Here is a 57804-nt window from a genome sequence, read left to right as displayed (position 1 = left end):
GTATTTATAGATAATTTCTAGACTATGTTAAGTTATAATTGTGTTAGGACTCTAACTCCTTAAAGCCCACAATCCATAACTTAAGCCCAACAAGCCAAGCCCGTTGTTATAGAAATTAATAAAAAATTCATCGTGACTCCGATTGATAAACTGATTTCACCAATATGCACAGAAACCATTTCTGCATCTTTTAGAGTTAAGATAATTTTTCTGAATCCGAATTCAGTGATTTCCAAAAATGTCCATCCCTATGTCATTTTAGGAAATTCCACTCCCTTTAGTTAAGAAGTCCAACTTATCTTTCATTAAATTTAACTCTTTAAATTTAACTATCTCTACGGGATTTTAGTAATCCATTACTTGTGTAACCCTCAATGGTTCAGGAATACAGCTAGCCGTGGGCTCACAACTCCTTGTGACTCGGAACAACAATTTCCGACTTACCCATCGAATCATGGTAAGAGCGCCTAGCAACATCGCCCCATGATTCCCTAGGTATTACTGATAGTGCCTGCAAGAACCAGTAGATTTTGGTTAGCGTACAGTACGGTCCCTTCAACCATATATCCCGATCGAATCAACAACCATTGGTATATCGAGAGTCGTTCGAGATTTGATAACTATGCATAACATCTTGGAGATCTATTAGTGACATCGCATGTGTTACTAGGATAACCCATTAACCTAAAACACATCATGTACTCTGGCCAGAGATTCGTCACACTAATATCTCCTCAGATCGCATAGGATATCCACACTCGCAAGTATGTGGTGAATCCTTGACAACAAAGCATTGACTCCTATATGTGTCGTAACTGTACCCAATCCCGACACCTGATGACCCCAATAGAGTCGGTAAACGAGTCAAAATACAGTACTAGCATATAGAGTCTCAATGATGTTTCAAGTAATAAGGACTAATGGTGTACAACCAAAACCGCGGACTTTATCCACTCGATAAGTGATAACCACTTGAAAAGTCTGAATAGGGTAGTTCGATCATTCATCATATGAATATCCATTTGCATGCTTTGAACATCTCTATGTTCCATACCAATGAAATGTGGTACTCGGCATCGTAAATGCTAGTCTCAATCTCGAGCGATCCTTATCCTTATTTGCGGATGGCTCAATTGACTAGAAACAGTTTAGAATATACAGTGACTATAAGATGTGTTTCATGATAGTCATCCCCATGTGCTACCACATCTTACATACACTATAGTATATTCAAGGTCTTTATCAAAACAACAATAGTATATCATAATATAACAATATGAATAAAGATAAAGTCAATGCCATTATAAAAGTGTGAATTATATTAAACAAAAGATTGTTTTACATAGAGTCATAAAAGCCCTTAGCCACAAGTTGGCTAACCGGGCACCCACTCTTTCACATCTGCCACGTGAAGCTCAGAAATCTCACTATCGATCTGTAAGTTTTAAATTGTTTTTCTTATGATCTATAAGGAGCATATCTAATGATTTAAGATTTCATGTTAGCAAAGTTTTAAAATACTTAGTTATGCATTGCGATTTTAGTGAAGAATATGTGGTGATGCAGTATGCCCCAAGACATGTTATACGACAGGTTGACCTCAAGGAATTTTGAATTTGGGAATTTGGTTTTATTTTGTTGAAACTAAGTTTGATATTTAGGTTGTCACTTGAATTTTTTTTGTAGTAAATTATTGATTTTAAGTTAGAATGATTTCATTGGTAAATTATTGGGTTGGTGATGGTAAGAGGTAGCGGGCCTATCAAGAAATTTTTTTTATGAAGGTGTAGCGATAAATAGAACAATAAAGGTAAATTCCGATAAGAGGCATTAAGTTTTTGTGATAGCAATAGAATTATTTCTTGAGGCAAGAGTAGGATTCCTCGCAAGAATGATTAATCGAGGGTTGTATCATTTTCTTCTTTGGTGAATTTAAAATTTTACTTTATAGAGTCTAGTATATATTTTTGGGAATTAAGTTTGCATGTGTCAAATTATGCTAGTTGGGTTCACAGATACCGTATTTTCATTCATTTAACTATTAAGGTTTTTCCTTTGACGAAGAAGTCATGATTTTCTTAGAGATAACACTTGTACCATAATGTTATAGTTTGATGGTTTGTGGTTTTAAGTTTGTACTCTTAATTTTATGAGGTATAAATTGATGATAAATATGTTTTGTATTAGGTTCTTGAATCTTTGAAAATAAGAATAATTGTGGAGTTAGTTTGATAAAGAATTGGATAATCTTTTATAATACTTAAGGATCGCATGGTTGGGGTTACCAAGTAAGCTGTATTGGGTTTGACGTTCAAGTCACTACATTTAAATAAATAGGTTTTGGAACTTGTCAGCCTGACTTATAGATGTTGTGATGACCGAATGATGAAGGTGTAATTTTTTATAGGTTTGTGTAATCGGTCAAATGTGGCATAATACAATTGTTATAAATTTTGGTTTCGATGTCAAGTATAATATAAGCTTTAGATATGGCCTAAGAGTTGACGATATATATGAATATATATTTTTGGAGTGATTTCTTTTGTTAAGAGTTGAGTAGTTTGTGAAGTTGGGTTGTTGGTTCTACGCACGTATGGGTATTTGAAACACTTGGAATAATCACGAGTCAGCGTAATGATTTGATATTATAATTGTTATCTCGATACTTTCATTTTACGTTAGGATTAATTGTGTATAAGTATTTGTATTGATGTTCTTTCAATATCCTTGGGTTGTATAAATTTGAATTATTGGGTCATGTTATAGGAGTGTCTCCACCAAGATTTTTGGGATTCATGAGCAAAAAGGTATTGGTTGTGTTTTGACTATACATGGGACCAACATGTATTACTTGTGAGCGGATTATTCAGTTTATTAGGTAATTGACTTAGTATTTTGATTTTGAGGAGTTCAGATTTCATGGACTATAAATAGAGGCAACTAGGAAATGATATGGAATTAACTATTGAATGTTATATTATTATGCTATTTAGAGACGATGACATGTTAATACTATTCGAAGAATTTCACTCCTCCAATAGGAGAATCTAAGTGCCTTAAGCCTAAACTAACCACAGAATTAGAATTCATATATTTTAAGCATATTCCTGACGTTAGGAGAATTTATGTTGTTCATAACGTTTGACACTAAATTCACTTTTTGGGTTTCATGGATTTATAGCACTCGAGATTTAAGATTTTCAAGCGTTCGATAGTTGAAAGTGTAGTGGTAAATGGATAAGTTGAAGAAAATTGCGATGAATGTCAGATGTTCGATTCAAAGATGTTTAACTTGTTGTAGAAGGCTAGAGTGTGGATAAGCTTTACAAGTTGAATTTATTGGGGTTGATATTGTAATCATATGCTTTAATAAGTAAACTTGGGAACAAAAGTTCGGCTCACGAATGTTGGAGGATTGATAAGTAGAGTGTATAAGCATATAAAATCAGTCAAGTTTTGGCATAGTGTGATTGTTGTGTTTAGAAAAAAAAAATGATTAGTAAAGTTAATATTTTGTTTATCAGAGTGCGCAGCAGAAGCATGACTTTTGGGATACTGAAACTTGGGAACTAGATGGGTGATCATGGATAGACCCACCAAGTCAGCTCATTTCTTGCCAGTGAGGACTACTTACTCGTTGACACAGTATGCAGAGCTTTATATCAAGGAGATTGTTAGACTGCATGGCATACCAGTGTTGATAGTATCAGACAGGGATCCGAGATTTACATCTGCTTTCTGGAAGAGTTTGCACACAGCATTGGGGACTAGATTATTATTCAGTACAGCGTTCCATCCCCAGACAGATGGTCAGTCTGAGAGAGTGATCCAGGTTCTTGAGGATCTACTGAGAGCTTGTGTCAACGACTTTCAGGGCTCTTGGGAGACTAGATTGCCGTTGGTGGAGTTTACCTATAACAACGGCTTTCAGGCATCTATAGGTATGGCTTCTTATGCAGCTCTCTACGGGAGGAGATGCAGATCTCCCGTGCATTGGGATGAGGTTGGCGAGAGGATTCTACTTGGTCCTGAGATTGTACAGCAGACTGCGGATGTTGTGATTCAGATTCGGAATCGGATGAGGACTGCTCAGACTCAGAGTCGTCAGAAGAGTTATGTTGATACTCGACGACGAGATCTTGAATTTGCTGTTGGTGATCATGTGTTTTTGAAAGTATCACCTACTAAAGGGGTTATGAGATTTGGCCGAAGAGGTAAGCTGAATCCGAGGTATATTGGGTCTTTTGAGATCTTGGAGAGAGTTGACACATTGGCCTACCGTTTGGCTTTGCCACCAGGGCTTGCGGAAGTGCACAACGTCTTCCATGTATCCATGCTACGGAGATACGTCTCGAATCCGACACATGTGTTGGATTACGAGCCTCTACAGTTAGCACCGGATTTAGCATTTGAGGAGAGGCCGATTCGGATCTTCGCTAGGGAGGAGCGGAGACTGAGGACGCGGGTCATACCGATGGTCAAAGTCCAGTGTTTGAATCACTCCGAGGAGGAAGCCACTTGGGAGACCGAGGCAGACATGAAAACTCGCTACCCAGAGCTATTCGGGTAAGTACTTTAATTTCGAGGACGAAATTCAATTTAAGGGGGGGAGAATTGTAACACCCGAAAATTTTAAAACGTAAATCCGCATGCATAATTAGGAGAAATTAATTTTTAATTAAGGGTTAAATGTATTTATGTGATATTATGTGATTTATATGCATGATTTAATTTATTTTAGCATTTAACCCATAATTATGGAAATTCTAGATTTTTAAGGAATTTATTATTTTTGATCGCATAGACGGGACTGTGGACGGACGAGATACCAAAATTCTTAGCCAAAAATATTTTATGAGTTTTATGAGCCTTAAAATAATTTTTAAGGTATTTTGTCAAGAAAATTTTAGTACTTAATTACATATTTATTTAAGAATTGATTTTTGGCCAAAATAAGTCATTTTAATAACTTTTATTGATTTTTAAAAATCCCTTAATTATTAATTTCTGGATTTTGGTTTTATTATCAGAATAATATATTATGTTTGAGTTTTAAATATTATATTTTAGGTATGATTTTATCCTAAATTAGTTATTATCCTAGTTAAATTCTAATTAACCAAAAATTTATCTTATCTACCCTAAACCTACGTTGATTCTCCCATCAGCCACCTCCCCCACCCCATTCTTCAATTTTGCATTGGCTTCCAGCAGAAAACACAGTCCATAACCGATCCTTCATAGATTTTTGGAGATTTTGGTCCGTTCGTCATCCCAGAATCTCGTAAACGCATCAATCTCCATTCAAAGATTAAAAGGCATGTCTAAAACTTTTATTTGGCCACCATATAAGCTATTACTCTTGCATGATGTGTTTTATTTCAGATTTTTCATGGAAATTTCGAGTTTATGCATGTATGCCTTGTATTGATGCATGTTCTTGCTTGATTGGTCATGACTCATGTTTTTGCCAAGCATGGTATGGTCCAGAGGCTGGGGCTCGGTCAAGGGGTGTCCTAGGGTGCCTTAGGGTTGAGTGGTTCGAGTGGTTTGAGCCAAGGTTGGTCTGAACCAAAACAATATCTTCTGGTTGCATAGAAGGTCGCAGTTTGAGCGGTTTTGGGAGAATGGTTCGTGTGCACTGTATAGTACGGGTTTGAGGGTGATTCTAATTGGGTTAGAACCCCAAGACATAGAAGAAGTTATCTCATGTAGTTCTCTAGCCAGTGATGGTTGGAGTTGGGCGGCCGAAAGGCCGGAAGTCCGGCATCGCGCGCGAGCAGAAATTAGGCAGATTTTGTTTTGGTTCGTTCTCCTTCGTTAGGACTTTGTTTGCGCTGGTTTTTAGCTTTCTGGAAACATCTTGAAGTCTTATAGGTGTAGGTGGTGGTGCTTTGGCCATTTGGTGGCCGGAGTAGGGCGGCCGATGCCTCTGAACAGAAGCTGGTCGCAGCCAAGAGTAAGGAACAAGAGGAAAACGGGTTTAGGGTTTTGGGCAGGTCCGGGTCGGGTCTTGGGGCCTGGATCGGGTCTGGTAATTTTTGGGTCGGTTTAGGTCGGTCTGGGTCCGGGTTAGGTGGGCCGGGATCGAGTATTTTTAATTTTTAAGTGTTTAAAGTTTTAATTGGTTTTTGGGCCAATTAATTAGAAATAAAATTATTTGGGCTTCCAAATAATTTTATTTTGGGCTTTAAATAATTTATTTAAGTTAGCCCAATGATTTTTATGGGCTTGGTAGCCCATGGGAATTTTTGGGTCAGTCAGATGATTTTTGGGCCAGTCTAGTGTCTTATTGGGTTTATTTAAGTTAATGGGCTTAAATATTTTTATTTAGGCTCAGTTAAGTTTAGTTAAGTTATTTGGGCTAAAATATGATAATTGGGCTCTTATTTAAGTTTAATGGGCTTAGAGTGAGTGACCAACAGTCTAGACCAACCCATGAAAAATAACTAAGTCCGGAATATATATTTAATTATTTTTATGCATAAAGTTTATATTTTAAGTATAAGTATATTTATTATGAAAAAATCAATTAAATATATATTACGGACAAATTTTCAGTGCATGCATTCATGAAATTTTATATGATATGATTATGATTATGTATGAGTTGAGCAAAAATATTTTCTTGATGGAAATTGAAGTAGTGTGACATAAGGGTGGTTATCCACCATATGATATATGATTTATGAGGTAGTTTACTACCATAGGAGGTGATTTATCACCGCCACGTACGTTGGTTCATGAGACTGATCAGTCGGCACAAATAAGCGTCACACTTACGGATAGGACCATAGCCTTTTTCAAAAATATCATGCTCAACTATGTTATGTATGATGAAGAAAGCTTATGATTATGCTTAAGATTATGATTCAGCATTTATGTTATGAAAATATTTCCATGCATGTTCATGTATCATGTATATGTATTAGTATGATTATGTAATGCATTAGTTTAAACCTTGATATCCAAGTTTAGACATGTTGAGCCCCTAGGCTCACTACGCTTATATGGTGCAGGTGAGTCAGATGATACTTATGTAGCTCCTACCGGTGGTGAGGATGTATGAGCTCACGGAACAGTGGCCCCGTGACCGTTGCAGTTTTTAAATGATGTTTTAAGATACATTTATTTTTATGACGTTGAGTTTTTAAAACAAGTTGCATATTTCTATTTTATTATTTCCCCATATGAGAGTTTCAAACATGTATTATTTGCTATTTTTGTTTCATGCATGAAACCCTTTTTAATTATTTATTTGTTTATTTTTATTTAAGCTACTACTAAGAAGTTGTATTTTATTTTAAATGTGATACATATATGTATGGGCATATATGTATTGTTATTATTTAAAAAAAAAAAAATTCCGCATTTAAGTTTAAAGAGTTCTAGACGTTTCATTTTTCATAACAAATTTTTTAATGAGGTAAATAACAAGTATCGCGAGATGTCGTACTCTTTTTCCTTCATTAGGATTTTGTCCCACTGGGTTTTTTCTGATAAGATTTTAACGAGGCGCATCCATCGTCGGGAAGATATCCAAAGAAAGTATATGGTATTGTACTCTTTTTCCTTCGTTCGGATTTTTCCCACGGGGTTTTACTGTCAAGGTTTTAACGAGGCAGCACTCGAGTCCCGATGAAGTCCCGAGCATCCATCTTGCCTAGGGGTGGGAAATTTTACCGAAATACCGTACTTATCGTACCCAAAAAAAAACCGCTTATACCAAAAATTTCGGTACGATATGGTACCGTACCGAAATACCGAACAAAATTCATATTTTTGAAAAATTATTTAATATACATATATTTAAATATTTATTAAGCTTCTACTAGTCTTGACCACTCTCTCTCTCTCTTGTCAGTCATCTCCAAAACCCTTTTTCCTCTCACGCGATCCCCTTTCTTCTCAAGCCCTAATCGTCCGTCTAGGCCGCCTATTTGCTGCCATAGTAGCCGGAAAACTTCCGATTGAAGCTATAAAAGGTTAGAGCTCGTCCTTTGCTCCAATTTAATACCAAAATATCAAGAAATGTGTGTTAGTGCATTTAGTACCGTGAACAATTTGGTTTTATGTTCAAGTCTATGGATAAGTTGCTGAATCCAAATACTTAACTTGATTTTGCCTTTGGTGCTGATCTTCTTGTGCCTTTGCTAAAAGGATTGGAGTTTGCAGGGTTCAAGAGATAGTGCAGGAAGCCGTCCATCGACTAGACCCCAAAACATTGGGGGTCTAAAAATCACTTCAGATGTACAATCTCTTTGGTAAAAAAGAAAAAAAAAAAAAAAAAAAAAAAAAAAAAGTAAAAGAAAGAGGAGAAGGAAATTGACATCAGCCTCTTCCGAAAAATGGCTAGTAAACTTAACTTGTTATTGTATCTTCTTTCTCTTTTGTCTATATATACAAAGGAGATTTAATTAGTTCACCAAAGTTTACTTTGAATTTTGGATTTTAGATGTGCTGTTTTAATTACTGGGAATTAGTGATTTTTTGTTGTAATAATATAATTTCGGTATTGACGGTATTATATCGATATCGTACCGAATTTCGGTATACCGAAATTTTTCGATAAGAATGGTATGAAATTTATGTCGTACTGAAATTTCGGTATACCGATATTTTGGTATACCGAAATATCGGTACGGTATCGGTATCTATTTTATCGGTAACGAACTTTTCGGTACGGTATGCGGTATGATCTGCAACGTCGGTATATCGTACCGACCCAGCCCTAATTTTGCCAAATGGAGATTTTGAAGAATCAGTTGTTTGTGCAAATAATCATCTAAGGGGCAGTGTTATAAATATATTGTTATTATAGATGATTATCTTTATCTATATAGATTTGGAAGATTTGTAATCTAGATAAATATGTCAATATAATATCTGTAAGATTTGTATTCTATTATTTTCTCTATAAATAGAGGTGATGGAGTTCAATAAAATTTACACATGAGTATTGACTTATATGAATTATCTCTTCTCTCATTAATCTTCTCTACCCATCTCTTTATTTCTATTATGATTTATAACAAATATGAAATATATTTTTTATATAAAATGTTAAATGTTGTATATTTTTTATTGAATAAATATAATATATTTTTTCATTGAGATAATGAAATATTTGATAGAGCTTTTAAAAATTCAATTGTGCAAATATTTATTTTTTAAATTCATTTTTTATTCTTTAAATATTTATTTTAAAAAAAATACAAGGATCGGACCGGATCAAAAATCGGCGGTTAACCAGACCAAGACCCAAACCGTAACGGGTCACGGGCGGGCCGGTTAAGGGTCGGTCTTTTGTTGAACCGAACCCGATAGGTCCGACCCGGACCCAGACCGTGGTCAGGACTGGCAATGAGCCACAAAAATATGACTTGAACTCGGACAAATTTTGTATTACGATGAGTAATATTGTTGAGAAATTACTTTGTACTTTTTATCCTTCCGAATGGAGAAAAGAATACATAGGTTTTTGGAATCCAACTATTACATTTGATTATCAATTCAAAATACATTAAACTGGTACCGTCCTAGACTAGGAGCTAACAGAAACCGAACACGGCGTAGATTCCAACATAGGACTACTAAATTCGAAACCTCGACAAACCGAATATTGTCTTAACATAAGTTATAAAGAATATAACTTTGAACGGTTATCCAGAGAAGTATTAAAGAAATAAGGTTCACTTTCAACAGACAGAAGATTAAAAAAAAAAACACCACCACTCATTGAAAACTGACAAGTACAATGTTTACTAATTACCCTATGTATGAGCTGATGCCAGCACCCAAGGGAACAATATTGTTGGTCTCCCAATCATTTGAACTGGCTAAGAAAGGCATAGAACTTGACGTCAAATTCTTGATTTTCATCCTCAAATCTAACGCCAAGAAATATAAAATTATCGCTCATAATGGAATTTGCCTTGCATTCGGATACGACACATCATGCCACAAAATTTTCTGCTCCAAATCCCAGAAGAGAAGGAATCCTTTCACCCTCAAGAATTCGATGCCGAGTCCCCCGATTCCACGTTCCAAATCTGCACCAGACATTGGCAGCCCACAATCTCCCTCTCGCGCGAGTAATTCAGTTCGAACAACTCGTTCGACTGGCTCACCGATTATCGTCTGGCCAAAGAAATTGGGCGACCTCATCACAAGGAAAGCCAAGAATCCTCACCTAACAGAGGAGAGTCTCCAGGAGTTTAATAGGAGAAATGCAGAAGCAAGGCACAATACCAGCAGTCCGTATTACAAAGGCTTGACAGACTTTTCACTTGTTATAAATAGAGAAAAATTGTCGGGGTCGAGCCCTGGGAGAGAGAGCCATGCTGGCAGTTTCATCAGTTCTGGTTCCAAGTCGAGTTTTGTTGTGAAGGTGCAAGAATGGGGTTCGTCTTGCTTTACCTCGAAAAAGCATGAGAAGAGCTCTTCGTCATTGAGTTCTACATGGACCAAAAGCTCTCAGGATGGTCGTACCAGGACTTCATCTTCATCTTCATCATCACAAATGAAATTCAAAGAAACAGGAGAGACGGTAGCAAAAATAAAGACCAAGGTTTCTGCGAATTATAGGAATAAAGTCACGTTTGGAACCTCGGAGAGTGAAGAGAATCTATGTTTACCAACAACGGAGAAGCCTTTGAGGGAGAGAGATCTTGAACCGTCCATGCTGCCATTGCCGCCGCCCACTGCACAACCGGAAGAATCACTGCCGTATCCACAACCACAAATAATACTACCCACTGCACAACCATTGCCGTCAACACCAGAAGCATCATCACAACCAATAGCAGATGCATCACTGTCTCGGACCCCAGTTGGTGAAGGATTGACCGATGAGATTCAGAAAAAAGGAAATGAAAGAAAATATGTGTGGGCAGACAGATATAGGCCATTATGGTTGCAAGATTTTCTATGTAATAGAGAGACAGCACGTAGCCTTCAGGCCACCGTGAGGAAGTGGGGCAATAAATCAGAAGAATGTAGCCATTTCATATTCGAGGGAAACCCAGGCGTGGGAAAGAGAACAATGATTTGGGCCTTCCTCAGAGAAGCTTTTGGAGCAGAAAAAGTACAGGTACAATCGAAAAATTAATGCATATATCCTATGCTATATATAATACTTGGGACTAACACAGACAGACAATTTGGTGTCATGGTACAACATCCTAGTGGTATGATATCATGATAACACTTGTCAATCCCCACCATGCTATATATATTTCTCTTTATTTTTTATGATGTTTACTTATATTCAACCTTTTTCCTAATCTTTTATGATTTTTTTATTTTTAAAATTTAATTCTTGATTTTTTCGAAAAAAAGTACTAAAAATCTAAATTTGATTTTAATAATTTAACTTTATTATTATATTTTTTTACAACAAAACATTAACAAAAATGAACCAGACTCACACACAACGCAAGCGCAAGGGTGCTAGTGTGTACATGTATATTATTCAGTTGCATAATCTTTGTAATAAGAAGAAAGAAGCATGTGGGTGGATTCACACACCAGTAGAATAAAAATCGTGGAATGACAAGACTAAGCAATCTAATAAGGTTCATATAATAACAGCACAAATAATGTTCCAAATAACGAGGCCTAAAACTCATCGACAAGTTAATCATTTCAGGTTTAAGTTAAACCTGCACATTCTTGCTTGAGGATTTACTTAAATTTGTTATCTTCTGTATTTATAATCCACAGGCAAGAGAAGAATGCAAGGTATTTCATTTGAAGGTAAGTTCCAATCCCAATTTTCGCAACTCACCGCTAGTTCATATAATTCCAAAAGCTAGATATTCCTGTGCAGCACACATCAATACCAGCATCTGCATACAAATTCCTCAATAGAGAAACATGATTCTTTTCATAATGAGGGACTTTTTACTTTTACTAATTGCAGTTATAGATTACACTAGCATTGAAACTTTACACTAGCATTGAAACCAATAAAATCATGCATGTGTGGAAATCCCTATAGGACAACTATTAAACAGGCGACTGTTCCACACACAAAAATTAAGGTAGAGAAAGCATTAAACTCTCAGTCATGAGAGAAATAACTGTAGGACTTTTAAGGATATGTTTAGATATTTTTTCTCTTGTATTGCTGATCATTACAAGCCAAGTAAATAAGTATGGCAAGACAGCTGCATGTATTCTTAACATGAGTGTAGGACAGTTCGCATTCACAACAAATGAGCGTGAACTGAATGAACTAATTTTAAAAGTAACTAGTATGGCAACTCCTATGATCCTGAGCATGAGAAATCATTGGTCATTCCATTCTAGTTATTGCATAGAGTGAGGTATACCTGACAACTTAGGAAAGATTATGCTGCTCATGAGTTCTACATGCACTGCACAAGCATCTCGTTGTACAAAGGTGTGGACCAGATACCTGTTGTCCTCGCACTCACTTAACGATGCTGTATTGGTAATGAAAGAAAGAACGACACACCTCAAGTGCTTATCTTAATCACCGTGTCTCCCACTTTTAATAATTTCACAGGGAGAAGCAGTGAGCAGTGTCCTCGTTAATTTAAAGGTATCACCTCAACATATCGAAGTCGACCTTTCTGAACTCAAAGGTTATGAAAAGCATGTCATTGCTGAACTTATCCAAGAAAAAAATCAGAAGGTGCCTATCACAACTTTGCAAAACAATCGTGAGAACTGTAAAGGTATTGCAATACTTTATGTGAATATAATCATATTTAGGGTTGGGAAAAATACAAAAGTTACCATATCAAAAAATACATATCTTCTTGGTATACTGAAAACTTCGGTACGGTATGATAACGATACTGAAATTTTTGATACGATATCGGTATAGAATTTGAAATTTTCAATATTTCCATATATATCAAAATACCAAAATATTTTAAATTGAAAATATATAATACTTTAAGCAATAAAATTATAAATAATCGCTATACTATCGATATCGTACAAACATCTCGGTAATCAATATATTACAAATATTCCGTTAATCAGTATGCTTCTTGTACTGTACCAAGATTTCGGTATACCGAAATTCTAGTACGGTAATGATATATTTTTTCCTACAACAAATATTTCTGTACGGTATGGGCGAAAAATTTCAGCGTACCCCACCGAACCACCCCTAAATTTATATTCTGTCAAAGATTAATCCAACATATGATGTTGTTCATATAAATGTTGCAGCAATAATTCTAAATGACGCAGACAAGTTGTCTATTGATGCCTTGTCTTATATCAAGTGGATGTTAGAGAAGTTCAAAGGATGCAACAAGGTATTCTTTTGCTGCCGAGATTCTGCAAAGCTCGATCCCGTAAAGCCAATCTGCACATTGGTTCAACTCTTCGAACCTTCTGATGAAGAGGTAGCTGTCTTATCTTTTAAAAATCCCAGATACCCCATTAGACACATAAATTAGAGGGTTCAAAGTCTTTCATCACACAATTCCATGTCTTTTCCAGATTCTTGCAGTACTAGCATTTATAGCGAAACAAGAAGGGATACAGTTACCTCAAAAGTTAGCAAACCAGATGGCTAAAAATTCCAAGAACAACCTAAGACAAGCTATACGCTCATTTGAAGCTACTTGGCAGTTCAAGTATGTTCCACGATGTACACAACACATTTCAATCACGGTTTTTTCCCTTTGACAGCACACCTAGTTACACATTCCGTGCCCTTATGCCTTCAATGATATAGTTGCAGTTCTCCCTTGAAGGAAGATCAAGATATTAAAACTGGTTGGGAAGATAAAATCGCTGATATTGCTCGAAATGTAATAGAAGAGCAAAGTCCAAAGCAGTAAGCATCATTACGTATAAACAATTGATTCAATCTGAGGATACCTAAATCTAACAGTAAGAGTCATCTGCTTCTCCGTAGGCTCTATAATATCCGTGGAGAACTTCAAAATCTGATAGAGCATAACGTAGATCCTGGGTACTTGTTCCAAGTAAGGACAATATAAGCTTTATATTTACCGAAAATAAATTAAATAGTATTAAATTATCTCTTGTTATGCAGAATATAGTGGAAGAACTTAAAAAGAATCTTCCTGATCAGTTAGAGGAACAATTTGACAACCTATACAATGGCTATCAGGTACATCCTCAATAAATCACTTAGCTTTCTCTTCGCATTATCCTATAGCTAGCATGTCATAATATGATATCATAGAATGACTGACTAACTGATTTCTAACTGCCAGAAAAATCAAGCTATTAAGAAGTACCTGGCACCAGAAAACCATCAAGAAGTGGAAGGTAAGAGGCATGATGATCCAAGAAAGAATGTTCAACAGTTCATGAGGATTGAAGGTAAGAAAATGAATATCACATGAAACATGTGATGGAATGTTAAAGGGGGGATCTTTCAGCAGTTAAAAAAAAAAAAGAAAAACACAAACAAGAAAATAAAAAGAGAATTTGATGGACAAAAATTCCTATATAATTGATTAAAGATGCAAAAACCTAGAAATTTCTTGAGTTCGATATGACAAAACATGTTGATATCAATTCCATAGAAACTGTAAAAAGAAAATTAGAACTCCATTGCCCTTTGACCGATGACCAAATACATAGCATCATCCATTGATGATGCTCTTCCCCTATGAGTTTGATTATAATATTATTTGACAATAGAATCAACAGATTGTTTACCATATGCTTAATTTGATTTTTATTTCATTAAGTCTACATAGAAATGAGGAATCATACATTTCACTTCTTTATGTGGCATATTTGTACACATTCTAGTCATGGTGTGGCTTTAGGCAATGTGAACAATTACTTCAGTATTGCATATACACCAATCAATATTTATTTTGAGAACCTAAATTTTCCGGTGACAAGCTTTACTTGGTCATAAAGGCTTACTCTGGCTTTCAACTGGAAATTATAATTGCCGATACTTCTGTATCTATGTAAGGCTCAATCTCACTGGTAGCTCTTTTTCTCATCTTCAGAGTTTATAGCAAGATTCATGAGTTGGTACAAGGGCCTGGCTACAAAGAACAAGGAAGTTTGACCAAATGTAATACAGGGGAGCTTATTATATGGTTTCGCGAACCACCTGCTACAAAATATCATTCAAAGTTTCATACAACGATTTGTTGTCTGTAAGTGTATTGATTCCTCATTTCTAGCACAGAATAAAGCCAATCCCAACTGCATTGAAAGTAGACTTTGACGATGATGATGATTTTAAGCATATAATAAAACAGGTAATCAACAGTACATTAGTTTCGTACCGTATAAAGCTGAATGCATTGAAGAATGCACCAAGTCTCAACCCATTCGGGATTGTTCTCTTTTGATATGCACAGATTTCCTTCAAATTCTTTCTTGTAAATGAAAACTTTTCAGCATGCAAGCTCTCTTTTTTTATCTCAAGGAGATTGCATATGCTTTCTAGAACTAAATGTTTTACCTCTTTTGTAGGCCAACTTGAATAGCATGAAATGTTAAATCTCCATTGCTTGACAAGATATAGTGCTATCTTGGTTTATTAAATGAATTTCAAAGGCAAGTGAAGTTAAGATATCACTCTCTCTCTCTCTCACACACACACACACACGCACATGCAAATACACGTTCCAAATTTGAGACGAGTAACATGAGGAATATAGCCAAGGTGCTCCATTAGACACTAAACATCACCAAGACCAGCTGCTAGCCGATGTTACTGAACATAAGTGGCAAGTCCATCTCAAGAGATCCAGTGGCATCTTTGATGTCAAAGCAATAATGCTTCTCTATGCTAGACATTTTTATTTTGATTTATGGGAAAAAGCGAGAACCCCCCTACTTTGCCAAATCAACCTTCCTCACCTAATATCAGGTGCACGGAAAAAAGGCCAATTCAATAAATTTTTGACTAGAGACCAATAAAAGAGATGTGAAATCAACTTATTCATCTCAATTACCCAGCATACAGCAATTATCAAATAAAATGTCAAACGATATAAAACTACCATAAGATATAAGTTATCCAATAGGGAGTACAGTTGATATCAGTGGCATACTGAAACCATCTAAGAATTCAGGTATCTAGAAGTACGTCACAATACATGCAGGCACCAAGTAGTTTCCAAATTACAATACTAATGTGCTATAGAATCTAAATTTTCACATTCTAGCTAATATCCAACGAGATAGGATTTATATGTGAACTGCAGAAAGAAGATCCAAGCCTCCCACACAACCTTGATTTTAAGAGCCATGAACCAATTGCAACCATTTAAGAATGCAACAGCTAATTCATTAATTAGAAATGTAAATGAGCAGTCATAGCTGGAGCGATGTCTCATATAAATATGCAGGAGCAAATGCCCTAGAATTTGTACTGGTCGGACGTCACTGCAGGGGGGCAAAACAATATTTAACTCAACTCTTTAGGCAACATCTGTTATTGTCCGCATAGTAAATCTAATGAGCATATAAAGCTTGATTTGAAAGAAAAAAGAAACAAATTTATGAGAATATAAATGACATACACTATCATGTCGTGAAGATGATCTGACTAGTTCTTAGAGTTCAATGTCCTTTCTCTCTTATTTGAAAGAAGAATATCAGTTTGACATAAACTGGTAGATACACATACAAAAATGCAACAGCCAAGCAGATGCACCAAATTACAGGACAAAACAACTTTTATGCCTGTCATTATGATTTATATCAACCAACCTTGAATTTAGTAGTTCTAATGTGACATCAATCTCCGTTTGAATAATATTAGCATCATAAAAAATTAACAAAATGATGCAAGAGGTATTTTCATATAAGAAGAAATGAGAACAAAAAAGAACTAGATACAAAGCCAGATTCATAATTCATCAATCAAATCATTCCATGAACGTCTACATTATTCTGATTTAAGAAAAAACTTAAAAGTCTCTTTAACATCTAAGATGACAGGACATAACCTTACGACCAAATCCTGTCATATACTTTACTGTACAACATCCAGGAAAATGTTTACAAAATCTTTTGTGTCATCTAACTACAGGTCTCAGATGGCATAATAGTAGCTTTATTGAACAGCCAACCGCTGGAGGTGATCTAAGAAAACCTCGAAGCTGACATCATCTGTGAAAAGGATATCACCTCCCGGAGCAGCTGGAGCATCCGAATTATATGTGGCAGAAGGATTCAATTTGGCTAGCAAGAAACGAGCCTGCAAATTACTATTATGGTTATGGCATGCTCTTTTCTTTTATGGTGATAAAGATTCAAAATCAAGTCAGGACAAAGTTGGTCAAAAGTAGTCTGGTTCCACGTATATTCAAACAATGGAAAATAAATATTTCATTTGTTGGACCTGCACTACCCAACCACAACAAAAGAAACTCATGCAGTTGTTGCAAGCATAATATTTCTCTCTTTTAATTGGTATCGTTCAATCCAGTTCTCTTCCTAAGCACTTGAACTCAATTTGCCCATTCTAACTTCAAGAAAAAATAAAATAATTAAAAAAATAGTTTTTCTTGGCATACTGTTCAAAACAAAGTTTTTCTGTCAAAATAATTATCCAAACGGGATTAACCAGAAGAGAAAACCTCAAACTCCTTTCCCCATTTGTACTGGAATCATTTGTTTTTCCGAGCATGTGCTGGGCCTGGGAGGGGAATCATATTCAGCCTGTGGTTCTTTTTCTATTCAAAAACAGCTTATATTAAGTCAACTTAAGCCATCTATTTCCAAAACTAATATCCAACTTAATTGATAATTTCTGTGGGATAGGAGGATTAGAAAAGGGAAAGGCATCATAGAGTAAACCAGGACTATAATGACAGAAGGGTAGAAGAGACATCAGCCGTAACATACAGATAATTGATTTAACCACAAGCACGGCTGATTAAATTGTATGAATCGGGTTCTGTTAGGCATTAAATCAAATATTTAGGCTACGTTTGGATTAAGGTTTAGGGATTTAATTTGGATGGACGGATTTAATTTGAGAAAAGGATTTAATTTGGATTTTAGATGACAGCAATATAGAATGCATTTGAAATCATGGTTGTTGCTCATGCCTGAGCTTAAATTCAGAGAGCATGACTTTTAAGTTAATAGAAAACCATCCAAACAACTAAAATTAATTTAAAATCAATTATTTAAATCTTTGGTTTTAAAATACCAATTTCAAATGCAACCTTTATAAAATTCATTAACAGATTCCACTTAGACCTCCGATCAGACTCCACTATCTGCCATCCAGTACAGAGAAGCTCTAGAAACAACACTACGCAAACAGCTCAAAAAGCCAAAAGCGGGAATAGAGGTTCAAACATCCAGATCTGATATGTACCTCCAGATATTTCTAGTTCTATAAGAAAAGATACACAAACACCGAGCATAAGTACTTTTTGTGACTATAAAAATATAACTAACTAATAAGATGCCAAAAGATGAAGATGATACTGAAAAATTCACTCAGGAGATAAAATCAAACACCTGAGATCCATGCTGATCACAAATTACTAAGCGAGGCACTGGAAATCTCTCTCTTATTATGGAATCCGCATCATCATGTGGAGCTTGCAGCAAGTGAGCAAAGGCCTACAAGATCATAAAATTGAGTATGCAGTATTAGGTTGAGGATAAATGCAATTGACTAAATGTCATGACTTCAGCAGACAAAAACTGAGTCTAGTTCATCCACATCCATAGGCAAATTGTAACCTGGATACAATACTTTTTTCTTCTTTTTTTTGTTTATAGAAAACAATATTATATTAAATTAAACAAAAAAAAGAATAATTAAAAAAGGCGGACCAAAGGCCCATGCAGGATAAGTTAAAACCGAGTCAAATTAACATAATCAGACTTCAATCCCTATACAAATCTGTATCCGCAAAATGTTTGAAATCGGCAGTCTTCGAGGTCCAATTTGGAAATCTAAATTTTATCTTGTCCCAAACATCGTCAAGCATGTCTTCTTCATTTTCAAATATCCTCCTGTTCCTCTCCAACCTTAAAAATGATTAATGACTTTTAGGCCTCTTATCACTGTGTCGTGAATACAATAAGGTCCTTTGTGGTTAAACCACATTATCACAGCACAAATTCTGACATAGGTATTTCCCACACGTTCTCTAAAATCTATCCGATTAAAAAAAAGAAAAAACAGTTTGGGCATCGTTCAAAACTTCAAGTAATCAGTTCCCTCATGAGATAATAACCCATGCACTTCTAGCTATCTATAATGGCTGCCTAATTGTCACTGCCATAGTTGAATGCCGTTTTTGCTGCGACATTGTGTATGGTTTCTATCAACAATTTTTTTGCTTCAAGAAGAATACTATGGTTTTAATTTCCACACTCGTGTGTGTGTGTGTGTATAATTACAATATATCTTTGATACAATTTAATTATGATTTAGTAATAGAAAGATATCCTTCGAACTACCACAATTTTATCCTTGTACTTTCAACCATACAACGAGGCAATCATAGCGATAGCAATCTAAATGAAGAAAGATTAGTGAGTTTTATAGCCCGCTAGGTATTAGATCGTTCATGCAGGATTTTATGGCCAAAACACATAAGTCATGCTTTGTGTAGCATTATCTCTGTAATGTTTGGCTTTCTTATTTTAGCTTGTATAACCAATGGGAATGAAGAATCAAGAAGGTGCACCATACCATGCAAGATGAAGACACAGGAGATAAGTTCCAATCTCAATTTATCCAACTAACTAAACAACTGGAAGAGGCGAGAAGAATAGAAGGGAGATCGAAGCAGTTGAGAGGTAGTACTGCAGATATTCATTCTTCGATCAAGATTGTTCTCTGGTTTTTGGCGAGGAGTCTTCGAGAGCATAGAGGGTGTCTGTATCAATCTTTGTGATTGTATTCTTGATTTCTCTTCGTGTTTTTCATTCTTGGAGTATTGGCGATTGAAGTCGATTCATTGTAAACGATTGATGCACTTTGTTATTGTTTGAGAAAAAGAGCTTTGGGCCAAAGTGGATGTAGGATGGTTATATCCGAACCAATATAAATCATCGTGTCAATTTTTCGTTTGCATGTTTTTCGTTTGCCGATTATCTTGTTTCGATTCGTGTTCAAGATCATTTACATGTACTGGGATTTGATATATTGTTGATCGTGTAGTCAAAGTGATATTTGTTGTCTGCATTTTCACGATTAACCCAACAAATTGGTATCAAGAGCTGAGGTTCAATGATGACTAATACACGTTTTGACATTGAAAAATTTACGGGCAAGAACAGCTTCGGATTATGGAGATTGAAGATGCGAGCTCTACTGGTTCAGAATGGACTCGAGGATGCTTTGCTTGGTGAAGAAAACGTCCCTGAAAAAGTCAGGGGTGTAGACAAGAAAGACATCCTGGCGAAGGCACATAGTGCCATAATTTTGAGCCTTGGAGACCGAGTTTTGCGAGAAGTATCTAAGGAGGAGTCTGCTGCTGCGGTTTGGTTAAAGCTTGAGCATTTGTATATGACAAAGTCTTTAGCCAACAGACTTTTTCTCAAGCAAAAGTTGTATACCTTCAAGATCTCTAATGGTAGATCGATTGAAGATCATATTGAGGATTTCAATAAGATCATCTTGGAACTTGAGAACATAGAGATAAAGATTGAAGATGAAGATCAAGCATTACTGCTTTTGAGATCACTCCCGGATGCTTATGATAATCTCAAAGATACCATGATCTATGGTAAAGATTCTTTGTCTCTTGAAGAAGTTCACGGTGCTCTGATGTCTAAAGAATTGAACAAGAAATCAGGAAATGGAAATGATGATCATAGTAATGGACTCTATGTTAGAGGAAGATCAGAAAGAAGAGACTCCAAGTTCAGAGGCAAATCCAGATCAAAATCTAGACAAAGATTTGTTAGGAAGTGTTATTCGTGCCACAAAGAAGGACACTTCATCAAGGATTGCCCAGATAGAAAAAAGAAACAAGCAGAAAAAGAATCCAGTTCTGGTGATGTAGCCGTGGCACAAGATGGCTACGAAAGTGCAGATGTTTTGATGGTCACTACAGATAAATGTGAAGTGGATTGGATCCTAGACTCGGGATGCTCATTTCATATGAGTCCTTGCAGGGACTGGTTCAGTGATTTTACCAGAATAAATGAAGGAAAGGTCCTTATGGGAAACAATATACCTTGTAAAGTTGAAGGCATTGGCTCGATCAAGCTAAGATTGGATAATGGTACACAAAGAACTTTGTCAGAAGTAAGATTTGTTCCAGGTTTGAAGAGGAACTTGACATCATTAAGGGTGCTTGATCAATTAGGCTATGAGTTCAAAGCCAAAGGTGGTGTCCTTACCATCACAAAGGGTGTGATGGTTGTGATGAAAGGAATCAGGCGCAATGGCCTATATGTCTTACAAGGAAGATCACTTAGTGACCCTTCTGTGTTGAGTGCTCATATCAGTTTGGACAAAACCAAACTGTGGCATGCAAGAATGGGGCATATAAGTGAGAAAGGACTTACTGAGCTTCACAAACAAGGGGTTTTTGGCAAAGATCAGATCAGCATTTGTGAACACTGCATTCTTGGAAAACAAACAAAAGTCAAGTTTAAAAGAGCTGAACACACAACCAAAAGCACACTAGACTACATACACTCGGATGCATGGGGGCCTGCAAGGAATCAAACTCATGGAGGATCAAGGTACTTCATAACCTTCATTGATGACTACTCTAGGAGAGTATGGTCGTACACAATGAAACATAAGAATGAAGCCTTGAAGAAATTCACAGACTGGAAGACACTAATAGAGAACCAGACATGAAGAAAGATCAAGAGGTTGAGAACAGATAATGGTTTGGAATATCTGAGCAATGAATTCAATGAGCTTTGTAAGAAGGCTGGAATATCAAGGCATTTGACAGTAAGACACAATCCACAGCAAAATGGACTTGCAGAAAGGATGAACCGTACCTTGCTAGAAAGAGTCAGATGTATGCTTTCAAATGCAAAACTACCTCCGAGCTTCTGGGGAGAGGCAGTAACCACAGCCTGTTATCTTGTTAATAGAAGTCCATCTGTGGCTTTGGATTTTAAAACACCTATTGAAGTTTGGTCAGGCAAGAAGGCAACTTATGAAACATTGAGGGTGTTTGGATGTGATGCTTATATGCATATCAACCAAGGAAAGTTACAGCCAAGAGCCAAGAAAACTGTTTTTCTTGGATATCCAGAAGGGGTCAAGGGATATAGAGTATGGCTCTCAGAAAATGGATCAGGGAAGGCTGTTATAAGCAGGGACATCACCTTTAATGAAGATAGTGTGTTGAAACAATTGCCTATTACAAATGGGGACATCACTGACGAAGGTTCAATCAATAGTGACCCCATTATGGTGGAGCCACAAGGAGACAGCACTGATTTGCAAACTCATCTTGATATGCACCAAGAAACAGAAGAGATTACTCCTCCAAGAGATAATGATGATTGACAAATTATACTCTTGCAAGAAATAGAGTAAGAAGGCAAATTAAACCTCCAGAAAAATATGGATATGCTGATTTGATAGCATATGCTTTGAATGTATCACAACTTATGAACAGTGAGGAACCTAATTCCTATAATGAGGCTATACACAGCAAGCATAAGCTTGAATGGAAGAAAGCTATGCTTGAATGGAAGAAAGCTATGCTCGAAGAAATAGATTCTCTTAATAAAAATCATACATGGGAATTGGTGAAACTACCAAAGGGCAGAAAATTGATTGGAAGTAAGTGGATATTCAAAGTTAAAGAAGCGATTCCAGGGGTTGAACCTTTGAGATTCAAAGCAAGATTGGTGGCGAAAGGCTTCACTCAAAGGGAGGGCATAGATTTTAATGAAGTGTTCTCTCCTGTAGTAAAACATACATCGATTAGGATTTTGTTGGCTTTGACAGCAAACCAAGATTTGGAGCTGGAACAGATGGATGTAAGAACAGCTTTCTTACGTGGTAGCCTGGATGAAACCATTTATATGAGACAACCAGAGGGTCATGAAGTTCCAGGGCATGAATCAAAGGTTTGTCTGCTTAAAAAATCCTTGTATGGTTTGAAGCAGTCATCAAGGCAATGGTATAGACGCTTTGACAGTTTCATGAGCTGTCATTTGTTCAAGAAAAGTGACTATGACAGTTGTGTTTATCATAAGAAAACCTCAGAGGGATATACCATCTATTTGCTGCTCTATGTTGATGATATGCTTATGGCATGTAAGAGCATGAATGCAATTCTGGAACTGAAAGAAAAACTCAAAGGGGAGTTTGAAATGAAAGATCTCGGCCCAGCACAAAGAATACTTGGAATGCAGATTACAAGAGATAGAAGGAGAGGTCTGTTGTATATAAACCAAGAAGATTATCTCAAAAGGGTTGTATCCAGATTTGGAATGAAGGATTCCAAATGTATTACAACACCTTTAGCTGCTCATTTCAAGCTGTCCATTGATCAATGCCTTGCCACACCATATGAAGAATCTGTCATGCAGAAAGTACCTTATGCTAATGCTACTGGCAGTTTAATGTATGACATGGTTTGTACAAGACCTGATTTGGCTTATGCCACAAGCCTGGTGGGCAGATTCATGAGTAGACCAGGTAAAGCACACTGGGAGGCGGTTAAGTGGATCTTGAGATACCTTAACTCCACTCTGAAAAGGGCTTAGTTTATGGCAAGATTCAGGGAAAAGAAAAAGGCTTGATTGGATACATGGATGCTGATTATGCTGGTGATTTAGATAAACGAAGATCAACTACTGGATATGTTTTCACTTACAATGGAAACACCGTCAGTTGGAAAGCAAACTTGCAACCTCTAGTGGCACTGTCAACTACAAAAGCAGAGTATGTTGCAATCACAGAAGCTGCCAAAGAAGGAATTTGGTTAAAGGGTATTTTGGCTGAGCTAACTGGACACAAGGTGGATGTCAAACTCTTCTCTGACAGTCAAAGTGCTCTGCACTTAACAAAGAACCCGATGCACCATGAGAGAACAAAGCATATTGATATAAGATTGCATTTTGTTAGAGATTTGGTGGAACAAGGAAAAGTTCAAATGGAGAAGATTGCCACTGAAGAAAATCCAGCTCATATGCTAACCAAAGTCATTCGTAATGTGAAATTCCAACATTGTCTCAAGTCAATCAATGTTGGAGAACTGGACACTGTTCCTTAGCTACTGTGATGATGATCCAAAGCTCATAAGAAATCCAAGGTGGAGTTTTGTAATGTATGGCTTTCTTATTTTAGCTTGTATAACCAATGGGAATGAAGAATCAAGAAGGTGCACCATACCATGCAAGATGAAGACACAGGAGATAAGTTTCAATCTCAACTTATCCAACTAACTAACCAACTGGAAGAGGCGAGAAAAATAGAATGGAGATCGAAGCAGTTGAGAGGTTGTACTGCAGATATTCATTCTTCGATCAAGATTGTTCTCTGGTTTTTGGCGAGGAGTTTTCGAGAGCATAGAGGGTGTCTGTATCAATCTTTGTGATTGTATTCTTGATTTCTCTTCTTGTTTTTCATTCTTGGAGTATTGGCGATTGAAGTCGATTCATTGTAAACGATTGATACACTTTGTGATTGATTGAGAAAAAGAGCTTTGGGCCAAAGTGGATGTAGGATGGTTATATCCGAACCACTATAAATCATCGTGTCAATTTTTCGTTTGCATGTTTTTCGATTGCCGATTATCTTGTTTCGAATCGTGTTCAAGATCATTTACATGTACTGGGATTTGATATATTGTTGATCGTGTAGTCAAAGTGATGCTTGTTGTCTATGCATTTTCACGATTTACCCAACAATCTCTACATTGTATTCTTACAACAAAATTCAACCACCTTTCTTTTAACGACGAATCAAAAAGGAACAAGCATTAAAAGGTTATATTCTATACAAAACACGTAATTGGGTCATTAGCTTTTTCGACAATTTATTGTTTGACCATTGCAACACTTTCACATTTCAATAATGTTAGCCAACAACTTACCTGATGCTCAGGCTGTTCATGATAGCCAGCTTTCCGCCACTGAGCAATAGTTGATCCATGAAATACAACAATTGTGAAATATGAATCCAAAAGAAGGATTTTATCAGCAACAATGGATGTCACATCAAGAAGAGCAGGTTCAGGTCCAGAATGAAAAGAATAGGAGATCAAGGAGGGTTGAATCATGACCACTGAATTAGCTACATTTTCCCTGTTCAGAATCATCCTAAAGTATGCGGTCTCGTCCGGGCTGTTGTTAAAAACCTGTTTTATACAATATGAATAAAACTCAGATTTTATTCCCTCAATCACACAAGTCAATAGTCCCATATAATCTGTTTCAAAACTTAATTTTGTGACAGGGAGCAAAATGATATCTACACTTCTGTACATCTCACTTAATGATAAAGCTCTTTTTCAAAGACAGACAAGCAGCAAAAGGAAACAAAGGCAATAACTGCAGACCTGGACAAATTGTGAGCGCCGTAAATGAAACATGAACTGTGGAAATATTGATAATCTAGGAGATAAACTGAAAGAAGAAGGGCTATCCTTCTGGTACTCCCCGAATCGGGAACATATATGAATCAATGATTTATCCAACCATCTGATGGGGTCAAATTCAGCCTGAAAAAAAAAATTACCTATGTTTACCAAGTGTTTATGCCATAACATCAAAGTAATGAAAATATCAAACTCCGAGATGAAGGAAAAAGGTACTTGCTCGTGCACGAGGCATATAAACTTTTCTTTCAAGAACAGAAAAATTCCAAATAGCGATGGAAACGGCTGTCCATACAATGTTAAATATATCCATCGCCCATATTTTTTAACCATTGAGATGAAAACATGGAACATGGTAAAAAAGGTAATATCTTCCTTACTTCTAAAATCAATAAAGAGTGTACATGTCAGAGCCCAAATTTTTCGATGCAACTGAAGCAAACTGGAAGAAGCAAAGTCAACAGACAACAGCAAGTCAACCAGAATAGATCAATGACCGAAGGCATGAGCAATCAAGCAGAGCCCGGAAAGATGGAAAATGAATAGTAGGGACTGCATAGTAGTGAGATCCAAGTGTTGAAAAGTTGGGTGCTTAGTTCAGGAGCTAGTAGTGGAGGGGTAAGCAACGGAATAAGTCAAACATGCTAGACTAAGTATTGAGCAGTTCGAGTATGAACAGTTTACAGCACAGCAATCCCCTTGCGACATTTCAACTCTTGAGAAGTTACACGAAGCAGTCAGACACTCAACCATTCCAGCACGCCAGTGTGAGTGTGAGTGTGAGTAATTCTGTAATTTGGCAGATTATTCAAGAGCTAGCAATCAACACAGAGTCTAAAGTTCAGCAGACTCACAAAGCAATTCAACAATCTATAAGCAATTGGGAGCCTGACCATTACTAGTAAAGAAGTCCGCAAGCAATCGGTCGGAGCTCAACAATCTCAACAGGGAAATATTGATCATGAAGCAGATGGAAGTTGACGATTGCTTGTGGACTTCTTTACCTCAACAGGGAAATATTGATCATGAAGCAGATGGAAGTTGGCAATTGACAAATGGACTGCCATTCAATGAGGAAAAAATTTCATGAAGACATCAAATCATGAAGCAGATGGAAGTTGGCAATTGACAAATGGACTGCCATTCAATGAGTAAAAAGTTTGATGAAGACATCAACGTGTGAAAGTTATCTAAGACAAGCAGGTAGTCCAAACCACGAAGTTATTGAAGTTTGAGACCATATTTCAGAATGATAAGACACCCCAAGGTGCAAGGCACAAGAAAGTAGTCTGAGGTGCCAAAAGCACCCTGAAGAGAGAAGAAGTCCCGAAATGTAACGTAGTGTTAAAAATAGAACCATTTTCCATATTAAACTACTGTCGTCATACTTGTGTTGGCAAGGTTAGCAACTCTCGCTTTTTCCTGAAATTGAGTGTTTATGTAGTTAGGAGAGAAAAACTATTAGGTCGGAGCCTAGGAACTAAGAATGTAAAAGTTGGATAGTACTTGGTTTCAGAATTTTAGATCCCATGTGTTGAGATAATTTTATGTATATTATTGATGTGTTATAACAGAATTGTTTTATGATTAATTATGGTTTACCGTTGTACCTAGAAACGTCTTTACGGAAGCTTTCTGGTCAGTAGAAAGGTCTTTTGTTCAGCAAAGAATATACTTTAGTTCTGTTTACTTTCTAGTATTAGGACTCGGTCATTTCCAATTAAGAAACTAATCAGTTCCCTCGTGATTTCAATTCAGATCGGTTCGTACTTAGATTATTTGCACGCAAGTTATGAGACAGGATCAGTGATAGCTTTTTCTTTAGGACAATGATAGCTAAATTTAGAGAGATTAGAATTTTGAAATCCTCATTTTAGATCATTGATGCTGAACAAGAAGTAAATTAAGCAAGAGCCTTATAAGCATCAACGACCACGCAAGCGAACATATTCCACAATTTTGGGATTCAGGGTGGTCAGGACGTCACAGAAAATAGGAACAAAACAGAAGGGAAAAAAATATCGTGAAAAATGGAATTTGTTCGAGAGCAATAATCTAGCTAGATATCGTCATAGAAATTTTTCAGAAATGAGTGTTCCTTTTCACAAGCCAGCATTTGTGACCTGATGGTCAACTGTCTCTTCAAGACCCTAAAGTAATCTCTGTAGTCTGTCACTCTGTCCACGTATCTAAGTAAGGATTTAGCTTCGCAAACTAATTTTTTTTTATAGGAAAAGAAATTATATTTTACATATATGGATCAGCTATTAATTACAAAAGGCGGATAGCCGGATATATACAAAAAGCTTCGCAAACTAATGATAGTACTTTGAATTAAAATGCAATCTAATCATGTAAACCAGCACATGGTAATCAAAGCAAGGGCACGGACTTGTGCGATCGTAAACTACGACCAGCTGACTTGATAAACCAACTGCTTCAATATGTCATGGCAATCTAAGTAAAACTCAAGTAATAAACCACAACCTACTATTTTTCTACACATCAAGTATCTAATATATGTAACAAACAGCTCAAAAACAACAGGTTCAAGCATAGGACCTCGGTTTCCATTTTTAAAGAAACTTGACGAGCCATTACGACCGCTGCTGCTTCTTGATCAAATCCAGATAAAATGTCCTGCAGAATAAAGTAAACCAAATAACCCATACATTTTAAAAATGGTTTTTGATGGTGTCATTTGATAGAGATTTGGAGATGAACTCTCGTAAGTGTAATATCTGTGCACATAGCCCACGATCTCTGATTTCTAATCCTTTGTCATGCAATTGTATGAGTCAATAGAGAAGCTTTGGAAGATATTACTGAGAAATGGCATCAACATACGTGAAAAGGGGGGAAATAAATGATTAAAAGAATCTAAGAAGTTTGAAAATAGGGAAATTGGATCATACAACATATCTAACTAGATCAAACTAAATTTGGCATACATTTGTTGATAGAATCATGTTGTGCTGCTCAGAAGCAGCATATTATATCTAAAGAGTAAATGGAGGCTCAGTTTTTTGTGTTATAGACTCATAACACAACATTATTGAAAATAAACAAATTCTCTATTTGGATTAGTACAGATTCCTTTTCCGATATATTACTTTTTTTAAACTCCTGATTCATCCTGAGACATAAATCGAGATAACGGTCAGTAATAGAACAAAAAGATACAGAATAGCTTGTACAAACTGCTTTTTAAGCTGGTAAAACGAGTTTGTCACAGCATAGTCTGCTAGACACCATTGGACAAATACTTATTTTCCTAATTTTTTACATACTTGTACGTCTTCGGAACAAATTTTTGTTCATTTCTACAGCAGAAAATAACAGTTTCACCAAGAAGACATCCACCAGTTTGTGATCACATGAAAGTTTGTCGAGAATAAACAGAGAAAAACAAGATAATATGCTTACCTCTTTGCTTCCAGGCCCAGTAACCCATCTTCTCGAGATGGTAGTGGCACGAAGTCTCATTTGTCCACTGCCATGCTGGTAACTGGGGAAGAAAGAATTTTTTTAAAAAAGTCAAAAATCAGCTTTGCTCACGGGGCACAACATATCAAACATATGTAGGTCAGATGCCTACTAAGTCAGGAACTGAAAATAGAACTGGTTGTTTGCCGCTTGAGCAATCACATCTGGGCTCTCTTTCTTGATAATATCAAATATTAGACACAGGGAAGTTGTTTTGTCCAGGCCACATAACTTCCATGCAGTTGTATTTCCCTGGCCAATAATAGTTTCAGAGGACAAAGGACCTTTCTGCACAAAGCCAGAAACTTCTAACATCAGCCTGATGCAGATTGGAGAAAGTTCTTCCACATGTAAAGATTTCATACCTTTTCAAGGGATGCACAAGGGCCGATAATTCCCTGAATTTTTATATCTTTTGAGCAATTGATCTCAAATATACCACTGCACAAGAAAAATGTTGATGGTGGATCATCCAACACACTTTAAAAACAAAAAATAATATGGAAAAGCCCCGGGCCTCCATTCAAATATTCAAACTATTACAGGTCACAACATAAGTGAATAAAATGGATAAATAATTATTCTTTTAACGATGCTAAATGATAATTATTGTCTCACATAAAACTGAAAATGTAAAATGTCATTATAAAGTCTGTCAAAAGATTGATAGAAGCAAAAACCATCATGGAAGTGATCTTTCCAAGAAAGTACTTCCAGATCTTACTTCGATGATAGCCCAAGATCATGGTCATCAGACTGAAAAACCCGCTTTAGAGACTCCTTGAAAACTGAATGGCCAAAACTTTCAGCAAGAACAACAAGTCCACCAGTTTTTTCAACAGCTACCTTAAGCTCAGCCACCCCAACCTGGTAAAGAGGTGTGTCAATGTCTCAAAGAGGAATGGAGACTATTGATTCCATGATAACACACACATATATGCGAGACAAAACAAAAAATCAATTATTTCCTTCACTGAGATCGCAGAAACTACGAGAACACAAGAAATGACAATCACTAACATAACAATCAGCATCCATCTGATAAAAACCTCTTTTTTCATCGATTGATAAGAACCATTTTTTTACATTAGCATTTTGAAACCCACAAATCAATTTGGAAAAAATGTGCCAGCGATAGGAGCGGTAGAAAAAGGATTCGCATTCACGTGTCATGCACACTAAGATGTCCATTTTTGGACAGTTACTTCTTAATGTTTTTATGAAAGCGTTTTTTACAAAATTTATATAAAAGGTTTTAAAAGTTGTTTTAAGAATCAATATATGTTTGGACAATTATTCTATAAAAACGTTTTTATATTTGAAAAGATGCTTGAACAATTATTTTAAAAAAATGATTTTATAGTTAAAAATAATTAAAATGTGTTTGGACGTTTTATTCCACAAAAACACTTTAGTTCTCATTTAACCAGCGTTTTTTAATTCTAAAAACATCAAAAAATACTTTTCAATCGTTCCTTAAAAACCATACTCAGAAAACTCTTTTTTGAAAAAAAATATCAAAAATGTTTCACATAAATGTTTTTTTTTTATCAAAAACACAAATATTATTAATACTTAAAAAGATTAAAATACAAAGTGTGGACCAGTGGTCCACTAATCCTCAAAAGAGGTTGAAAGTTAGTCTATCTCAATGCTAAGCTCCAATCCCTATACAAATCTGAAATTGCAAAAGGTTGAAATTCTTTTATAATATGTAACCAAGTTGATCCGCTCAACTTAATCTTGTCCCAACTTTCCTCAATCGAATTTTCTTCATCTTCAAAGATCCTTCTGTTTCTTTCTAGCCACACCATCCAACAAACGCAATGCACTAGAACACCCCACAAAATTTTCCCCCTTGTTCCCAGTGACCATCCCAAATCTGCACATAAATGTTATCTAAGCACATACTTAAGTTTTTTTACTTGTAAAACATTAAAAATGTTTTTAAAGTACTTGTCCAAATAAAGTCTAAACTCTTTGATTTGTTTCTTGTCTTTTTTCTTTTCTAATCATTATTGTGCACAAATTACGGGCAGTTAGGCCCAAACTAAGGAATTTTCACTGGTTACCATCTCAAATCTCCTTCTCTAAAATTTTTCATGACAAGTATAAATACCATCAATTAATTGTAATCGCCCATAGCAAACATCACTGCTTTTCGAAACAAATTAAACCAGAAACAAGGAAAATCTACAAAACATAATCTCAATGCTCGACCAGAATTATGAGAGAGCATTCAAACATGAAATAACAATAGCACTAGATATAATATATTAAGATCAAGCGTTATGAGAATTAGTTTGTTTCCAATACAGAACCCAAACAGCCCATTTAAATGAGAATTTGAAAGAACTTAGGAGACATCCGCAAAGAGCATACCAAAAAAATAAGTAAAAACAGCAGGCAATTCTAGAAACCTTCTGTAAGGCTACAGTTTTTTAAGGACTCGTTCAGCTGTTGGAATCAACTTCGGCTTGTTTAAAATTGAGTATAAAAAAATTGATCAGTGATAAGTGCAATTTATTGACCTCCTATTGCATGTGTTTGATAGGGCCTTGGAAAATCACTCCAAGCCCAATATTAAATTTGTATACACTAGAAGGCTTAAAAAAGCCCATTTAGTATCACGTGGGATGGGGGGAAATAAGTATGTGCATGAGGAAGGCACTGGTAGTTAGTTTATCAACAAGTATTTTCCTGCATACTAGCTTGGCTAGGGGGTTACAGATTCCAAATCTGGGATTTCTTGTTTTGTAGAGTTTTAATATTCAATAAAAATTATTCCATCATTATTGTTCCATCTCGTCTCTGATGTTTTTCGTCTAAATCCAGAGGACCAGCCTAACAATTGGTCCGACCTGCCGTTGTCGAGATGGCCATCACTCGTTCGGAGGCAAGGATTGAAGCTCTTGAGAAATCGGTGCTTGAGATACAGGAAAATATCAGTACACTTACGAAGGCGGTGGCCATGTTCGCGGAATCACATGCGAAAATGGCAGACTCACATGCACGCTTAGAGCAATGGGTGCTTGGGAAGCCCACCGAGGATCGTGACAATTCCATCATCCATGAGAAACAACAGAAAATGAGGGAGGACGATGGAGGAATGCACGATGCGGAAGGTCGTGGTTCTTGTGATGACACTAAGGGATTTGTGGATTATGAAATGCGTTTGGCGTTGCGTAAGGTGGATATTCCAGGATTCGATGGGATCGATCCTCGGGCTTGGCTAGGCAGGGCAGAATTATATTTCGAGCTTCATGGTACGCCGATGCAATATCGCCTCAAGCTGGCTCTCATTCACATGGAAGGGCCGGCATATCACTGGTTCCAATGGCTCCGCCAAAAGGTTCCGAATCTAACTTGGGAAAGGTTCTCGAAGGAATTGATCCGACGATATGGAGGCAGAAAAGCGGCAAACCCTTTTGTTTTACTTTCCTCCCTCAAACAGGATACCCAGCCGGTAGATGCTTACATTGAACAGTTCGAGATGCTACTGGCTCAGGTAGGTGATCTTCCAGAGGACCAATGCCTGGGATATTTTCTGGCTGGGTTACGTGCAGAAATTCATAGGCGGATTGGCATCCATGAGCCTCGCACTATCTTGCGGGCGATGGATTTGGCTAGGGCAATTGAAGAAGAGGTATTTGGGTTTCCAGATAACCATCGCTTATGGTCTCCGACGATGGACTCCCGATGGAACAGGAATGGGGAGGCGGGGAGTGGGCTGTCGGGCCGCTCTCAGTCGTGGGACAAAGATAGGCCCAAGCTCAGCGCCATCTTTAATTCCAATTTGGGCCCGAGCCCAAAATATGAACGTGCCGGGTGATCGATGACTTCCTTCGCTCAGCCACAGCCTTCTCATAATGTTTCTCGACAGTCTTCGACGGCAGAAGGGAGCGCGTTTGGTGGCCGTGGCAGTGTGAACAGGGGCGACGCTTTCAAGCCACGTGACGGCAAAATTGTGTCACATCAGGAATATGTGCATCGTCGGGAAAAGGGGTTGTGCTTCCGATGTGGAGAACCATTTCACCCTCTCCATAAGTGTGCTCACAAAGCTTTGCGTGTGACACTCTTGGCAGAAGATGAAAAAGAGGTTGAATTGGATACGGAGCAGCAGTTGATGGGGGCTGTGACAAGTGAGATAGCCGTCGAACCGAGCAAAGAATACGGCACCCTGGAATTACCACTTTTCTCCGTCGGTGGTTTCTCCCATCCACAGACGATGAAGTTGCGAGGAAGGGTAGCCAATGAAGGGGTGGTGGAAATGATTGATAGTGGTGCTAGCCACAACTTTGTCTCACGAAAATTGATTGAGACATTGGGACTCCCAATTGATGACTCGGTGCATTTCGGGGTTTTGCTGGGTGATGGGGGGCGCATCGCTTGTCAAGGGGTCTGTCCAAGATTGGGGGTGGATCTGGAAGCGTGCACCTTAACAGTTTTCGGGTATTTATTCGAGTTGGGAGGTGTTGATGTGATTCTGGGGATCGATTGGCTCCGAACTTTGGGCAAAGTCACTGTAGATTAGGGAAAGATGAAAATGAAGTTCATGCAAGAAGGGAAGGAGGTGATATTGCAAGGGGATCCGACTCTTCAACGATCAGTGGTGTCCCTTCGTTCCATCGTTAAGACCACTGATGTCGCCTTTTGTGCAGCCTTATTTTCTATGCACGGCAAGGAGGTTATTAAGCTGGAGAATGACCAGCCAATGGTGATCCAGAATCTGTTACTGAAATATGCAAAGGTGTTTGATCCACCCACGGGCTTACCACCGGAGAGGACCCAAAATCATAGAATCCCAACTAAGGAGGGGTGTGGGCCTATTCAGGTACGCCCATATAGGTACTCACATTGCCAGAAAGATGAAATCGAAAGGTTAGTGGCAGAGATGCTCGCGGCAGGAGTGATACAACCAAGTCAGAGCCCTTATTCCAGCCCAGTAATCCTTGTCAAAAAAAAAGATGGAAGCTGGAGGTTTTGTGTGGATTACAGGGCGTTAAATGATATCATTATTTCCAACAAATTCCCCATACCAGTGATTGATGAGCTAATGGATGAATTGCATGGCGCTGCCTATTTTTCGAAGCTGGATTTACGGTTATGGTACCACCAAATCAGGGTGCACCCAGCGGATGTTCCAAAGACAGCTTTCCGCACTCATATGGGGCATTAGGAATTTCTCGTAATGCCTTTCGGGTTGAAAAACGCCCCCTCAACGTTCCAGGCCACTATGAATGAGATATTGCAACCCTATTTGAGGAAGATTGTCTTGGTTTTCTTTGATGATATATTGATCTATAGCAAAAGGTGGGATGACCATTTAACCCATCTTGATATGGTGCTGAATGCGATGGTGGAGGAGAAGTTACTATTGAATAAGAAAAAGTGTGGTTTTGGGCTTCAAGAAGTGGAGTATTTGGGCCATCTCATCTCTGCCGTGGGAGTGGCTGTGGACCCACGGAAGGTTGAGAGTATACGCACTTGGCCACGTCCTCAGCATGTGAAGGGGGTGCGAGGGTTTTTGGGATTAACAAGGTATTACCGCAATTTCATCAAGAATTATGGGAAGATTGCTAAACCTTTGACTGAATTACTTAAAAAGAATAATTTCGGGTGGAATGAAGAGGAAAACAGAGCTTTTGAAGAGTTAAAAGCAGTGCTTAGTACCGCTCCAGTGTTACAACTGCCAAACTTTACGAAAGAATTTGTTATCGAGCGTGATGCATCAGGGAGAGGCATTGGGGCTGTTCTATCTCAAGATGGAAAACCCTTGGCATTTTTCAGTAAAGCTTTGGCAGAAAGAGCATTGGCCAAAATCCACGTATGAAAAAGAAATCATGGCCCTGGTTTTGGCTATTCAACATTGGCGACCTTATTTGTTAGGTCGCAAATTCGTGGTCATGACCGACCACAAATCATTACGATCTTTGCTTCAACAACGGATCACCACACCCAACCAACAACATTGGCTAGCCAAATTGATGGGCTATGAGTTTTAGATCAAGTACAAGGCAGGAGTAACCAATAGCTCAGCAGATGCGTAATCAAGAATAGAGGGGACAACGGAGCTATGCGGGGTGTCCATGCCTTTTTGGATTGAGTTTGATGAGCTGCGACAGACAGTGCTTAATGATCCCATATTACAACAAGTGATCAGGCGAGTGGGGTTGGCAAACGAACACATGGGACCCTATACTGTGGCCAATGGTAACTTACTATACAAAGGCAGGCTAGTGCTACCTAAGGGGTCGATTTGGGTTCAGAAGGTACTGGAGGAATGTCATACTACCCCATCGGGGGGCCATTCCGGCGGGTTACGTACACTCAAACGAGTAGCCGGAAACTTCTATTGGATGGGTATGAAAGCGGATGTCCTTAAAATGGTAGCCGAATGTGATATATGCCAACGCCAAAAATACCAAGCTACGACACCTTCGGGTTTGCTACAACCCCTCCCTATTCCGGAATCAGTGTGGGAGGATGTGTCCATGGACTTCATTGTGGGGTTGCCAAAATCACGGGGCTTTGATGTGATCATGGTGGTGGTGGACAGATTGTCCAAATATAGTCACTTCATCCTGCTCAAACATCCATTCAATGCTAAAGGAGTGGCCGAACACTTTATCAAGGAAATCGTTCGTTTGCATGGAGTTCCTCGGTCAATTTGTTAGTGATCGGGATCCGATTTTCATGAGCTCTTTCTGGACTGAATTGTTTAGACTGTATGGCACTAAGCTGGCTATGAGTTCGGCCTACCACCCGGAGTCGGATGGGCAAACGGAAGTGTTGAATCCTTGAGACATAGTTGAGATGCTTCTCCTCTGAACAACCCAAGGAATGGGCTCTTTGGGTTCATTGGGCAGAGTATTGGTATAATACTACGTACCATGCCTCGGCGGGGATGACCCCCTTTCGGGTTGTGTATGGTAGACAACCTCCTGTGTTAACACAGTTGGTACTCGGAGAGACGAAGGTGGCAGCTTTGGGACAGGAACTCAGTGATCGAGATGAGGTTTTAAGGCAACTAAGATATAATCTCCAGCGGACTCAAAACAGTATGACCAAATATGCCAATGCTCGAAGGAAAGACGTGTTATTCCAGGTCGGGGACTTGGTCTTTCTGAAACTCACACCTCACAGGCAGCAATCGGTGTGTAAAAGGGTGTATCAGAAACTCGCTCCCCGGTATTACGGACCTTTCAAAGTTCTGGCAAAAGTGGGTAGTATGGCATACAGGCTGCAGTTACAGGGAGGTCCAAAATCCATCCGGTGTTCCACGTGTCTTTGATTAAACAGGCAGTGGGGGCTGGGCATACACTACAGAAGACAAGCTGCAAGTACTCATTGCATGGAAAGATAAAGCTGACGAGGAAGCAACCTCGGAGGATGCAGAAGACATGGCAGCTCAGTTTCCTCACTTTAGCCTTGAGGACAAGGCTAATTTGAAGGAAGAGGGTATTGATAGGGCCTTGGAAAATCACTCCAAGCCCAATATTAAATTTGTATACACTAGAAGGCTTAAAAAAGCCCATTTAGTATCACGTGGGATGGAGGGATTTCTTGGCTAGGGGGTTACAGATTCCAAATCTGGGATTTCTTGTTTTGTAGAGTTTTAATATTCAATACAAATTATTCCATCATTATTGTTCCATCTCGTCTCTGCTGTTTTTCGTCTAAATCCAGAGGACCAGCCTAACAGTGTTTAACTTGGATTCTAGTTATTTCTCTAGCGATATTATGTGTTTTGTTGTCGTTTGTAGGAAACTAGGAAACAACCAATTTTTTTGGCATAAAATGGCATGGAAAGAGACCAAAAAGATCGAGGGTTTCTGAGGAGAGAAGGCGGCTAGAGAAAAGAGGCTTGGAGTCTGGAGAACACCGGAAATGGTAAGTTTGGACTCTCGAATTTTAAAAGCATTTCTTGGCTTATTTTGGATATCATCGATGGTTTGAGAGCAGAAAAAAAGGCTTGGATAACACCAGGAGGCAGAACATTTGGATACGAAGATAGAGATTGCATCGATCCGGGGACGGAGAACGCTCCTTCCACCTTTGTTTCAATTCTTCTCATTTCCTTGATTTTACTTTGATGAATTGTTTTTTTTTTTATCAGAAACAGAAATATTATTAAAGTAAAAATAGTTAAATTACAAATGTGGACCAGTGATCCACTAATCCTCAAAAGAGGTTCAAGTAAATCTAACTCAAAACAAGACTCCAATCCCTATACAAATCTGAAATAGCAAAAGGTTGAAATTCCTTGATATTGTGTAACCAAGTTGATCCGCTCAGCTTTATCTTGTCCCAACTAACTTCAATCGAATTTTCTTCATCTTGAAAGATCCTTTTGTTTCTTTCAAGCCACACGGTCCAACAAACACAATGCACTAACACCCCCCACAAAATTTTCCCCCTAGTTCCCGGTGCCCAACCCCAATCTGTTCCGAGTAACTCTCTCGTGGTGCCTGGAGTCACCCAAGTCAACCCCACTTCCTTCAGCAGCATCCACCATAAGGAACTGGTGTAAATACAATGAACCAACAAATGATCTTGACTCTCTGCCCCTTGTTTGCACAAAACACACCAATTAGGACTCAAGGAACAATTCGGAAACCTCCTCTAAATCACGTCACAAGTCGGCAGTCTTCCCAACGCCGCTGACCACGCAAAAACCTTTACCTTAGAGGGAATCTTAGCCTTCCAAATTATGTGGAAAAGATCAAATTTTGGATACAATACGTCCGAAAAGAAGGAATCAAAGAAGGATTTAACTGAAAACTCTCCTGAATCACCCCACTTCCACCTCCGAGCGTCCTCCCCTCCCTCCACTAAGCTAACCCTATCCAAAACTACCAACAAACTGGACAACTCACCCAACTCCCCATCCCTGATATTACGACGAAGATGCAAATCCCACGAAAGAGAATTTACCGAGTAGACGGAATCGCTGGAAAGAAAAAAAGAAATGGGTTTATTATGGGCGAAAGAGATCTTAAAGAGTGAAGGAAACAGGGTCTGAAAAGAGGCTTGCCCAACCCAACAATCCTCCCAAAACCTAATTCTATTTCCCCCTTTTGACCTCTAAGCTCACTGATTGAATAAACACCGGATAAATACTAGAGATGAACTTCCAGGGACTCCGAAAAGTGTTATGTTTAGCCAGTCCCGCATCCCAGCCGTTATCTTGCATGCCATATTTGCTTGCCACAATCCTCTTCCAAAAAGAATTCCCATCCTCCGAGAAACGCCACCACCATTTACCCAGCAATGCTCTATTCCTTGAACGGATATTGCCGATCCCCAGCCCACCCCTACTCTTAGGCAGACTAACCTTTTCCCAAGAAACCAGATGACAATGTTTGTCCCCGTCCGACCCGTCCCACAAAAAATTCCGCATTAATTTTTCCATGGTCACCGCCACCCCCCTAGGGATTTTGAATAGCGATAGCTGATACAACGGAATGGCATTCATTACTGCCTCAATCAAGGTTAATCTATCTCCTCGCGATGGAAAGGATTTTTTCCAACTCGTCAGCTTTTTTGACATTTTGAACAGCACTGGCTCCCAAAAGGATGTCTTTAGAGGATTCCCTCCTAGAGGTACACCCAGGTAGGTAATGGGCCAAGACTCCAGCCCGCAACCAAATTCTCTAGCCATCTCTACTTCCACTTCGGCCTCACAATTAATACTCAACAAAGCACTCTTCTCCATATTGATCTTCAAACCCGACATTTCGCAAAAAGAAGCCAAAATTACCTTCAAAAATCTTAGGTGTCCGTCTTCCTTTACAAAAAATAGAGAGTCATCTGCGAATTGTATGTGAGAAACCTCGACTCCTCCCCTCCCTATTTCCCAGCCTTGGATAAAGTTCATGGCCTTAGCCTTATCCATCAGCCTAGCCAGAACATCAGCTACCAAGTTAAATAGAAAGGGAGATAAAGAATCTCCCTGCCTCAACCCTTTTTCTCCTCTAATTTTGCCACAGGGTCTGCCATTGATAAGAATCGAATAGTTGACGTTGCCTAAGCAGCCTTTGATCCATCTTCTCCACCTCACACCGAATCCCTTTTTCATGAGTACAAAATCCAGAAATCTGAAGTCCACATTATCGTATGCTTTTTCGAAATCTGCTTTAAAAGCCCAACCTTTCTTTTTCTTCAATCTTAACTCTTCTACCATCTCGTTGGCAATGAGACAGCAGTCAAGAATCTGTCTCCCCTTGATGAAAGCTCTTTGTGAATCTGCTATCGTAGAGTCCATTACATTTTTCAGACGCGAAGCTAGCACCTTGGCTAAGATCTTATACAAGCTGGTTACCAAACTAATCGATCGAAAGTCCTTGATTCGCTCTGAATCTTTCTTCTTTGGGACCAAACAAATATAGGTTTCGTTAGTGACAGCATTAATTATTCCTTTTTCGTAGAATTCCTCAAAGACCTTAAGCAAATCCCCCTTTATTATTTGCCAACAATCCTGATAAACTGCCATAGTGAAACCGTCAGGGCCCGGAGATTTCGATCCATCACATTCGAAGACTGCTTTCCTGATTTCTGCTTCTGAAAACGGAAGCTCTAGCTGCAACATATCATCGTGATCAATTTGGCTCCATTCCACTCCCTCTATGCCGAACCCCTCCCCATTACTTGTTTTACTGAAAAGATTGCGATAGAACTTGATCAAATGCGCCTTGATAAGTTCATTGTCCGTGCAAAAGGTTCCATCCTCCAATTCCAGTTTCTCAATTCTCGATCTACTCCTCCTCTGGCTGAGTAAAGAATGAAAAAATCTCGTGTTACCATCCCCTTCCTTTAACCACTTTACTTTTGCTTTCTGAAATTCCATTTGAGCATTCCTACAAGCTAACTCCTCAAATTCACTCCTAAGAACTCTTCTCTCCAACACCAAATTGTCTATCCAAAGTCCCTCGCTTTCCTTGGTGTCCAGCTCACTGATCTTACTCTCCAAGTCCTTCCTTCTCACTTCTAGGTTCCCAAACTTATCTGAATTCCATTTCTTAATGTCCGACTTGATATCCTTCAGTTTCCTCATGAACTTGTACCCTTCCCACCCTTGCGAACTTTTACTCGACCACCAATTTGCGAACTCTTCTCTGAAATTCTTATGTTTTAACCACATATTTTCAAACCTAAAAGGAGTAGGACCCCATTCTCCTTTTGTGGTATCCAAAATTACTGGATTATGATCTGAAGTGATTCTCGGCAGTATTAGTTGTCTACTGAACTTAAATAACTCTTTCCAGCTCCCTGAGAACAAAAATCTATCGAGTCTGCAGCAAATTGGGGACACTCGCATGTTGGACCAAGTGTATTTGCCATTCAAAAGCGGGGGATCACACAGATCTAACTCTCTGATCAAAGAGTCAAAGTTTCTCATGCTACTGGTCGTAGTGGTACTGTTCAACTTCTCACTCAGCGACCTCACCACATTGAAATCACCACCTAAACACCAGTTAGGGTTACACAACGCCTCCAATCCTGCCAATTCATTCCAAAAGTCTTGCCGATCCTTTGGTTTGCATGGACCATAAACCCCTGAAAACCACCAATCAGAATTACCGCCCTTTTCTATTTTAACCGAAACTGAGAATTCTCCGATTAAGTTATCCTTCACTGATACCGATTTAGAATCCCATGCCACCAGAATACGCTCCAACCACTCAATAAATCTAGACTTCCACAAACTCGCTATAAACCTCCTATCAACTCTCATTTGCTTGGTTTCTTGAAAGACCACTAGGTCTGGCTTCTCCCTCCTAAGAATCACACGAATCAAGCTCCTCCTTCTGCTGGAGCCACCCCCTCTAATATTCCAAGAGAATATCTTCATAAAACTACCCCGCAGCCCGAGACCAACTGATTTCCCACCGATGCTTTATCAGCGGTGGGGTCTCTAAGGTAAAATGAGCTCCTATGAAAGAGGCCCTCTGATTCTGACTTGTTAAAGTTCACCCGACTAATCTCCAATCTATCAAGGCAATCTTGAATCCCTAAATTCTTCCCCAGAAGAGCACCGTCCTCCTCAGTCCCCTGAGAAGTTAATGATTTCCGGTTCCCCAGAGCATCTCCAATCGGAACATCCGTATTATTATTCATCAGCGAGATTAACCCCTCCCCCATTGATCCCTCGCCCCCCCTACCAGAATGAAAAGAGTGGCCCGAAAGAGTAGGAAGGCTAAGGATGAGAGGAAGGCTATTTGACACCCCTTCAGGATCAGAATTATTAACATGAGCCAAAGGTTGAAAAGGATGCTTACCTGCTGGAGACCCGAAGAGGTCCCTAATGTCCTCCAATCCCTCTTGAAGTTGAGAATTGTTGCCAGGAACCCCATCTATATCACTTTCTGACTCAAACGAATCTGAGACCTCCGACAAGTTATCTTCGCCGAAATCTAAGACCGAGTCTTCCTTAATCCATTCGTGATCCTTGTTACTAGACAACATGACCTCAGGATCCAAAGGGCACACTCCTCTGCCCCCCTCCGCAGATCCAGAAGTTTGCTGGACGGCCACACCAGGTTTTCTCCTAGAGTACACCTTCTTGAAGCATGGTAGAGACTGATGCTTGAAAGATGCCGCTACATTTACCGACTTAAACCCCTTTGCATCCGCTGCTAACCCCGAACTAGACTGGATAACACCCTTACCAAAGTCCTCCTCCCCTTTAGGGCTAATCTTTTTGAGAAATTTGATGCAATCACCATTGAACGGTGATTTCACTCCCTTCTCTCTCAAATCAGGACCGTTCTCCGTGACTGAAGTTTTTGATTTGAGTTGACCACTGTTGTTGAGCATAGGCTTCGCAGCAAAATCGTTCTTATCTACTGATTTGATAACCGAATTTCTAATCCACCCCCCCCAACCAACTGGCACCTTCGCCCCGTCGACCACCACTTGGGCGTATGAACGTTTTTCATAGATTTCATAAGCATCTATATTAACTGACTTCACCTCGATACGAACCACCAAGGGTCCTCGATTCGTTTGTATTTGCAAAAAACTGTTAATAAAGCCACCTACAGGACCTACCACCTTAATTTTCGCTGCCGACAAATCTTTGAACATGATAGTGTCCAAGCTGATATCCAACAATCCCCCAAACTGCTCACCCACTGATTTGAACAAATCATTGGTCCATAAGTCCCAAGGAAGCCCTAAGATGCTGATCCAGCTGTTACAGCAAGCAAAAACTTCATGTTCCCTATTGATTAGGGGTCTCCACTCTTCGAAGGACAAAGTAACTCTATTCTCTAGGTAGCATTTCTTGAGCTTCAAGAAGGATGAAGCGTCTTCTGCTCTGTAAGGCCACCATACTGCTTTGTTAGCTTGGAAAGGAAGTATCTCTATCCTGCTCTTCACAGCCTTCCCGAGTAATGATCTTACCAAGTCCCATGAGGTATCGACCCTCGCCTTAGTAATAATAATAGCTTTTGTCCAATCTTTGACTACGCACTGCTCGATACTCTCCTTCGCATCTAATGATCCCTCCCTATCGGTTTGTGGAACCTTGATTCTATGCTGCTGAGGCGGCTGGGACGACTGAGTCACCTGCGTCTTCTGAGGTCCCCGAGATTTGCCTCTGGATTCCCGAGAATCCGATCTCTGAATTATTCCGTGGTTGATGAATTGTTTCAAGACCATGTTTTCATATTTTTTGAATTTTGTCATGAACTTAATTTCTCATCTAGAGGGACGACATAGCGAGACTAGAAACCATGTTTTGGTCTTTTGACATAGTTATTGGAATTTTCGTATAAATTTATTTGTGTTTTCCAGTTCCTAATCTAATGTTTTCAATTTACTTGTCATAAGTTGAATGATTAGTATGTTAGAATCCCTCACTCGGGAGAAGAGAATTTAAACAAGACGTAGGAAAATACATCATTTTGGCGATTATAGTGTTCCGAAGCCCTATAATTCCATTGAAGCCTTGAAAGAATTATTATTCTGTTTATTTTATTTAATATTTGATTGTTGATAGAAATATTGCGGTCGATATTAGATAATTAAATTCTATTCATCACATGGAAAGGGAATAGATAATTTTCTGAATTCTTGGCTAATAAATTAGATTAATTTGCAATCTTTGTGCTGTGAGAAATTGAACATGGTGGAAATTCGAACGAAATCGCACCTCTAGAACTCTCTAGCTAGTTGATCCCTCAGTTGTGAATCCATATTTTGTTTATTGCCAAATTTTATTGATTGAATACGATGTCATCATCGAAGCTCTAAATAGGATTAAGTTCAGATTAGTTTCATATATTTAGTGTAATATTAAATATTAATTATTCGGAACGATATTCTACTTATGTGTTAGTAAAACTTGATGTTGTGCGTTTGCACGCGAAAAACAAGCAACAATCAGGTACTTGTTTTCTTCAAATTGACACCAGAAGGCCAAGGACATACCATGTGGGAGGGATTCTTGGCCTATTAATACTTGGGGATTCCGCTGGGTTTGTACACCGAAGGACAAAGGAAGTCTGGGTATTGGGGATATTTGATTAAGGAATAGGGCGCTTTTGGGAAGTAGTGTGGAGATTTTCATATGAGAGAGAGACGTTGTGGAAAAAAATTATTGTTAGCAAGTACGGGATGTAAGATAATGGATGGGATGCGAGATTCGCTAGCACCGTCACTTTTAGAAGCCCTTGGAAGTGTATCTCTTGAATTTACCCGGTTTCTCTCTGATCGGTGTGAGCAGTGCTAAAAGGGGGCAATATTTTAAGATTTTGGGAAGATAGGTGGTGGGGTGGCTCCGCTTTTAAGGATATTTATCCTGCTCTTTTCCGGTTATCTTCGATTCTTAACTCTCTGATTTCTCATTTTGCTCAGTTGGAAAATCAATCCTCAAATTCGGTTCTCTTGGAACTTTCACTTTAGACGGGAATTGACGGATGTGGAAGTGGATGAGTTGAGTCCTTCGTTAGGGTCCTTCGAAAGGGTTAGGTTGGATGCAGGGGTATCGGATTTTAGGAAATGGGTGGGGGATTCTTCGGGTATTTCCTTGGTTGAACCTTTCTATGACTCTTCTTTTCATGTTAGGGATTTTCCTTTGTTCCCCTTTTTTCATGTTATATGGAAAATGCTTATTCCATCGAAGGTACAAGTTTTCTCGTGGATTGTGGTGAAAGGAAAGCTTCCAACCTGCGAGACATTGCAAAAGCATTGGCACTCTTGTGCTCTATGCCCAAACTGGTGTGCGCTTTGTCGACGGGAGGAGGAGACACAAGACCGCATTTTCATTCACTGTACATTCACTAGAGGCTTTTGGTATAGAGCTATGGAGGAGTTGTGTTTTGTGTGGGTAACTCCGAGGTCAGCGAAGGATTTATTTGCAAGTGATCTAGGGCACGACTTTGGTAGGAGGGGGAGAATGTTTTGGACGGTGGTGTTTCATTGTATTTGTTGGCATGTTGTTGGAAAGGAACAAAAAATCTTTAAAGACAAAGCGGAATTAGGGAGATATGTGTTTGCAAAGATCAAGTTGCGGGCTTCTATGTGGATTAGGAATCATAAAGATTTAGATATGTTCGCCACTCTAGACTTAATCCGAAGTTGGAATGTTATATTTTGTTGATATATAGTGGTTCTAAATATTACGTATGCGGATAACTTATCCATTTTTTGTTATTTTTACATGTTCTTTTTATATATAATATATAATATGATCTAGTTTCATATAAAAAAAAAAAAAAACTCACTCACTCGTCCGATAATCTAATTCTAGCATAAGATCAACCCAATAAAGAAAAGCAAGTGCAAAATGAAATGCTAAAAAACAAGGTAAACAACAAAGGAGAGAGTTCAACGTAAAGAGTTTTGCAAAGATCAAACAAAAATAGATACCTGTTGGCTGTTGTTCAGCAAAATTGTGGCATTTACCATTTTATTTATTATTTATATTGCATTTGTTACGCAGCCAAGTATAGCATACGACAACCATCTAGACAAAAGAAAACCTAGAGTCATTTCTACTAGATATCTAACTAAGTAACCACACTAAATGAAAGGCAACTAAAGTATTGTCATGAGAAGATCTCTAGAAGCAGTACAAAGAGGAGCTCATGCCAATTTTATCTCGTTCAGAATAGGGTCATGGTAAAAAAAAAAAGCAAAGAAAAAGATTCTTACATATGAAGTCATTGGACGAGAGGATTTCAAATTTTACAGACTTTCTAACACCATCTCAGATTCTCAGGTGAATGTTTCACTTTTTAGAAAACACTACTACTAGGTGTCAAAATTCATACAGTGTGTTCTCAGAAAAATTGCAATCGCATTTCTTGAGATTGTAGGCATGAGGTCACCAAATACATTAGCTTGTATTTAGCATAATCTTTTTTTTTATAGGAAACTAGAATTTTATATATATAGTGAAGTAAGTAGATACAAAAAGTGAATCAGCGGTCCACAAAAGCTAACTAGGTCCTTTGCAAACAAAGGCAAAAATCATCTAAATCAAAGCCAATTTCCAATCCCTATACAAGTCTAATAAAGCCAAAGAATGGAAGCTAGAACCCTTGTGAGCCCACATGGAAACTCTTAGTTTGACTTTGTCCCAAACTTCCTCAACTGTTTCTACACTATCATCAAAAATTCTTCTATTCCGCTCCAGCCAAAGCGACCAACATACGCAGTGAGTCACTATCAACCAAAACACTCTCCCTTTTTGTCCAAGCCGACCTCCTAGATCCATAGCAAAAAGATCTTTTGTTGAGTTCGGGATTACCCAAGACAGTCCCAGTTCCTTGAGGGCAAGATTCCACAAGAAACCAGAAAACGGACAGTGAATAACCAAATGGTCCTGAGTCTCCCCCCCCTGTTTGCATAGTACACACCAGCTCGGGCTAAGGGAGATGTTCGGGAACCTCTTTTGAATCAAATCGCAGGTAGGCAGCCTCCCCAACGCAGCTGTCCATGAGAAAAACTGAACCTTTGTCGGAATCGGTGCTTTCCAGATTGGGTAGAAGAGAGGGAAAGTAGGGAATCGCTCGACCGGGAAGAAAGACTCAAAGAAGGATTTAACTGAAAATACACCTGAGCTGTCCCACACCCATTTCCTCACATCCTCAGCGCCCTCTATTAGATTGACCCCCCTCAAAAGTTCCAGCAGATCACCTAGCTTGTATTTAGCATAATCAGATATTCGGTGAATAAAATCATGATACCGAGAAAACAGTTCATAAAAATACAAAATTATGAATTTACCCCCAAAAAGAAATATGTGTGAATTACTCCACCAAAGAAGAAAATGCTTGCTACTCCCTCTGTCCCACTTATTTAGGTTGAATTTCTTTTTTCACGCCTCCCAATTATATAGTCTAGTTTCCATATTTAGACTTATCTTTCGTACTATGTTACCAATATACCCCTATTAAATTAATATCATTAACTGCTTTTACGAATTTTTTATCCTATTAAAATTTTCATTAAATAAGGACAAAATAGGAAATTGTATTATAAACTTTACTTTTCCACACACTTTCTTAATTTGTGTGATACGCACACAAGCCTGAATGAGTGGTACTGAGGGGGTACTTGTTTGTTCATAAGTAAATTGCGTCATGTTTATAGTTTATTCCAAGTAGCGGAACATAGATATGCAATTGCAACAAAGCAAGAACCTCCATGTGGAATTACATGCATGTTTAGCACTAGCTAGATTGTGAGTTTATGGGACTTCGGACATCTTACATCTGAATTAGCTTTTGATTTTTCTAGAATAGTCCTTCCTCTATTGGGAAAGAAACATCTCGCGTCAAAACGTATTTAATGAAAGTTGCTCGTAAATAATAACTATAAAAATGAACATGGACTTTGCTGCAGATCTAACATGTAATTACAAACGTCAGTTATACCTGATCAAGAGCACAGGCAAAAACATCAATCACATGTCCTTGATGAACAAGTTGCTTCGAAAGTGCTTCATAGAACTTCACTGATTTGTGATACTGAGGAGCAGAATCTTTGTCCAGGTCTTTGTGAGAACGTAAAGGCTCGGAGAGATTTTTCGACACAATCTACAAATAAATATATTGTTATGTCATGAAAAATTCGGTTGAATCCTGAGAAAAATTTCTAAATATAATCCAATATTCAGTTTTCTCCATTAAGATACCGATATTTTGCAGTAGTGGAACAAAAATGACCTTACAATTTCCAGCATTTCTAGTCTAACAGACCAATGACTAACAAATTTTAACCTCTTTCACTGGGAAATATAATCCTTAAATATAGAAGGATGTAAAGATTTACAAATAAACCACATCATTTTGAGTCTGATAGAGCATGAGCCAAAAGCAATACCAATTGGCTACGAGGCAAGAAACGTTTGACCCTTTAAATATTTTGAACCATTCTGACTTCTGTCACAAATGAAATATTAAAAGGTCCACTATGAAGGAACATGGGTAAATTCATCTGTAAACAAGAATTTTACGTATCATCCGATCCATGTTTGTAAAATACTTTGAGCATCCCATCATGTTCAATGAGGAATAATTGCAAAATTTCCCGTGAGGAACAAACCAGTAAGTTAGCTCTATAGATACATTGTACATATTAAGACTTTATGGTAACAATTTTTTAGAACAAAAGTCACCAAATAATCTTTTCTCAAGTAAGATAGGCACAAACTACTCATGTGTGGATTTTCATTGTTTGTCTCATATAGATTCATTAGTATCCATTATCTACTTTGGCTAAGCAAACACAATTAGGTGAATACACCCACCTCTAGCACTTAGCAATCTAGCAAGGCAAGCATATGAAGAAAGACTTACAGCTCCTGATCCTTCTGTTGACGGACCACCCAAAAATGCCATAATTCTAGCACCAGAACCAGGGACGCATACTCCTAACAAATGAGCAGCCAAACTCAAAGCAGTGCCAGTGCACCTAGCAGCTCGTTGATCTGACGGAACTGGCCAAGGATCTTTTTGGAGCTCCTCCAATACCTTGCAAACAAAGCATCTTCATTGAATAAAAAAAGTAATGAGAGCATAAATCGAAAAGGGAAACAATGAATATATTCATCAATATATGTCTGATTGATTATAAACCCAGAAATTTTTCCAATTCTAGCATTAATTTACAAATGAGAAGATGATATAATCATTTCAGCGAACTCATAAGAGTCATAATATAGTTCTTCAAGTAGAGAAATTAATCTAAAGAAACTTCATGCTTAAGAACCATACCGAATTAAGAACGAACTCACAGTCAGACGCAGGCAATAAGAACCTGGAAATGCTCTCCTGGGACAGCCCGTCTCTTACTCCTGCAATAACCCCAGTACTTGGCCTCGGCTTTTTCGCAAAGAAGCCCATCTGCTCCAACAATTGATCCTTAGTTACCTCCTTTGTACCCTTGAACACATGAACCTTTGAAATCTGCCCAAATCCCAGCTCATGAACATGCACATATGTTCCAAAAGTAATCAACCCAACCAAACAATTCTCCGCGACCATTCCCAACACCTGCATCCATGCATGACATCCATAAAACACATACACTGACCGAAAGTGATTTCCCAACATGCAAAAAGGTATGATATTGATATAAATAGCATATACTTCCACTGATTAACTTAAAAGAAAATTGATTGAAGAAAAGTTGGCTAAAAATTAATGACTGCTATTCGGATCAAAGTATTCGAATTCACCAGTAGGCACTGAAAATGCAGGTGACCAATTATATTATACACCCCAAAAAGAAACTAATCTCCACTCTCGACAAATTACAGCTCTAATATCAGTACAACATAAGTAGAAGAATGATTTCAAACCTGTAACAGAGCGGATTTCAAGAATCCTAGCTCCTCCTCAATAATACAAGTATCTACCACCAACAAAAAAACGTTACCGCTACCAGACTGAATTTTCTCATTGGGAGCCGAAGTCTCGTACTCAATGGTAGTATACTGAGGGAAGAGCTCCGCAGGCAAACTGGTCTCCGAAATCGACTGGTAATGCGGCGGGAAGTGGTTTCGATTGAGGCAGAAGCTGCAGATCCAGATCTTATTGATGGAAGAGAAATCAACGATAGAGAACGGGTTGATAACTGATCGGCAACTGCGGCATCGGAGAGGGGAATAAGGGAGGAGCGGGGTGGTGGAAGGGAGTGGTTTTAAGGGGGTGTAAATAGCGGAGATTGGAATTAGGCAGTTTGCTGCTTCGGCCTTTGTTCCCGGGAGGACGTTCCACGGCATGCGGATGGAGTCTTGAGATTCCAAATCCAGGAATTCCGACATTTCGTGGTGATGACGATGGTTGTGGAAGGGGCGACGACGGAGCTACGGTGGCGACCGGGTGGTTTCGCTGCAGGGATCTCTTCAGACAAAATTGTCTAGAAACGGAGTTCCAAATATTCTTTTCTCGTTTTGTATTTGGGATCTTGCTCGTTTATGTGTTGATTGATTGATTGATTGATGAATGCCCATTGATTGATGAATGGGCATGGTTGATTATAGAGGGGCTAGGTCTATCGAATCCACTTATTCTAGTCCGCCTCGTCCCGCTTAATGTTGGATTGAGGTAGTTTACGGGTTGGTCCGCAAAAATCCGTTAAAATATACGTAGGTATGTTGGGTTGGCCCTTTCAGTCATCTAAAATATGTGGGTTGGGCAGGTGTTTTTCAACCCGCCTAAAAGATGGGTCGACCTGCATCGTCCCGTCTAATAGAGGGTTGCGATAGGTTGTGGGCCGGCTCGTCCCACTAGCCCGTTTTAACACATCTAGTGTTGATGGATGGGCCAACGTTCAGAAAGTATTTTTCAATTTTTCCTCAATAAAATTTCAAAATTTTATAAAAAAAATGTTGGGATCGGGTATGAGGGGTGTGTGAACTTCCTAAATTGGATTTACTGTAGCAGTTGACCCTTGACGATGCTAAACTGAGTTTAGTTGGGATTGGTCAACTGAACTGCTTCTTTTCTCGTGTGTCGATATTAATTGACAAACAAATAATATGTACAAAAAGATGTCAAATAACATATTAGAACTTAAATCAAACGACCAGACTGAATTTGTGTGTAATTATAGTGACCCGCACCGTGATCATCTCTTAATCAAGAGCTTACACATGAATTTAACTTAATTAAATAATAATCAGAAATATTCAGTAGAAACCATAAAACAAATTACAATCCAAAGAAAGAAATCTGTAAATACTATTATACAATCAAATCGAAGGTAAAATGTATTAACCCAAATACATCAATACTGAAAGCTTAGACAGACATCTTTGCTGGCAACCTGTAGCCTAAACCCTCCTGGAACCACCTGTCACATCCAATCGCAAATCTGCCTCATGGAATAGGGTGTCAAAAAACAACAGTACGAGGATGTGAGCATAAAACGCTCAGTACGAGAGTATGAGTATACAATATTATACGTGCATGTATGAAAGTGAACGGGTACCAAGACACGGGTCAAGAATATCTGATCAAGAACAGACTTGGGTCATGGGTAGGTAGCACGTTGTGCCGTCGCTTCAGGAAGTGACCTACATACCCAACTGATGGTGACCTGACACAAGTTCATGTGTCCACCCATCCACTAATAAGATAGGGTAAACACCCTATTACAGGATATCACAAGGATACATGATCAATATGCTCATGGATGCAGCATAATATCATGACAGGTATATGCAGATAAAATCATGCAATATAATCAAATAAACCATGCAAACACATAATACATGCATACTCAGTCTGGATATTTCGATTAGTACTTTCGTACCTCTGATAACTAGGCAAACTAAACCAGCTTTATGTCCAAACCTATAGTCCGCACTACAATGCAAAATACTCTTGCATTATAATCTTATTCTAAAAGTTTTAACTAAGCTATAGCACACTTCCTATTTACTATAAGGAGTCAGAGCTATACTTTCGTCCGTCGTCAGCCCGCTGATGACGACTGCCCCAAAACTCGGGCACCACTCTGCTGCAACTCCGGAGCACTTCGCCAACTCCCAGACCAAGTTTAGGAAGGCTGGAAATCACCCCAAAACACCTAGAATACACTAAAATAGAGAGAGAGAGAGAGAGAGAGAGAGAGAGTAATGATTTTGGTGTGAAAATGTGATCCTCGGATGACCTATTTATAGGCAGAGATCGGACGCTCCGATCGGGGGATGGACACTCCAATCTCTGCATGCAGACCACGTCACTACATGCACGGTTCGAACGCTCCGATCTCAACTTCGGAGGCTCCGAACTGCTGCGTGTCCGATCAGTCTTGACACCTCACCAGCTGCATGGCCTAACTGAGATCGAACGCTCCGATCTTGGTTCGAATGCTCCGATCTCTCTGTAGCCTCCGATCCTTGCAATGTGCCTCTGAAGGGTTCGGACCCTCCGAACTGCCCTTGGCCAAAAATCCAAATATTGTCCAATTTAATCCAAATTAAGTCTCTAATCCATGTTTAATCATTTTTATTCAATTAATCTTGTAAAAATGGAACTGGGCCATTACATTCTCCCTCACTTAAAATATTTTCGTCCTAAAAATACATCTTAAGTAGGTAAACTGAACACTGAATAAAACATCTTTATTCAAACCGAAAATTTTACAAGATATAATTGAAATACAACAGAATAAGAACAACTCTGTATAGTTTGTTCGCATACGACTCTCAAGTTCCCAAGTGACTTCCTCAGTGCCTCGGCACTGCCACCGAACTAGAACAAGAGGAATGATCTTGTTACGCAATACTTTATCCTTATGGCCCGTGATACGCATATGTCTCTCCACATATGTCAAATATGTATCCAACTGGATCTCAGACGGCTGCAATATGTGGGACACATTAGCCACATATCGTCACAACAACAATACATGGAACACATTGTGGATATTAGATAAATATGGCGGTAAATCCAGTCTGTAATCCAAATCTCCTACACTTTCCAAAATTTCAAACGGATCAATGAATCTGGGAGATAGCTTACCCTTGAGACCAAATCTCAAAATCCCGCAGAAAGGTGAAACTCGCAAGAACACCTTCTCGCCCACCTCAAATTACAAAGGTCTGTGTTTAACATTCGCATAGCTATCCTGTCAGTCCTGTGCATTCTTAATTAGCTTCTTGATCTGTCCAATGATATCTATAGCCTGTTGGATTAACTTTGGTCCCTCTACCTATCGCTCTCCCACTTCTTCCCAAAACAGTGGAGTACGACATCGTCGTCCGTACAATGCCTCAAATGGTTCCATACCAATACTGTTATGATAATTGTTGTTGTACGCGAACTCAATCAATGACAACTGATCTCGCCAAACCGGACCAAAATTCATAGAACATGCTCTAAGAATATCCTCAAGAGTACGGATAGTGCGCTCCGAATGTCCGTCAGTCTCCGTGTGATAAGCAGTACTCAAGCTAAAAGTAGTACCATAGCGCGCTGAAAACTCTCCCAGAATCTAGAAGTAAACCTAGGGTTTCAATCGCTGACTATGCTCACAGATACTCCGTGCAATCGAACAATCTCCTGAATGTACAAGCGAGTCATCCTGTCAAAACTGTAGTCTCAGTTATATAGAATGAAATGTGTTGACTTGGTGAGTCGTTCCACTACAATCCAGATAGCAACACAATTCCTTGAGGATACCGACAAATGGGTTACAAAATCCATCGTGATAAACTCTCATTTTCACGCAAGAATAGGCAAACTGTGAAGCAATCCTCCAGGTCGTCGGTGCTTTGTTTTGACCTGCTGACATACCAAGCATCTAGAAACATATTGATGCACACTGCGCTTAATTCCTTTCCACCAGAACCGAGTACGCAAATCCTTGTACATCTTGTTGCTCTCTGGATGAATACTCAACTTAGTACGATGAGCCTGGAATAAAATCTCCTCCCTCAGAGTATCATCCTCTGAAACTAAAATATGGCCAGACAAACATAGAAAATCATCTGACTGATAGTGAAATCCAGACATATTACCTTCGTTGGCAAGACGAGCCAAACGCTGGGTCTTCGGATCATACATATGAGCATCTCGAATCCGAGAATACAAGGCTGGCTCAGATAGAATCGCAAACATCTGGATACTCTAAATACCTTTCTTATGCTTGAAGGTATATCCTGAAGAACAACAATCTTCAATCGCATTGGATATCAAACAAGTCTGAAGTGCGGATACTCTCTAAAACGACCCTAACTACTTCTTATAATTAATGATTAAATAAAATACGGGTTTTCAAAAATTTTTGGCATGACCTAACTGTTTTGATTAAAACTCGTCTGTCTCAGACAGCAAATTAAAAACACAACCAAAAACAATAAATAAGCTAGCCCGAGAAAAGAAAATAAACGAAAATCTGAGAAAGAGATTGACACTCCAAACATCCAAAAGTTAAACGATTTGATACATAAGTGCCCACAAACAATTCCAAAGAATATTATCTTTACATTTACTTTTACTAATTTAATCAAGATGAAAGAATTTAAAGTGCTAAAATAAACTTTTGCGGAAGACTAGAATGGTCAGAGGGATGTGCCGTGCCCGCAATGCAGTCAACTCGATAGTCCTGCCCCTCAATCTCAAAGATAACCTATACCTGCACCAAGTAGATGTAGTGAGCCTAGGGGCCCAACAAGAATATGAGGGAAATAACGAGTATTACATAAATACATTCACACGTAGATTAAAAATAGCTTGATAATAAAATACTTTGTGCCCTTAATTTGAATAAATGATCTCTAAAGGAAAAAAAGTGAACATAAATGAAACATATGCATGGCTAAGTCGAATATAATCACTGTAACTGAATAAACTATACTGAAACATAGTCATAAATATTTGAACTTAGATCTTTGATTTGTGACTCTGTGATTTCGATCATGATCATGGCTGCAGTGCACTATGCCGCAAGGAAGTCAGGATTTCTCCCAACCCGTCTTGCCAATACTTGGTAAGGAAAGCCAAGATTTCTCCCATCCCCGTCCAAACCCATACTTGGTAAGGAAAGCGAAGATTTCTCCCAGCCCGTCCAAACCCATAAATTTGGTAAGGGAAGCCAGAACGTCTCCCAGCCCGTCCAAATCAATACTTTTCTATAGTCACAATCATCTCACTTTATTCATAAAAATATTTTCTTTCGTTCTTGATTCATTGGCTTAGCATGCATATGAAGAATAGATGTACTCGTAAATATTTACTCAATAACCATGCAAGAGACTCAAATATGGATGATCGGGATGGTGATTTAGGAAGCAACCAAGGATAAGATTCTAAACCATAGATTTGCGCTTAGAATAATTCGAGCGGTTCGCCCGTAAAACTTGCAACTTACTAAATTCTTATTCAAAAAGAATTTCGCTTGAAACTACGACTCCACACACTTAGAAATAAATAGAAAAGTCATCCTAGGGGTATTATTCTTATCCAATCATTTATTAAAAAAATCATTTCTGGATAGCAACCTCATTAAATTCCAAAATTCTGCACCTACTCAATCAATAGCCTAAAACACCATCTAAACTTAACCGAATTCGTTTTCGCTTGAACCACATTTCCCTAGCATCCTAGGCTATTTCTAAATCCGAGCCCTTAACCAAAACATGAGTGTAACCCTGCCTTAAATGATCATTTTCGGACAGCCCAACGCTTGAAAAATTTATGCTCTCCCATGTCTTAATTCATTTCCCTTTCTAGACACCTAAACATTGAATTCCCAGGTTCTCAACCTATAACCTAAGACCAAGGCCAATTCTTAGCCCTGCACAAACCCCCAAGACCAACCCCTTACAAGCCAACACCCAAGCTTGGATATCAGCTCTGCCCTGCCTAAGAACCGATCCCTGTCCTAGAGCAAATTCCCAGCTCGAAACCCGATTCTTTCAACATTCAACCGCATCCCAATTCGCCTCAATCTATGCTAGCCATTTCACACAACCTAGGTGCTATCATGCGAGCTACGTTCTCACCCATGGTAGCCCCTAATTCACCATCCAAACAACAAGCAAAAACTCGAATCAACACGTACTCAAACACAATGCAAGACTCTCGAAACAGGGGATGCAACAATAACTGAGACTCGCAAATAAATGCCCATTCAAAATTAGAAAACAATGTATATCGATCAATAGCATGAACAACAACCCAAATGGAATCTGAAAACTCTCGATCGGCTATTAACAGCCAAAAACAGAAACTCAAATAACCGAACAAATAGCTAGAAAATCGGGCAAACTTCTATAAATCCGAAATTAGAAGTGCAAGCAAGAAAACCACATCGAAGGGAATCAGATATCCAAACGGCCAAAACAAGGGAAACAGGGAACTCGACGGCATGTCTGGGAAATGCACAAAACCCACGGACAGCCCATAAAATAAAACAAAATTCATAAACACATAGGAAAACAAGAACACAATGTAATAATCTACTTGGTGGCCAAAGAAAACCATAATCTTACCTTTACTTGAGATAATTGAAGGAGAAATGACTGAGAACGAGCTGGAACAAGCTCAGAAGTGAACTGGAATGAAGGAGCTAGCTAGGCTCGAGCTTCGATCGGAACCACGACAATGCAGGCGGCGATCGGGAAAGCAAGGGAAGGAGAGGCCGATCGCAAGAATGAAATGGAGAGGGAAGAAGTCTGAATCGAGTTTGAGTCTTGGAGAAGGGGATAGGGAGAATGGGCCAAGATTGGGCCTGATAATTCTTTTAATGGCCGATTCAATTTGGTTTAGCATAATCCTTCACGGGTCGGGTCAACATAAATGTTTAAGTGAGTAGGAAACATAATACATAAAATATAATATGTAGTATTTTATAAGTGTTAGACCCGAATTTCGCAAATACTCAATTTTGAAATTTCAAGAATTAAACACTTTAAATATTTTGATGTTCCGGCAACGAGTAAAATATTTAAATAACAAGCAGAGCGATAAAAATAATTTAAACAGGCTAGACTAACATTGAAAAACAATTTAAATAAATACACAAGTAGAAGTAAAAACCTTTAAAATGATTTGGACAATTAAAAATAATTTAAATAAATAATCTAGACATTTAAAATAACTAACCGCTAAACTTAGGTTATTTAAAATAAATAAGTTGGACACTCAAAAATATTTAAACAAATAAGCTAATCAGTTAAAATCATTTAAAAGAATAAACTAAACAATTAAAATCATTTAAATATGCAAGCTTAAACCTTTTAAATATTAAAACAATTAAATTGCATAAAAAATCATTTTGACAAATAAACTTAAATAATTAAAAACATTAATTAAATAATTAGTACAATAAATCATTGAATAAATAATAAAAATATTTTATTAGCACATAATTCAAGTAAAGAATTTAAATCAATTAAACCTAAAAATAATAATCCTAATATTTATTAAATTTAATGCATGTAATATAGTAAATTGGATTTTAGGCGTCACAATTCCTTCCCCCCTTAAATGAAATTTCGTCCTCGAAATTCAAGACTCGCTAACTATGTTCGGGTACCTTAGACCAGATCAACACTAAGTTTTCTAACTTTGCACCTACAAGAGTTGACCCAAATCAGCTTTCGTTGCGCACTCTGATGCTTATCAACACCTACAAAGCAAGTGACTAACTAACTCCCACTGCAAAATAAATTTGCAAATTCTTATTTATCCTCAAATGATTGTAGCCCAAGAGAAATTTCTAATCACTGTTCCCATATGAGTGTAAGAGTTTTAATTCGCCCCCTAAAATCCTAAAATATCTGATGTCTGCCTTAGTTTGATAACCTTAAATCCTGGATCGCAACTTAAATGAATAAATATCCGTAAAACCAATAAATAATTTATGTCGATTTTATTTCAAACTTAAAAGCTTTTTAACAACGAAACTATGCTTAATGTCTAATCACCAGCTAAACTTAACTCATATAATCTAGAACTCGAGCTCTTGAGAAATTCACAAGTTCCCAAAATACTTAGCAACAAAACACTAAACTTTTCTAAATAGAATAGCTAAGAGAACTATTCAATTCTACCTCAACTGTCATCAAGATACAAGATGGATCTGACCCATACTTCCACAACATCGACACATGAAACTCATCATGTATTACTAACAACTCTGCGGCATATCCAAACGATAAAACAAATTACCAATATCCTCAACATTCGCATAAAGACCGACAAAAAATAGTTTTTCTAATACTCTCAACGATTATAAAAGGAGTAACACTCTTGTGAGACGGTCTCATCCATTAGACGGGTCAACCCTACCCATATTTATAATAATAAGTAATAATTTTGGCATAAAATATAATATTTTTTAATGGATAATCCATATAAGAGACACGTCTAAAAAAAATGACACTTGAGACCGTCTCTCATAGAAGTTTTTGTCTTATAAAATAGTAGAAAAGTATAGATAGTAGACGTATATATATATATTATACTAGCCATCTGGCACACACAAAACGTGTGCAACACACGTATCTTTAAATTTTATTTTTAAATATTTGATTTTTAAATATATATATATATATATATATATAAAATAAATGAGACATAAAAGTTTAAAAATTAAGAAGCAAATATAACGTGTAGTGGGGGGATTGGGGGAGAAAATGGGTGAAAGTGGTTTAGGGATAATTCAGTCCTAACACATAAAATACCAAACAGTTATTTTAAGGCATGAAACTATTATAATATAGAAAGATATATTTTGTTAAATATCTTCTATATTATCTCTTCTATCTCTTCTATATCTCTTCTATATTATTAAGTTTGAGACATCTCTTCTATCTCTTCTATATTATTAAGTTTGAGACATA

The 57804-nt window shown here is 38.2% G+C and overlaps 2 protein-coding genes across 3 annotated transcripts; one reads left to right on the top strand and one right to left on the bottom strand.

Moving 5' to 3' along the window:
- Positions 1 to 9775: 9775 nt before the first annotated feature.
- On the top strand, positions 9776 to 15489 carry LOC140861325 (uncharacterized). The gene is made up of 12 exons (XM_073264334.1): positions 9776 to 11092; positions 11725 to 11757; positions 12533 to 12704; positions 13210 to 13388; positions 13486 to 13616; positions 13724 to 13825; positions 13907 to 13976; positions 14048 to 14125; positions 14232 to 14340; positions 14951 to 15012; positions 15168 to 15245; positions 15463 to 15489. The coding sequence occupies exons 1-12, from the start codon at positions 9776 to 9778 to the stop codon at positions 15487 to 15489; spliced, it is 2358 nt and encodes a 785-aa protein (XP_073120435.1).
- A 1321-nt stretch (positions 15490 to 16810) lies between these two features.
- On the bottom strand, positions 16811 to 49439 carry LOC140863344 (protein transport protein SEC23 C-like). 2 transcript variants are annotated; one of them, XM_073266708.1, is made up of 13 exons: positions 48805 to 49439; positions 48218 to 48496; positions 47801 to 47974; positions 46877 to 47038; positions 29713 to 29855; positions 29354 to 29429; positions 29101 to 29276; positions 28929 to 29010; positions 28065 to 28142; positions 25464 to 25625; positions 24999 to 25262; positions 18475 to 18579; positions 16811 to 17197 (listed from the first exon to the last, which is right to left on the bottom strand). In XM_073266708.1, the coding sequence occupies exons 1-13, from the start codon at positions 49267 to 49269 to the stop codon at positions 17054 to 17056; spliced, it is 2310 nt and encodes a 769-aa protein (XP_073122809.1). In that variant the 5' UTR covers positions 49270 to 49439; the 3' UTR covers positions 16811 to 17053. The 2 variants fall into 2 exon arrangements, with proteins under 2 accessions (XP_073122809.1, XP_073122810.1); XM_073266709.1 differs by lacking the exon at positions 16811 to 17197 and adding an exon at positions 18330 to 18346.
- Between the last annotated feature and the right edge of the window lie 8365 nt (positions 49440 to 57804).

The sequence above is a fragment of the Henckelia pumila genome, chromosome 4 (genome assembly GCF_033568475.1).
Source record: "Henckelia pumila isolate YLH828 chromosome 4, ASM3356847v2, whole genome shotgun sequence".
Classification (NCBI taxonomy): Eukaryota; Viridiplantae; Streptophyta; class Magnoliopsida; order Lamiales; family Gesneriaceae; genus Henckelia; species Henckelia pumila.
Note: the sequence above shows the minus strand (reverse complement) of the source record. Positions and strands in the feature narration are given on the sequence as shown.

Coding starts and splice junctions, on each gene's coding strand:
- LOC140861325 (XM_073264334.1), top strand. CDS start 9,776: ATGTATGAGCTGATGCCAGCACCCAAGGGAACAATATTGTTGGTCTCC. Junction 13,617..13,723: donor TCATTTGAAGCTACTTGGCA/GTTCAAGTATGT, acceptor TCAATGATATAG/TTGCAGTTCTCCCTTGAAGG. Junction 15,246..15,462: donor TTAAGCATATAATAAAACAG/GTAATCAACAGT, acceptor CCTCTTTTGTAG/GCCAACTTGAATAGCATGAA.
- LOC140863344 (XM_073266708.1), bottom strand. CDS start 49,269: ATGTCGGAATTCCTGGATTTGGAATCTCAAGACTCCATCCGCATGCCG. Junction 47,975..48,217: donor GTGAGTTCGTTCTTAATTCG/GTATGGTTCTTA, acceptor TTTGTTTGCAAG/GTATTGGAGGAGCTCCAAAA. Junction 47,039..47,800: donor CAACAGAAGGATCAGGAGCT/GTAAGTCTTTCT, acceptor ATTTATTTGTAG/ATTGTGTCGAAAAATCTCTC.